The sequence below is a fragment of the Primulina huaijiensis genome, chromosome 13 (genome assembly GCF_012295235.1).
Source record: "Primulina huaijiensis isolate GDHJ02 chromosome 13, ASM1229523v2, whole genome shotgun sequence".
Taxonomy (NCBI): Eukaryota; Viridiplantae; Streptophyta; class Magnoliopsida; order Lamiales; family Gesneriaceae; genus Primulina; species Primulina huaijiensis.
Genome location: NC_133318.1, coordinates 14,076,497 through 14,148,585, shown reverse-complemented (window position 1 = coordinate 14,148,585; position 72,089 = coordinate 14,076,497). Strand labels below are relative to the sequence as shown.

At 35.4% G+C, this 72,089-nt stretch overlaps 5 protein-coding genes across 5 annotated transcripts in view; 4 read left to right on the top strand and 1 right to left on the bottom strand.

The window, feature by feature from the left end:
• Positions 1-8,113, top strand: part of LOC140991106 (uncharacterized) — a 10,931-nt gene extending 2,818 nt beyond the window's left edge. Inside the window, exons 3-20 of the mRNA XM_073461039.1 lie at positions 516-620; positions 735-800; positions 883-1,047; positions 1,259-1,333; positions 1,423-1,577; positions 3,442-3,577; positions 3,665-3,734; positions 3,827-3,954; positions 4,049-4,105; positions 5,210-5,395; positions 5,473-5,565; positions 5,704-5,789; positions 5,867-5,933; positions 6,020-6,086; positions 6,173-6,309; positions 6,882-6,973; positions 7,094-7,160; positions 7,433-8,113. Coding sequence (XP_073317140.1) covers positions 516-620; positions 735-800; positions 883-1,047; positions 1,259-1,333; positions 1,423-1,577; positions 3,442-3,577; positions 3,665-3,734; positions 3,827-3,954; positions 4,049-4,105; positions 5,210-5,395; positions 5,473-5,565; positions 5,704-5,789; positions 5,867-5,933; positions 6,020-6,086; positions 6,173-6,309; positions 6,882-6,973; positions 7,094-7,160; positions 7,433-7,597 — 1,917 coding nt within the window. The 3' untranslated portion in view covers positions 7,598-8,113. The remainder of the gene's footprint in view (positions 1-515; positions 621-734; positions 801-882; positions 1,048-1,258; positions 1,334-1,422; positions 1,578-3,441; positions 3,578-3,664; positions 3,735-3,826; positions 3,955-4,048; positions 4,106-5,209; positions 5,396-5,472; positions 5,566-5,703; positions 5,790-5,866; positions 5,934-6,019; positions 6,087-6,172; positions 6,310-6,881; positions 6,974-7,093; positions 7,161-7,432) is intronic.
• A 1,162-nt stretch (positions 8,114-9,275) lies between these two features.
• Positions 9,276-10,205, top strand: LOC140990905 (ethylene-responsive transcription factor RAP2-11-like). Its single transcript, XM_073460752.1, has one exon. It carries the CDS (start codon positions 9,326-9,328, stop codon positions 10,148-10,150), a length of 825 nt encoding a protein of 274 aa, XP_073316853.1. The 5' UTR covers positions 9,276-9,325; the 3' UTR covers positions 10,151-10,205.
• A 25,482-nt stretch (positions 10,206-35,687) lies between these two features.
• On the top strand, positions 35,688-36,233 carry LOC140991245 (uncharacterized). Its single transcript, XM_073461182.1, has 2 exons — positions 35,688-35,927; positions 36,048-36,233. The coding sequence occupies exons 1-2, from the start codon at positions 35,688-35,690 to the stop codon at positions 36,231-36,233; spliced, it is 426 nt and encodes a 141-aa protein (XP_073317283.1).
• A 12,818-nt stretch (positions 36,234-49,051) lies between these two features.
• Positions 49,052-55,504, top strand: LOC140990970 (caltractin-like). The gene is made up of 7 exons (XM_073460863.1): positions 49,052-49,242; positions 50,093-50,210; positions 50,300-50,336; positions 50,435-50,462; positions 51,502-51,654; positions 51,726-51,828; positions 55,221-55,504. Exons 1-7 carry the CDS (start codon positions 49,240-49,242, stop codon positions 55,283-55,285), a joined length of 507 nt encoding a protein of 168 aa, XP_073316964.1. The 5' UTR covers positions 49,052-49,239; the 3' UTR covers positions 55,286-55,504.
• Positions 55,505-55,555: 51 nt separating this feature from the next.
• On the bottom strand, positions 55,556-57,208 carry LOC140990969 (peroxidase 47-like). Its single transcript, XM_073460862.1, has 3 exons — positions 56,680-57,208; positions 56,429-56,591; positions 55,556-56,075 (listed from the first exon to the last, which is right to left on the bottom strand). Exons 1-3 carry the CDS (start codon positions 57,130-57,132, stop codon positions 55,678-55,680), a joined length of 1,014 nt encoding a protein of 337 aa, XP_073316963.1. The 5' UTR covers positions 57,133-57,208; the 3' UTR covers positions 55,556-55,677.
• Positions 57,209-72,089: the final 14,881 nt, after the last annotated feature.

Genomic DNA, 72,089 nt, shown 5'->3' with positions numbered 1-72,089 from the left:
CTTCGATCCAATTCAAACATGACCAATTAATTCAAAAATCACATTAATTAAAAATTTGAATATTTATGAATATTTAAGAGAGTCTACCCATGTTTACAAACAAGCAAAATGGTCTACAATGCATATATGCACATATAATCAAAATTTCATCCAATACAACCAAAAATAATTTGCAAAAAGTGAAAGAAAATGATAAACTAATACATTTCAGTCAATATAACAATTAGAGACTTGGATCTAAAAGATTTACTAAAAATTATGAGAATAAATGAAGAAAAGAGAAAAATACCCTAAAATGCTAAAGGAGATGTAAAATAAAACTCGTTGGAGCTAGGTGGCGTCACTAGAGGATGGAATTTGGCTGAAGGGGGTAATCTAGGGAAGATTGTTTAATGGTGTTGCTAATTTTCTTGACGCCTTTTCACTATGGTTGTCTAGTTGTTTTAATGAAGCTACTAATTATGTGTTTTATGTATGTTTTCGTATTCTTATCATTGTTATGTGGTGTTTTGCAGGCACACGCTGCTTCGGCAGTGCTTAACTTCAGCGAAAATTGCACCCCAGAAATTTTAACACCATACTTAGATGGGATAGTGCACAAGCTGCTTTTACTTTTACAGGTGCTATTGCATATGAGAATAAAAATTGTTATAATTTGAAACGTACATGATATAATGAGCATTTATTGTATGCAGTGTGCTTTTTAAACTAATTTGTGCCATTTGTTGTTGCAGAATTCCAAACAAATGGTACAAGAGGGTGCCTTAACTGCGTTAGCTTCTGTCGCTGATTCATCTCAGGTATGTAAATGTTGTAAAGATATTCTGAGTGAAAGTGATTGTATTTTTTTTAGTAAACTAAGTTTGTGGGTTGGCATGACAGGAACACTTCCAGAAATATTATGATGCGGTTATGCCTTACTTGAAGGCTATCTTATTGAACGCGACGGACAAATCTAATCGCATGCTTCGTGCTAAGGCCATGGAATGCATCAGCTTGGTTGGGATGGCAGTTGGAAAGGATAAATTTAAGGAGGACGCCAAGCAGGTAATTGTGCTTCAACTGTTTCTCTGTGTTATATAGGGCATACCTTATTTATTGTTTATTTGCATGCATGTCATATTCTTTGTATTTGTTGGCTCATCTCAGATTGCTTATAGTGATAATTGTGTTGAGACAAAATTCTTGGTTAACAACAGCCACTGTAAGTTTATAATACTCTCCAACTAGGTGATTATATATCTGTTTTCCGTGCTAGGTCATGGACGTGCTTATGTCACTACAAGGATCACAAATGGAGACAGATGATCCCACCACTAGTTACATGCTACAAGTATGCAATTGTCCTCAGAAATGAATGAGTCTAAATCTTTGTGTGCTAGCATATTAAATCTATAGCCAATCCCTTTTATTCTATTTTAGGCATGGGCCAGACTTTGCAAGTGCTTGGGACAGGATTTCCTTCCTTATATGAGTGTTGTCATGCCTCCTTTGCTTCAGTCTGCTCAGCTGAAGCCTGATGTGACGATCACATCAGCTGATTCCGACAACGAAATTGATGACTCCGATGATGAAAGGTTCGTTCATTGTCAATTTTACATGTTTTTTTTTATCTCAACAGTCTTCTTCACTTTTGTTAATTGGAATTAAATTAAACTTTTTTAAATATTTTCGAGTATTTGAATCTGTAAACTTTATGGTTTTGATGTGAAAGTCGGTAATTTTGTATGCTTTGCTTTGTATCCTTTACTACTTTGTTTTGCCTCTTCTTGATCTTGCTGCTAAAATATCTAATTGCATTCTTGTATATTGTCAGTAAAATGTCAAAAAGATTATTTAATGTTATTCCAGTTCATCTGGCCTGAAATGATTTGGGCATTATATTGTGTGAAGTCAATTTCCATGGAAAATTATTTCCATTCCAGAGTTTGGTGGTTTACTTCGATATTTTCTGTACATTGCTTGGTAGGCGTCAGTAGCATTCTTTTCAGAAGAATTGCTTAATTCACAATGTTTTTTGTTGCATCTCTATGTGTATCTTGAAGAGACAAACTTCAAGAAAATTGTTTTGATATCAAATGTTAGAACTGAATATAGATATGCCTTCTATGAATTATATTAAGAGCGTCTCCATTGGGGACTCTATTTTGGAGTTAAACTCCAAAATAGAGTTTACCCAATCTCCAAGTCCAACCGCGTGTTAAAAGTGAAGCTATTTTGGAGTGTGGTTTTAGAACCACCAGTTTCTTTCAATATATCAAACCATATTCAACAAAACAAAGAAGAAATGAAGCTTCAATTTAATGACAAAAACTGGAAATATAGTTCCCAGAGGAGATCCTCTGTACAAAGAGATTCACTCTCTTTTCTCTAGCCTATGCTAGTAATCAAACTCAACGAAAACAAAATAACAACATGAATAACTGTTCTTCCATCCTTCACGTTTGGCCTTCCCCAAACCTTCTAGAATAAACATTTCTATTAATGGTCTTCCGTCCAATTTTTCCCTTTTAAGCCAAATTCCCAGGTCCGAACATTTATAGCTACGGTAATGGAGTTGCTCTATCCCTTTTTTAATTTTTTTTTAAAATTTTAATTAATATGAATAAAGGATAAGATATAGTAGTAATTAATAAAGTTGGTAAAATAATTTGATTTATAATTTATATAATTAATTAACTTTAAAATTTATTACATATTTTTTAAAAAATAATTAAAATTTATTAATAACATAATTTGACATAAGCACGTCCATGACCTAGCATGGAAATAATAATAATAAATTGAAAAATAAATTACTAATAACATAATTTGACATAAAGATGATAATTACATAAATCATATTTATGTAATTATCATTTTTCTTAAAATATATAAACTATTTAAATTTTAAATTATGTTATAATTGTATTTATAAACTTAAAATTAATATCATATGAAATAGAATAAATATTATAAATGAAATCACAAGGAATATTCTAGGACTACTTTTTTTGAAGTAGATGGCTTGGAAATGTGTTTTGTTAAAAAAGTACACTATTTTGAAGTTAAAGTTATTGTAAATTAGATTTATGGTTGTAGAAGGGCTAATTTGAGGAGGAGGAAGAAAGTATATGGTTTTCATTTAACTGTGTTTAGTAATTGAAAGTAGGAAGAAAGTATATAGTTTTCTTTTTCTTTCTTTTTATTGTCTTTTGTTTGGATAATGCTAAAATTTGAGTAGGAACTCAAGAGTCAAGGTAAATTGTGGATACAGTAGGGGTGATTCAACCCTTATTTTAATTTTTTTCTATCATCGGTTCTCACACTTTCTTTTTCATGCCTCCGACGTTATGCCACTCTTCCACTTGGATTATTTAATTGCACATAATCCTATCAATAGCAAAAGAAGGCCTCTTGTTATGTTCACACATTTGTATTTAACATTTCTTTATATCGCAGCATTGAAACCATCACTTTAGGTGACAAAAGAATTGGAATTAAGACTAGTGTCCTAGAAGAAAAGGCCACTGCTTGCAATATGCTATGCTGCTATGCTGATGAGTTGAAAGAAGGTTTCTACCCATGGATTGATCAGGTTAGTGAATATGCATTGGTCTTTGCCTTATTTCTCTTATGGTTACCAGAACTTAAAAGTTCTCATGGCACATATCCGTTGTCGTAGGTTGCCACAACGTTGGTTCCCCTTTTGAAATTTTACTTTCACGAAGAAGTCAGGAAGGCTGCTGTTTCAGGTGATATGTTGTTTGCTTTGGATGATTTTCTTCTTCTTTAGATTATCAAAACTTCTAATACATTCTCTTAAATGTTTAATGTTTATTTCTAGCAATGCCGGAGCTGTTGCGGTCTGCAAAGCTGGCTGTGGAGAAAGGTATCGCTCAGGGTCGCAATGAGTTGTATGTGAAACAGTTGTCTGACTACATAATTCCTGCTTTAGTGGAAGCTTTACATAAGGTGGTCTTTAAAGTCTATTAGTTAATTCCATTGTATTAATAAATGATTGAGTTGCTTTATGCGAGAGTCGAGTTATAATTTCTCATGTTTGCAGGAGCCTGATACAGAGATCTGTGCAAATATGTTGGACGCATTGAACGAATGTCTTCAGGTGTGTAATGCATGTTATAAAACAGAATTCAACGTTGAAATGATTAGTTATGTACTTCGTTTGCTGTTGAATTATGTATCTGGTATGTAACGACAGATTTTAGTATGCTTTCTCTTTTAAACTTGCATAAAATGTTTAATCAATTGTTTCACTTTTTGTGATTTTCCCATTTTCATCCCCAAAATCTCCTATTCTTTAAAATAGATAATCTTTAATTTTAAAGAGATATTGTTACATTTGTAAACTATCTATCTTGTTGAGGCACTACATGTTGAAGGGACTTTGACTTGATAATTTTCAGTGAACTCTATGGCTTACATGGGAGCATATGAATGACACAAGTGGTCTTTGTAAATATATTTTTTTAAAAGCTTGGAACTCAAGCATTCATCGGTTTACACAAAGATTATATTTGTGTTTTAAGAGTTATGACGTGGATTGCCTTTATGCAATTGGATTCTCATATATTTAGTTTGCTGATAGTGGACATTCAGTTAGATTGCATGATTTTACGATAGCGCATGTTAAATTTTGAATTGGAATAGATGTCGATAGGCTTTCATGGTGTTTTCTGAGGCTCTTAACTTGATTGAGCTAAAAAAATTTGAGAAAAATTGTAGCATTTTTGGTCGGAGTTTTTTTAAATGTTTGGATATGTTGAAAATCAGAGTGGAATGTAATGAATTGACATTTCATATTTTGTGATAATTGAATGAAACATGAGAGAAGTAAGATTTGTTTGCCAATTTTAAGAAACAAATCTCATAATTTATTTTTACAGTTGATTGACAATGCGACATAATGATTTGATAGCAAATTTTTTATATTTTTTTAGAGTTGGATGTTTTAAATTTTGTATCTGTAAAGATTGAGTTACGCAGCCAGAACTTTCATTTATGGATTTTGGGTGAGGGGATCGGAAAGGGATAAGTGAAAGTCTTTATATATTTGAAAGTGGTTGCGTAAATTTATTCATTGTGGACATTTTGAATACTAGAATCTCAGTTCTCCTAAATTTTGTTATATACCAATATTTTGTGTTTTTTCAAGAAATACTTACTTTACCTGCTATTGGAATTGTGTTCTAATTCACCATACTCTCAGATTTCTGGACCACTTCTAGATGAGAGCCAGGTTAAAAGCATTGTGGATGAGATAAAACATGTGATCACTGCTAGCTCAAGTAGAAAAAGAGAGAGAGCTGAGAGAGCAAAAGCTGAAGATTTTGATGCTGAGGAGGGAGAACTACTTAAAGAGGAAAACGAGCAAGAAGAAGAAGTGTTTGACCAGGTTAGTTTGTTCACTTGAATTTATGATTGACCTTTATTAAGATAATAACTGAGAATATGTCATATTCTGTGGTGCAGGTTGGTGAAATTCTGGGAACATTGATCAAAACATTCAAAGCATCTTTCTTGCCTTTCTTTGACGAACTATCGTCATACTTGATGCCTATGTGGGTAAGTCTTCCTTTGCCTTGACAATTCACGTTTTTTTCCTTTCCTTTTTCATGTTAAAAAAGTTGAGATATTCAGCATGAGAATTCAATCTCTATCTGTTATCCCTCTAAAACATGATTATGGTGGTTTTCCTTGCAGGGCAAGGATAAGACAGCTGAGGAGAGAAGGATTGCCATTTGCATCTTTGATGATGTGGCTGAGCAATGTCGTGAAACCGCTCTAAAGTATGTCTGTGTACCATGATGAATTCTTGAATTTGGTTCAAATATAAAATTTTAATGTAATTTTCCCCCCTAACCAGGTACTATGACACACATCTACCTTTCCTCCTGGAAGCTTGCAATGATGAAAACCCAGATGTCCGACAGGTTTGCATGAACTTAAACATATAGTTATGTCCTGATGTAAAACGTACAATCTAAGCATAAATGAACTGCATCATTGCTATTCTCAGGCTGCTGTCTATGGGCTTGGGGTATGTGCAGAATTTGGTGGTTCTGTATTTAAACCACTTGTAGGAGGTAAGCTGTACTTGGCGCAGGCTTGTAGAATAGACTAAATAGTGTTATCTATTATATACTGACTCGATCCATTTAATCCAATTCAGAGGCTCTTTCCAGGCTCAATGTAGTTATCAGACATCCCAGTGCTTTACAACCAGAGTTTATAATGGCATATGATAATGCTGTTTCAGCTTTGGGAAAGATATGCCAATTTCATCGAGACAGTATTGATTCAACACAGGTATCTATCATTTTTGATTGAAAATGATACATTACAATAAATTCCAAAAGGTCTGGTCAGACGACGTTGGATTTGGATTATGCCCATGCCTTAGTATGCCTTATTTCTGAACTAACTATTCTCCGAGAAGCATGGGTAATTCATATGAACCTTAGGTATAATGTCTCCTGTAAATATAACATATTGGCTGTTTTTTATTCCTCACATTTTTTAGAGATATGCTAGTCAAGCTTGTGTTGTTTGTTATGTTCACAGGTTGGTTTTGTGCATTGTGCTTTTACTCCTGTGTTTCTAAGCTTAAAAATGAATTTACACTTGCATATGCACAATAATTTTCTTTTGTATGGTTTGCCTTTATGTATGTTTAGTAAAGCACATTCGATTTTTATATTTATTTGAAATTTCCAAAGCCTACTATTGGTGTCGAGTCCTTATTATTCGGAAAGCCTGAGGCATTGCATTTTTGTGGAGCTGTTGCAATTCTTAAATATCCGCCATTTACCTATTTCTAACTGATTGTATCGTCTTCTTTTTCAATTCATTAAGTTCTTAACTTAAAGATTTCTTAACAGGTGGTCCCTGCCTGGTTGAGTTATCTGCCGATAAAGGGTGACCTTATTGAAGCAAAAGCTGTTCACGACCAGCTTTGCTCTATGGTTGAGAGGTGCGGATGCCATATTTTTCTGTTTACAGTTTTAATTTTTATCACAGTGATTTTTTGAGAACTTTGCTTTTGTTTGTCTTACCCTTAGCTTTTTGTATTGGCCATGTTTTCCTCTTTCAGGTCTGATCGGGAACTTTTGGGCCACAATAATCAGTATCTCCCTAAAATTGTATCTGTATTTGCAGAGGTTGGTTTCTAAATCGTTTGAAGAATCCTGAATCATTATCATTGTATGGAACACTGCATAAGAATGGGCGTACGATTTTTTGTTCACATTGAAAGGATTATATATAGTTATACCAGAAGATTCTCTATAGCTTTTCTTGTGCGTTTTGTACATGATATTTTGACAAGAAACGAAGAAAGTAATATGTTTGCTGCCCAAATTTCTGAATGATTTGAAAATTCCCTTGCAGCGGCCCCACTTTTTCAGCAAGTTGAGAATTTTTTTTGTTACAGGTTCTTTGTGCGGGCAAGGATCTTGCCACAGAGCAAACAGCTAGTCGAATGATTAATTTGTTGAGGCAGCTACAACAGACACTACCTCCTTCTACCCTTGCATTTACATGGTCGTCCTTACAGCCTCAGCAGCAGCTTGCATTACAGTCAATTCTGTCAACATAGTGCGCATGGATTAAAACTGGCGATTCTGTCGTGGGAAAGCTTACCATTTATGTGAGGTCATGTTGTGCCAACCATGTAGTTATTCCTCGACTTTCTGCTGAGAGAGCTGTTCAAAGCATTTATCCGTTTGGTCGACTGTTGGTTCCATTTCCTAGTAAATGTAGACTGTGCCTGTAGAGAGTGCATATTACAAGCAATTTCCGTATTGTTTCCAAAATACTTTAAGGAAATGAGTGGACGGGTCTGGAGGCGGCCTCAGGGGCCCGTGCTCATCGTAAATTTTTATAGGTTTTTGTTGGTCAATTGTTATATTCAAGGGTTGCCGAAGTGGCAATTCGTGTTGCAGTTTTGGTCTCATTATATTTCACAGCTCAAGTATTCGTATGTGGTATGCACATGGCTATTCCTATTTATTTGTTGAGTTTGATGATTGTGACTATGATTATAAATATGGTTTTAAAAAACATATTTATGAAAAAGATTTTACTTCGGAACTGGAATATCATATTTTGATGTGATCTATTGTTCTCACTGTCTTTTAATTGGTGAATTTGTCCTATTACATTGCAGCAATAGAGTGGTTCTTTGTGGCACGTACGACTCAGATGGTCGTGCTTCTTACTTCATAGTCTTTTAATTGGTGAATTTGTCCTATTACATTGCAACATAGAGTGGTTCTTTGTGGCACGTACGATTCAGATGGTAGTGCTTCTTACTTCATAGTCTCATCACGTTGAGGAATAAACAATGAATTTGGGTGTCTGTGTTGCAAAGATTCCCTCTGAGGATTCGACAGTCACCTAATATAAAGCTATATTTTGACATATCTAATAGTTTATATAATTGGAAAATGAAGTTAAGAGATTTGTCCAAATGGCAGGCTTACATGATGGCAATTTGAAAATATTCTTATATCAAAATTTGCAGGCCTTCGTGGCTCCAACTCCCCAGTTTTAAATTTAGCAATTGACCGAGTGAAGAAAGAAGCTTACCAACCTATGATGAAAAGTTATTAATTGTCTTCATCAACTATACGTTTGACTAATATTTTTTTAATTGTTTATCAGCATTATTCCTCTGTGGATGATAAAATGGCTCCCATGTCTTTTTCTTGAGTTCCATTTTACGGTCCCAGACACATTGACCCAACGATTTGTTACTGTTTTTTGTATGACAATAAGAAATAATTTTCTATTATCGAAACCAAATCATATCAGTAACCAATGAAACCATATTTTAGATATACAAATACAAAGCGAAAACAAAGACGAGGAGATTTGTGTGGTGAAATCATTATCATTTCTCATGGATTTAAATTACCTACGGAAAGATGAAATCTGAGAATCGAAGTTGAAAAATGGGTGTCAAAATTGATCTCGCGACGTACTTTTTTAATTTTATTTTAGTACATGCAAACTTGTGTAAAGACTAAAGAAATTGAGTTGGCCAAAACCATGCCATTTTCCCCTCACTAAAGGCAAAGAACGTGTTAACCAATACGGATATAATAAGGATAGGCATGCCTTGTAAATAAACAATTTACCATATCATGCTTACGACTAATGACATAATGATAGTTACCCTCTCAGCTTTGAAAAATCAGTCAATTATTTACAATGGGAAATATATAAGATACCCTTCTTTAGTCATATATATATACCCACTCTCATTGTTCCTTTTTAGTACCACCCGACACTTCAAAAAAGTGTATTGATATTAATTATTACAATGGAAATTCAGTTCCACACCACACCCACAAATAACAACATTGTCAGAAGAAGTAAAAGCACAACCAACAAGAACAAATTTGTTGGTGTGAGGCAAAGGCCTTCTGGAAAATGGGTTGCAGAAATCAAGAACACAACTCAAAAGATCAGAATGTGGCTCGGAACATTCGATACTGCAGAAGAGGCTGCTCAAGCTTATGATGAAGCAGCATGCCTCCTTCGTGGAACGAATACACGAACGAATTTCCTCAACAACGTGCCATGTAACCCGGCTCTCTCTTTAAAGATTCGGAATCTTCTCAATCAAAAGAGAGGCCTAAATAAAAACAAAGTCCACCCTTCTAATTTTGAGAATGATCAGTCGTCGTCTCAATCTAAAAAGACAGCTTCCAAAAGTTTTTCATCTAGTAATAGCGCTGGTGGGAGTTTGAGTAGTAACAAGATTTATGAGTATCTGGCCACTGCCCCAAATCTACCCAGTTCCGAGGGGGTGTATAAGCCAGATTTGAGCTGTTTCTTGAGAGGATATGATCATGAAATGTACTCCTCACCTTGCTTGAACAGTCACGATCGAGATTCGGCATATGGGATGTATTTTGACAAGATTTCTCTTCAACAAGATGGGCTCTTTTACGCTCCGAAAAGAGATGGCGAGGAGGTGAATGAGGCGGAATTTTCAGATTTTGAACTGTTGAAAGTTGAAAGACAGATATCTGCATCGCTGTATGCAGTGAATGGCATAAACGAATACTGGGAAAACATGAACGATTGCAGTGATCCATGTTGGGATATTCCCACGATGTATCAAATGTTTTGTCCAAATTAAATTTATGTTTTTCACATTGATGATTATCATTAGGAATCATCATTCTAGAAAACAAAGTGATTTAGACCTTCTGTTTTAGCAGAGTTTAAGATTCTATCAGAAGGGGACATACAGATGTGCCTCAATACTTCGAGTTTCTACACATAGTTTCACAATATTTTGAAAAAGAATCTTTAATTATATGATATTATTGAAACGACCCTACTTCTAACTTCATTTAATTTATCTTCGTAATTTTTTTTCTAAACTATGCATAATTAATTCATCATAAATAAACTAGTATAATAGTCAAATAACAAAATTCCATATTATCCATAATCATTCATTCCTAACAGTTTATAAATAAAAACGATAATCCATAAAATCATCAAAAGTCTTTAACATATCGGGTATGCATTGCGCCTCCCGGATGGCTAGATAGTCCGCATCTCACGACTTAACATCATCATTACCTGCAACCATTCAACCTAGTGAGTCTAATGACTCAGCATGCTCAAACCAAATATAGCAAGTACGTAAATATATAATCACATGTATAAAAATTACTTTTAATAAAAATAGATTTTTCATGCAACCATGTCACCTTCAAAAAAATGCAACTTTTTAAACCATGCTTATATATGAACATTTTCGATTTAAAATCATCATTTTTAGGTAAAGTCCGATCTTCGATTGTGACAACATTCAGTCGATTGATAAATCTATAAACAATAGTACTAGGCCGTCGGGTTCAACGTCCACTTCTTCGGCGATCCCACCGACTATCATAAAATAACTTCACCGTTTACATATTCAACAGATCCATTATCATTGATATTCCCGCCCCCGTTTTCGATGGTTCACTCCCTTTTCATTGCAAGTTCACGTTTTCGTTTTCAACGGATCCCTTATTACTTTTACGTTACGACCGATTCACATTCCTCAAAAATATTTTTTCTTCACTTTATCATTTCATAAAATATATATAACTTTTCATATTCTTTAAAACTTTCAAAAATAGCTTATATCATTCGTATACATCGAAACTGTTAAAAATAGCATAATCATGTAGATACGTTAAAACTTCTGAAAATAGCATATATCATGCATATACTTTAAAACTTCTGAAAATAGCATTTAACATGATATGTGATTGTTTTAGGAAGTTGCAAACCGCCCTCGACTTTCCTCGAACCGACCGCACAAGTTTCAACGCTATATGTTCCCGGACGACACCAGACTTTGATTCAACGAGAATGACTCGATTTCAAAACTTTAAAAACACCAAAAATATCCAGTAGCTTGCTGATTATTCAATCTCAGGACCTACGTTTCAAAAACGACTCGATTCGTTTACCGGATGACTAGTTTACCCTCGTTTTTGTGTTTTCGGGAAAACAAATGACCAAACTACCCTTCTGACCCAAACCAACCCGAGACCAGACTTTTATTAACATCATAAGACTCATGGTAAGCTAATGGAAGTCTCCAAACCCAAGCCAAAACCTAAACTTGGATTAAAATTTAACTTAGGCTCAATTTGTCCCTATTTTGACACGTTCGGACAAATTACGACCCTGAACGGACCACAGCTTGAAACGACCCCAAACCAGGCCCTAGACCCCTTCCTTATACCCTAAAAAGGACCATGATCAGGACCATTCGGACAAAGACCAAACGCATCACGCCCTAAAGCTCACGCACCAGCAGAGCCCCAAACGCATCCTCTCGTGTACCGCAGCTTCCTTGCGCACCAGCTACTGTCGCAGCCTTTGGCTCATTCCAGCACCTCATCAGGACCCTAAGGCACGTCCCTAGCCCCTGGTCCATCCCTTACACCATCCCCTTATCCCTAGGAATCCCACGCCCCATAACAGCCCAACAAGTGCATGTTTGTGGAGTTTCGGTTCCAGCACTCAACCAACCCATCCAAGCCCTGACCTAACCCATCCTAGGACTCTAATCCAAACCTCCAGACCATGGCTAGGGCACCATGTAGCCCCCTTAGCCATAGGGACCCAAGGCCACCCGATTTCCCACCTATCGGCTTGCACGCATAGGCTGGTCCAGCCACTCCAGCCTCCTTTTTTGCTTTTGTCCATTCAAAATCTACTCTTAAACATCTAGGTCTAGACTTGTATCTAATGGCTTGCATCCCTCCTTCAACAATTCCCCAAAAACATTAAGAATTCTTTGTAAAATATGAGATGCACATGCATAGAACTTTGAAACCAACATCATCTTAAAATTTCACACAAAATCAAATACATACAATATTATGGATTGAATAGTGCATAAAGAAAGGTTGCAAACATGCCTTGTTCCTTTATTCTTACGAATTGCAAGCGATGGCGCGACGAGAGACGAACGTGACGCAAAGCTTTCTTCTTTCCCTTGCTTTGAGACTCACGGCCACCTAGAGTCCTAGTTAGGGATGGCAATGGGCCGGGGTCCCCGAATTCCATGCCCACCCCCATCCCCGCCCCCATCCCTACTTTTTCGGGTTCGGGGATTATTATTATATTATTAATATTAATAATACTATTATTTTATTATTGATATTATTTTCGGGGCGGGTTCGGAGATTTCGGGGATGGGGATAGTAATCCCATACCCTCCCCGAACTACATCGGAGATTTAAAAAAATCCCCGAACCCGAAAAAATCGGGGATCCCCATCCCCGTTTCGGGTTTTCCCCGTGAGGTCCCAAACCCGTAGGGAAAGTTGCCATCCCTAGTCCTAGTGTGTGTGTTGTGTGTGCTGGTAGGGTGTGAGAGACGTGTTATTTGGTGGGTGGAGGGTACGGTTTTTTTAAATAAATAAATCATTAAGTTGCTAAGTGGGCTTTAGGTTAGATTAAAGGCCCTAATTATTTTAAATAAATCTTTATTAATCTAGGCCCATTAAAGATTTAATTAAATACATAATTATTCCACAAAAGTCCCAACAATATTTAAAAAATATTTTGTGCTACTCGTTTTTAGTATTGTAAACCCGAAACTTCTTATTTTCTTAACAAAATTTCGTTACCGATTAAGTTCGTCCTTTACTATAAATAAATTTGTCGTTTTCCTATTTTGGATTACTAATTCCTAAGTTTTGTATTTATAAATTTCTAAAAATAGAAACTTTATTAAAATCGTCATCGGTTCTCTCGCATTTACCGTACATTGCGTAATAGACTGTAGAAAGTTTACATTCATAACAATTGGTTAAACATTTACTCAATCTTAACGATAATTAAACATAAATTTAAACCATTTATTTAAATAAAATTCTAATTAATTTTCATGCATGCATGTGGTCTACGTAGACTGATTTTCGGGCCTAACAATTATTTAACCCGGAATTTTGGGCAGTGTCATGAAAACTTGACAAAATTGTAATTTAGTCATGTAAGTTGATATGTTTTAGCGTGTGGTTTTGTAATTTCTCAATATTTATTTTTCATTTAGTAACTTTTTTAAAAAAAAATCTTTTTATGATAAAAAAAGCCACCAACCGAATTTTGGTCATTTTCATGAAAACTTGGCAAAATTGCAATTGTGAGCTATACATGATCGTGCTAGGTTAAATAAAACATGTAAATAAATCATTGCACAAAATTTTCTTCAAAAAATAGTGTTAAGATTAAAGTTGTGTTTCTCCGGACTCACATCTAACATGCAGTAGAAGTTTTAAAATTTTTCGATCTAACAATTCCGGAGATGATCGTATCTTTGATGCATATAGGTCGTGGATGGTTCTCTTCTCTTATCCCACCAAATGTAAATTTGCCGCTTATTAATCCTTCAAAAATTCGGTCCACACACCAAAGGATATACCACAATATTGAAGGCACTGGACACCAATATTTGATATACAAACATGATATATTTTTTGTATGATACGAAAACAAGAAAATTTTTGTTATCTATTTTCAAAAAAAATTTCTGACCTCACTAAAGAAAAATTCTTTTTGAAGAAAAATTCTTTTGATTCTTTGTTAGGGAGACATAAAAAACTTTCATAAATGAGTAGATATTCTATGAGATGGTCTCACATATGTTTGACACAAAAAAATAATATTTTTTCATAGCTCAGGTCAAATAAAAAATCCGTCTCATAAATTATTCTGTGACGATCTCTTAAGAGTTATCGTGTTCTTAAATTAGTGAATATTTGATTTTATATAATTTATATAATTCAAAATTAAAAAGGTCATATCGTTGATTTCCTTCCATTTTTTAATTAAAAAAGGTTCATTTCAATTCATTTAAAATGACATGCATCATCTTGAAAACTGGGAAAGGGCTTTAATTAATTTAATTATAAAAAAAATTCTTATTTTGATTTTTGAAAACCTTTTCCCTACAAGAACCATATGTATCTTTTTTTTTTTTGGGTGAAGGTTTTGCTTGATATGGTTATTTTTATATAATTTTTTTTTTATAAAAGAGTTATAATTTTTTTATCTAAATATTTACAAATGTTTTCATTAAATATCTCATAACTTTTGAATCTTAAAATATAAAGATAAAAATTATTTTCACGACGAGCACAGTATCACGATACTCATCGAGGTAATTGCACCAACTCTCTTGTGAAAATCCTAAAATTCATAAAACTCCCTAAACAATATTAATAGACTAATACATAATTTTTAAAATTTCAAAAACATTTCATCCCTAGATTATAAAAATTCAGACACAGTTACCTTTAGGGGTGGACAACGGTCAGTTTGGTCCGGTTTTACTCTACAACGGTTCGGTTTTTCGGTTTTGAATATCTTTAGTCCAAAACCAAACCATTTTATTACGGTTCGGTTCAGTTTTTTTGTAATACGGTTCGGTTTATACGGTCAGTTATATACGGTTAGCTAAATTTTTTTTAAGAAATAAAATTATACGTCACTTTATGCGTTTAAAATCTAAATCATAGTTTATTTTCCATATTTACATGGTTAATTAGTTATATATTGTTATTATATTCGTATGACATGTATGTACACAACACAGTTTATATATATACATAAAAGAAAAGAAAACGTAGACTGGTGAGTGGTGAAAAAGAAGAGAAACAGATCGGATTGAAAATTAAGGGTTAATGATACTAAGTTCCTAAATCCTAATATGCCCATTATACATAAAAAGTCTTATACTTAACAATAATATGACCCATTATACATAAAAAACCCTATACTTAACAATGATATGGCCGGTTCGGTTATTCGATTTTTTGGGGGATTAAAACCGAAAACTGAACCGAAAAACCGAATTTCATAAATTTTAAAACCATAGCCTACCGAAAAATCGATAAAACCGAACCATTTAAACCGAATTATTCGGTTCGGTTTGTTTTTTCGATTTTTCAGGTTTTATGCCCACCCCTAATTACCTTTTTTGGTAGGGTGTTTTATGCGAATTTTTAAAAAATCGGGGTCTAAAATAATATTAATTTTAAATATGAAGTTTTTGCTCTTTTGATTTTTTAAAGAGGGTGTTGATTCAATTAGCCCATACTCATATATACATTTCTAATTTCGGACTTTCTAAAAATAGAAAATTTTCATAAATTGAAATTTTTTATTTTCGTATCAACTTAAAATCAACTTATAATCAAAATTATAAGCTCATGTACTTAATCATAATAAATTACCTCATTAAATTCAAATGCTTGAATTTAATTATTTTGTAAAGGTAGATCACAATTAGAATTTGTGACAACACTCAATGGTTCAGATGTGTACCAACCATAAGACCACAACTCTTTATGATTGTAGAGTCAAAATCATTTTCATTTTTGGGGGCATACACAAATTTCCCCCATCGATCAATTAAACTCATATAATTATCAATGACTGAACTCTTTACGATTTAACACATTGAATTGTGATTAGCGCATAACATCGCATCACGATCCCCTAGATACAAACTTGTAGTTCCTACATGAACCTTCCACCATAATTAGTGTGCAATAAGATCCGTTCAGACTATATGTGTAAAGAAATTATTATTATCCTTAAGTTTTTGTGATTGAAAAAATCGAAACAACAACTAAATGTTTCAAGAAATAGCCGCAATATACCTTGTATAACAAGAACATTTCAACCGATTGCAGTAAAAGAGTTTCAACCGTTAGAAGTTTTCCAACCGATTGTTCAAAGATTTCAACCGCTTCATTAAAGATCCATTTATTGCACACTAAATGAAGGACATTCTCTGACCGGCTCAGGACATCCAATGGTTTCGCACCGCTACAAATCAACCATGTTTGGCTCCAGTCCTGATAAAGATCTTCATTTATGTCACTATCTCGAAAAGAAAAAACTGCTTAATTATCCTATAAGTTGTGATGGAGCAAACAGTTACTACAAAAGGATACTCAGCAGCAACTCTTCAAAGGAATGAGATTCAAAGCTGCACAAGCGAAGAGAACATTAAATGTCTTTGCAGCTGATAGTGACACATTAGTTCAACGCTACAGGTTTACGTTACACATCTTTTGCCGACCGTTGGACAGAAAGCTTATATAAATGAAGAGTTGAAGAAATGCAAGAGAGAGCTCGCTAACGTTTGCATACAACTTACAAGCTTTTAAACTGCTACATTGCCACATCACTAAGCTTGCATACTTGAAGTTTTTGAGCACACTTAAAGTTCCGTACTTCATCGCTCATCAAGCACGCACTCACCAGAAATATATCTGATCATTTGAAGGATCAACTTCATGCTACTCAAAACATATTGTTTCTTTATATCAGTAACCTTTGATTATTTGATTTACTAAGTTGTCTGGTGAACCAATGGTTCTTAAACATCTAGAAGTGTAAAGTGATTACTAAGAGTTCCAAAACAGGCAGTGTGATAAGTCCTGATTGGAATGGGATTTTGCAACAGTTTGTAAAGCCAAAGTCTTTTAGTGGAATCCTTTATAAAGAGGAAGAAGGGGTGACGTAGGATTTTTTTATCTCCGAACATCCATAAAATCTCGTGTCTTTATTTTCTGCAAGCACTTACAATTTGAACCATCTCTTGTTAACAGGCTAGCCAAACGGTTGTAGCTATCATTAGAAATTCTGAACCGTCTTCCGCACTTTTTAAGTAGTTCACATTTCTAACCGCCCAAGAAAATTTTCAACCGCCTAAAACGTTTGAATTTTTTTAAAAAAAGACAATTTCTTAAAGAGTTTATTCACCCCCTCTAAAATCTTTCCCAATCCGAACAAGTGGTATCAGAGCGGGTTTTCTTGAACTTTGATATTTACAATCTATATGGCATCATTTAACAAGATTCTCATGTTTTCAAAAGAAACTATGATGATTGGAAAAATCGTATGCAAGCACATTTATCAGCTCAGGACAATGACATATGATATGTCATCACAGATGGGCCTATGAAAATTTTGAAAGTCAATCCAGTTGTTGCTATAACTGAAGGTGCTCCCTAGATGGTGGAAAATCACCGATTCGAATGGACAGCTGAAGATAAGAAGAAGACAAACCTTGACAACGTGGCCAATGATATCCTTTATAAAATTCTGGATAAGAATATGTTTGTCAAAATTAAAACTTGTTCCACAGAAAAGGAGATCTGGGAGAAACTCACACAACTGGGTGAAGGCAACGATCAGACCAAAAAAAATAAACAAACCGTTGCAATCCAAAAGTATGACAACGCCAAAATGAAGCCAGGAGAAACTATCTCCGAGTTTGATGAATGGTTTAGTAGTATTATTGAACTTATATCTCTTGGAAAAGAATACTTTGACCTTGAAATTGCCTTGAAGGTAATGAGAGCTCTTCCCAGAGAATGTGACGTAAAAACAGTGGCGATTCGAGAATCAAAAGATTTGAACAAGATGGAACTTCATGAGCTTTTCATCGATCTTAAAGCCTACGAGTTCGAGCTTGGAATCTGAATTGAAGAAAAACCATCTACATCTCAACAAACCAAGGCTCTGGCAGTAACCACAGTGACTCTTCCTATCAAAGAGTCTGCAAGTAAGAAATCAGTTGAGCAATTAAACAATTAAGCTATGTCCCTTTTTGTCAAAATATTTGGTAAATTTATGCGTAAAAATCAATCTTAGTTTGCTAAACCATATTACAAGAAGGACCATACAGATGATGGTCAAGCGTGTTTTAATTGCGGGAAAAAGAGACATTTCATTGCAGAATGCAACCGGCCGAAGAAAGATGAGAAGAGACCGGTTGAGAGGAGACGGTCCAAAGATGATAATAAGTTTATCAAAAAGAAAGATCAACGAATATTAATTGTAGAGGAAGGAAAGAGAAAGTGGGCTGACTCAGACTCAGAACATTCCATCTATGAAGAATCTTCAAGTGAAAGTGATGAGGAGGCAGTCAAACGTCTCATGGCTGATGAAGAATCAGAAACTACAGAAGATATGGTATTTGACTTTGACTCCTTGGAATTTACACGGGATGATCTTGTCACAACACTGCATGACATGGTAAATGAGTTTAAGGGACTCTCGCAACGATTCGATGATGCTAAGGCAGAAAAACAAGACTTGAAAAACAAGGTTAACTCTCTCTAGTTGTTCGCAACAAAAGGAGGTTGATAGTTTGAAAGTCAAGTTAAGTGTGCTAGCGGCTGAGAATGATAACTTACGAAGATTGTTACATGCTACTTTGAAAGAAAACAAACGGTTGATAAACGTAGTCAACTCATGGAATAAGTTCTCTGCTTCATTTGAAAAGATGCATGAGATGCAGAACCAGCCGGGAATAAAACTGGGCTCGGTTATAGCATCAATGAGTGAAACACTTCTGAGGCACAAACTCAACCGCTACTAGAAAAACACAGTTTAAAATCAATAAAATTTATCAGATCTAGTACCGTATATGAACATGATGAGCTTGAAGTCCAAATCAATCAAAATGTAAATTTTGAGACCAATGGAAGGCACCGTGTTCTAGGATATGTCGAATCTGAGAGTGAGAATACAATTTGATTAGCATAAGTCGACTATGTGACAACGGTTACACTGTTAAGTTTCACAAACACACCTACACGGTTAAATCTACGGCTGGAAATATTATGTTAATTGTTCTTAGAGAACAGAACACATATAAGGTGAGATGGAATGATGACAAATTAAATGCACCTACTTGTTTTATCGCCTTAAATGGAAATAAAAATTGTTTATGGAATAAACGGCTTAATCAACTTAATTTCAAGTCTATTGCCATTATTAGCAAGCTTAAGTTGGTATCTTGGTTTCGTAATATTGATTTTGTAAAAGATAGAATCTGCAATGCTTGTCAACTAGGTAAACAGGTTCGATCAACCTTCAAGAATAAAGGAAGGAACTCATCAGCTCGATGTTTGGAACTACTTCACATGGATTTGTTTGGACCCATACCAGTAATGAGCTTAGGGGGAAAGAAATATACCCTAGTCATAATTGATGATTTCTCCCGATTCACATGGATGATATTTTTGAGTTCCAAGGATCACACAGCTGCCCAGCTCATCAAACTTCTCAAGAGACTTCAGAATGAAAGAACTGCAGTGGTGGAAATGATCAGGAGTGATAGATGAACTGAATTCTTGAACCAACTTCTATCATCCTATCTTTAGAATCATGGCATCAAGCATGAGCTCTCAGCCCTTGGATAGTGGTTCCTTTCGGCTTCCTCAACACTTGAACCCACGACCTCCATGTTTAAGTACCTAGATTCTTAAAGTACTGGTACCAATTGAACTAACATCACGTGCTAAATAATTAATGCTACTATAAAATTTGTTGAAAAATAAAAATTTTCTTATTTAAAAAATAAACCATCGCATTCTGAATTAAATAAAATGTTTGACTAAATTCTTGAAATTAGTCCAAATAAAAAATATTTCCAGGGCATAAAAATATCATTCATAACAACTGAAAAAGTATTATTCGAAAACGAGCATAAGAAAATACTTGATTGTCAACAAAACGCGAATTAATAAAATCAGAGTAAAAATGTTTAACGTGCATAAGACCCTTTCATAACAATAACGGTCCTTGAGTTTGCACTGCATACAGTTCGAGCAAGCTCACTGGTCAGCACCTCCTGCCCTCTCAAAAGCATTATCATCTGCATCGATCAAGTCTAGTGAGCATAAAGACTCAACAAGCATAAAGCACAAATAACAAGTGACACTTAATAAAATTCATGCATTTGAAAGTAGCGTGTACGTAGTAAAAGCTGAGCATACATAAGCATAGACGTGCCATAAATGTATAAACATTTTCATAAAAGTGCTTCTATCATATCATACATAATTTTGCGTAGAAATATGTTTCAAAGCAAGTGGCCTATAACATAAATTTCCTGATCAGACTAAACCACAGTACTGGGCTGAAAAATATCACCACAGCCTTTCGACTGGATGTCCACTCCCACATACATAAATCTCCGGTCATACTTTATCGAGTGGAGAGGTCCCCGGTCATGCTTTACCACTTTCCAATCATATAATCATAAATCCCCAGTCATGCTTTACCGGGTGGCCATAAGACAAATCACATACCTTCAAAATAAAATATTTGTTCACGTCAATCATACTTACAAACGTCGTAGGATTCGTTGAAACGCTCTGGACATGCTGCCCCAACCTCAAAAATTAACTAATTAAACATAGTCATAAAGATGCACTCGGACGCGTACGATTCCCGAATTAATTAAAATAGGTTACGACTTACCGAACGACTCAGGACTCGAACCATGATTAGAAGACATCTTAACTACTGTCCAAGACCTAACCAGCCACAAACCATAATCGAACCAACTTAAAACAACCTACGATCCATAGAAAACAAAGCTTGTCCCAAGAAAAAGCGCTACGACTCATATGCACTTCTAACGACTCCACGCTTAAACCGACTCGAACCGAACCCAAACCAGGCTCTAGACTCGACCCTTAGACATAATGTAAGACCATGGTTAAGCCTTTTTTAACTTAGAACCAGTGCCTAAACCCCAAAACCTTAGAACCATGACAGCCCCTACATCACATAACCTGCACAAAACTTCATCCCGTGGCTTCTGCTGTACCAGACCACTTCCAGCCCCTACCAGATCACTTAGCAAAATCTAAACACACCATAAATCATATCCAAACACAGCAGCAAAGATCCAGGAGATCCCAACGAAGCCTGCAACAAAAAACTTAAGAAAGCATGAAGAACATACACATATTTTTACATCTTGAGCAGTTTTACGATAAAAATCATTTCTCTCTCATTCTAATCAGAAAATTATGAATTTGATATCGAATCGAAGGTATTACATTGTACTACAAATCATATGTTGAAGTCGTTTCCAAAAAACCGATCTATAAATCGCAGAAATCGAAATAACAGAGGGCGACATGTTTTGGTGAACAAAAATTTCACAATTTGTGCAGTTTTACGATAAAAATCATATCTCCCTCGATTCTTATCATAAAATTACGAATTAGATATCGAATTGAAGGTAACACAGAGTGCTACAAATCATATGAAGAAAATGTTTACAGAAAACCAACCTATAAGTCGTAGAAATTGAAATAACAAAGGGTGATGAGTTTCGGTGACACAAAATTTTCAAAAATTGTTTAAATAATAATCCATCAAACTTTGCACATATAACCAACGTTTTTCATGCATGTTTTACATCAAATACACATATATGACTTGATCGATGCATTAAGAAAGGTTTAGAATATGCCTTTGCATCTAAACACTCGAATAAACGAATATCGGCATGAGGATACGTGGAGGATGAATGGAGGACGATTCCTTGATGTTTTTCTTGACAAAAACTCACCAAAATCTCCAGAATATTGCTAGGATGAGTGCTTAAGAGGTTGCTGCTCATCTAATTGGACCAATACCTGTAATGAGATTAGGGGAATGGAATTTACATTAGATATCATTGATGATTTTTTTAGATTTATAATGGTATTATTTCTGAGCGGTAAAGATCACACATGTTCTCAATTGATTAAATTTCTCAGACGTGTTCAAAATGAAAAATCTATTTCAGTAGTCAATATCATAAATGATTGAGGTATTGAATTTACTAACAAAGCTTTGAAAGTTTATTTGTTCTAACCAATAATTCAAGATGAGTTTTCAGAAGCAAGAACTACTTATCAATGAAGGAAGCATAATCAACAATGCTTTCTGACTCAAGCATCTCTCAACGATCAAAGATTTTGGGTAGAAGTAGTCAACACTGTCTGTTACACTCAAAACATAACAATGATCAACAAGAAAGCTGGAAAAAAATCATATGAAATATAGAATGAGAGTAGGTCTAATATGTCTTATTTTCATGTTTTCTCATATAAATGTTATATTCATAACAATGATAACAATCATTTAATTGTTTTTGATTCAAAATTAGATTCTGATATTTTTCTGGGTTATTCAACAATCAATAAATCTTTTAGAGTATTTAATCAGAAAACCCTAAGTGTTGAGGAAATTGTGCATATAGTTTTTTTTTATGAATCTTCTAGTACGTCTGGGCAATCAAACGTGAATGAATTGAATATTAGAATGGATGACATTCATCTAGAATAAGATAGTGAAGACGATGTGCCAAAAAGGTCTATTCAGTATCTTGAACTTGATGTTCCTAAAATGAAACCAGTAGTTGAAATCAGTAGAGGACAGGATCAAGCACCTACTAATCAAAATATTCAAGAGGAAAATGAAAATATCCCGAAACATAATGATCTTGATCCAACACTAGTAAACAGTACATTCTCATAACCAAGTTGTAGATGGAATAAAACTCATCCTCCTTCATTAGTAATTGTAATCCTTCTGCTCCTCTCAGAACTAGGAGAAAAATGCTATGTGAATATATGCTTGCAATTATATCTATGATGTAGAACCTAAGAAAATTGATGAGGCCCTCACTAATTCTAATTGCATAGAAACCAAGTAGGATGAACTAAGCCAATTTAAGAGGAATAATGTTTGGTATCTAATACCCAATCCTAATCATTAGTGAGTAATTGGCACTAGATAGATATTTAGGAATTAATTTAAATGAAGATGGTCTAGTAGTTAGAAACAAGGCTATATTAGTAGCTTAAAGATTCAGACAAGAGGAATGAATAGATTTTTATGAGACATTTGCACCATTAGTTTGATTAGAAGCCATTAGAATTTTTCTTGCCTTTGCTGCTTACAAGAATTTGAAGGTATTTCAGGTGGATATCAAAAGAGCATTGTTAAATGGTTTGCTGCAAGAGGGGGTATATGTTGAACCACCTCTAGGTTTCATTGATCATGCTCTTCTGAACCATGTGTTTAAAATTGCATAAATCTTTGTGTGGCTTGAAGCGTGCACCAAGGGCATGATATGATACTCTGTCTCAATTTTTAATTGAACATGAATTTACAATCAGATCAGTAGACAATACTTTATTTAAATTTACCAAAAATGATCATATTTTTTTTTATGAAAATCTATGTGGATGATATTATTTTCGGATCTACTAACCCAAAGTTGTGTGAGAAATTTTCTAAGTTGATGCAAGATAAATTCGAGATGAGTAAGATGGAAGAACTGACATTCTTCTTTAGATTACAAGTAAAACAAATGGAATATAGATTTTTCATAAATTAGGTGAAGTACACCAAGGAGTTGCAGAAAAGTTTTGAATGGAAACGTGTTCTTCAGCAGCGACCTAAATGAGTTCATCAACTAAACTCAATAAAGACAAAAGGCTGAATTTCGGTAGAGGTAACTATGTATCGAGGTCTCATAGTATTCTTACTTTACTTAACTGTCAGTAAACCTGATATAATGTTTGTCGTAACTATTTTGCTTGATTTCAATCTGAACCTAAGAAATATCATTTTCTTGCTGCTAAATGAATTCTAAAATATTTAAAAGGAACCCAGAATGTTGGATTGTGGTACCCAAAAGATTCCTCATTTGATTTAATTAGGTATTCAGACCCCGACTATGAAGAGTGAAAAGTAGACAAGAAAAACACAAGTGGTTCATGTCAATTTCTTGGTGATCGACTGATATCTTGGTTTTGTAAGAAGAAGACCTCCATTGCTACATCAACAACAGAGACTGAATATTTTGCTGTTGGAAGTTGTTGTTCACTATTTTTGTGGATTAAGCAGTAGTTAAGATATTATGGAAATCAAGCATCTGAATCGCCTATTTTCTATGACAACCTAAGAGCGATTGCGATCATATATAATCCAATGTTGCATTCCAGAACCAAGCATATTGATGTAAGACATCATTTCATCTGATACCATGTCATGATTAAAGATATTAGACTGGAATATATGTCTACTGAACAACAAGCTGCTGATATGTTCATTAAAACCCCTTCTTGAGGCTAAGTTTTCTTGTTTTAAAAATATTTTAGGATTAATTGTTCTATCTTAATTTTTTTTGAAATTTATACTTGATCTTAGGGGAAATCATGCTTCTAAATTCAGCATGACGTTGTTGAATATAGATCTACTGGTTACACTGATAAACATGAGGGTTTGCTAAAATGAAGCATTTATTGAATTTTAGCAGATCTCTATTCGACAACCTTTATCACATGGTGTATTTAGTTTGATTCCTCATTATTATTAACTATTTAAGGACAACCGACATCTATAAAAACTTTTAATTTTTTTAAAAACTTTTAAAATTCTTTTATTTTCTTTGATCAGTAAATTTTGAAATTTGAAAATAACCACGTACATGTTGACATGTGGCACCTTGTTTGTTAATTTTGGACTAGTTGTAAGTGCTTGATCATAACTTTCTCTGAAGGCTCTGCTGCTTTACCCATTACTTTGTCAATGAATAAAAATCCAAGAACCATCATGGTTAAGGTCTTAAGAAGAAATTGATACTTTTGCCAATCACGATATCAATTATGTTGATGATTGGGTAAAATTCCGTACAATATCTAGGCTTGCTGTTTTTGAGAAAAAATAAGAAGAAGTTGAGCAAAGCAGTAAAGCTCGAGGACATGGTGTTCTCTCAGGCTTGGAAAAATGTTGTTGCTACCACCATGACCATAAGAGCCTATATCTTGGAAAAGCTAAAAGTTTCTAAGCAAATTTAGATTTTGACTGCTCTAAAAGCCAACTATGATTACCAGAGTTACACCGCTTCCACAATGCTGTAGTTATACCACAACTCAGCAATGATCTACTACGTTCATGAGTGTGACTATCATGGAAACAGAGTTTACTCCAAGATCTTCTGAAAAGACTCGACCTACAGTGTATTTCAATGTCAAGTCAGTTGAGAGAAGTGCGATGAGAAGAGAAACTACATTTAGTACCCATCCAACTTTCTCGATTGTTGTTGCTATTGTTGCTCAATCTCAGTAGTCCTCCTCTATGCTATCAACTTGAGATTTAGTTCTTTCCAATGTTGATGATGTTGTGAATTCCATTTCTCAATTGGCTATCTCTACTGATGATTTGATTGTTGATCCTCCACAGGATCAAACCACTGGTGATCAGGTTTTAGCTTCTCCTTCTCCTCTTTCAGTGAACCCAATCAGTTTAATTCTCCATTTCTAGAGACTACTGATGTGCCCATTGTTCCAGTATTTGATCTTCCTCAGCCATCTGGAGAAGTACCTGCTGCTGAAAATGTTGCGAATGAAGACATTCCACGTACTTATCCTATTCAGGCTCAGGTTGTTCATTCAGCAGTTCTTTGGCCCAATACTGGACTTGCACTAATTTCTGCTAAAGCTTGTCCCTTTCCTGACCTTGATTTTATTCATCCGAACGACAAAATAGAAGCACAAGCTGCTCGCATTCAAGCTATGCAAGAATAGATCGCCAATATGGCGAATCTCTCTCCTAAATCTAATGATATCTCTCCCATTGAGTCCATATTAGAAGATATTGAAGCATTGGGAAGGTCTCTTGAATTTCTGATCAAAGACACCATATGGTGTCACTGACAACCAAGCCAGCTTCGAACTTTTCGAAACCAAAATCATAGATTATGTTGAGCATATTAAGAATGATCTTAACCAACATTTTCCAAATTCACTAAATAAATGATTCCGAACTCCTTGTACCCCCGATCGACGATCCGAAAGCGTCGATGTTTCAAGGATATAAGTCTTGTTCATATAATGAAAACCGAAAATTTCGAAGATTAAAATTTTCACTTACTATATTGGGTAGCTGCTAGTTTTAGTGAACTCCTTCACTGAAACAGGCAACTCAATTCTCCTTCCTTAATTAGCAATTAAGCTAATTTTCATTTCTTCCATCTTATGGAACTTACTTATAAACTCCTTTATAAGCTTCCTGTTGATCTCCAACAAACTATAAGTCGCCAAATTCAACTCTTTGAGCTTTGAATTTCTCAACGGGAACACAGAATCCGATACTTATGTGACACTCAATGGTATAATGATACAGCTAGTCGTAGGTTCACATCTCGATGTGATTTAGAACAACATTTATTCTTATTTGGGATTATCCTAATTAGCCACATTATTTTCATCAACACCTTGATAAAAATTTCAGAAGTCATTTCTGATTATACCCATCGAATCATGGTAAGAGCGTCTAGTAGTGTACGTCCAAAAGTCAACCCACGTAAACCACATGCATGCAAATGATTTAAATTACTTAATTGTTTTATTTAATTAATTTTAAATGCTCAAATGATACATATTATATGATGGAAGTTCTAATTGCATGATTTCATGAAAACTGAGAATTTTATTCGAATATTCGATAATAGGCTGGGGAAAGGAGATCGAGGACGACCAAGATAAAATATTTTCAATAAGTATTTTCAAGGCTTATTAATATGATTAAATTTTTCTAAAAATAGTAGAGTCCAAATTATTTTACGAGACGATCACGATTTTAGTCGGGAAGCTGGTTTTGGGCAAACGAGGGACTTTTAAAGGACAAAAAGTATTATTTTTGAAAATTAGTTTTATAAACTTTTATTTTTTAATTAAATAAGTGTTATTGGGTATAATTTATTTAAGATTATTAGGCCCAACTGCTCCTAAACGCAAAAGCCCAAAACCCAAGCCCATTAACATGCAAATTTTAAATCTATAAAATAGAAATCTACGGTCTTCCTAAGCCTCATATCAGCCAAAAATTCACACACAACACACACCATATTTTTGAGATTTTGAAGAGGAGAAAACAATGAGTCTTCGTCGACCGTTCTTCCTTTTTCGCTCTTCATGCCAAGGATTGTATATTCAAGCGTTCTAAAATGCAAAGGCAAGCTTCTAAACTCCTTTGACGCACCATTCAAATCATTTTATGCTTGTTTTATTTATTTTTTCATGAAAAATATTTAAACACAATTCGTTTAACAATAGAACAAATATTTTCAAAGTTTTGATGATTTTATGCTTGTTTGAAAAACGTTATGATTCCTAAGGACACGCTGCCAATAAGAGGTGTTTAAGGGACGAGAAAAGAGTCGTTAACGGACAACACGAGGGCTGGAGTCGAGCATGGCTAGGAAGAAACGAGCCTAGGGTTTTCTATGGGAGGGCCATGCGATTTTGGGCCCGGCTTGGTGCATGGCGGCGTGCGGCTCGGTCCGAGCTCGTGTAGGGGCTTTGATGGACGTGGTTTAAGGTTAGGAAGAGTCCTAAAAAAGCTAGGATTCGGGGATAGCAGCTAGGGAAGAGTCCACAAGGGGTAGGACTCTTCCCAACGCACGCGGATGGAAGGCTGTGGCTAGGGTGGCTCGCGGCTGGGTTGGGGCTTTCTAGGCTGGTCCTGTAGGGTCTAGGGAAGATGGCTAGGGGTTGTAGCAGGGCCTGGTGTAGCCGTGGTTCGTGGTGGCTCGAGTGAATGAGGGCCGCGACTTGGAGAGAGGAATAGGGCTGCGAGGGTTTTGACAGTGGCTTGGGATGGTTCGTGTTGGTTAGGCTAGGTTGGTTAGGGTCTAGGAGGGTCTGTGAATGGTCTGGTCCATAATGGATTGGTGGTGGATCGAGGGATTTCAGCCGTGACTCAATATGGGTAGGCTAGGGTTCAAATTTTGGCTTGGTGAAGGGATGGGCTTGAACCATGGTCCACGAGGGTCGATTCATGGTTCACGAGGTTAGTTTAGGTATGAAAAGGCTATGATTAAAGTTTGGGATTAAAATATTTAAGTTTGAATTAATTTATAAATTAAACGCTTCACGGTTTAGTAATTAAAGAATTAAATCAAAAAGCTCGATTTTACGTTAAATAAAAATACTGAAAGTCAAATTTAAGCGTAAATAATTATTTATGATAATCTAGAGTCAACAAAAGTGAGAAAAAGTCAAAATCGAGAATTTTAGAGTCCAATGGTAAAATGGTCATTTTACGTCCCAGATAGTACAAAAAGGCTTGGTAGTGTCCCGAAAAATCATAACACATTCTAAATGATATTTTAAAACGTTTACTATGAAAATATGAGATTTTATGATTTATGATAAAGATGTACATTTTTTTACTGTTAAAATGATATTTTTCGAATGTGGAAAGGAGACGATATTTTATGATTAAAAAGAAAAGAAAAAATATTTTGAAGGATGTGAATTGACTGTGACAAAAAGGATATGATATATGATTTTTGGGAATATCGTGAGAAAGAAAGCCTAGAGGGAGCCCGTTTACCGGAGAAGGCCTCAGAGGGAGCCCAACGATCGTATTTCCATTTTTCATCGGTGCCTAGTGCCTGTCCCAATGCGCAATGGTAAGCTAAGACTGATCAGTCGACCAGATGATACAACTAGTCACTTTCAAAGATCAAACTTCACCCAAAATGATAAATTATGGAAAGCTTTATGATGTGACGATTTATGATTAAAATATGCTTACAAATTTATGCTAGTATTTTGAATAAAAGTATGAATTTAATGCATGTGATTGTATATGTATTATTTGTTACACATGTTTAGAACGCGGTGAGTCATTAGATTCACTAGGTTTGAATGTTGCAAGTGAAAATGAGATGGAGGGAGGCGTTGACACTTGAGTGGATCGAGTTCGGCAGTACACTCCCGAGGGACATTATTTTCTGCATTAGCTTGATAGTTAAAATTTTTAAGATTTTGTTAAAGATTTAATAAGGGATTTTCATGCTTTATTTTGAGGATAGTTTGATCTTGTTAGAGGTCAATGTAGGGTTTTTGGTTAATTAAAGAGTTAGAGATTTTTATTTACGTTAGACTTCAAGTGTTAAATTATTTTGGACGACGGAAATGTTAAGTTATTTTAAATTTCAAGTTTCGAATTTTACAAAAAAAATAAAAATTAGTAGGATTTTAAAGTTAAAAAGTAGTGGACGTTTCAGTTGGTATCAGAGCCAATGATCCCCAAAGGGTTATGTCACTGCCACTCCGAGAAACTCAAGAAGTCAAGCCTCAAGTCTATGAGTTTTTACTCTTTAGATTTTATATACTGAACTTTAAATGCTTTTATGATACATGATATAGAGGTTAGATGCATGTTTCATTTAAAATGTTAAATGTATGTTGGTTACATGGTATGGACGATTTGTACAGGGATGCCTCTTAGACGGATTCTTCGTAGTAATAACGAGGATAGGCAGGAGGAGGAGATTCTACAGCCTCCACCAAATCAGGATGCTAGTGCCCATGTACTAGCTGGTATGGCTCGTTTACTAGAGCAACACGTGGGAAATGGTGCGAGGGTCAGGTCGGAAGTTGTCTATGAGCTATTTAGGAGGATGGATCCCGCTGATTTTTCTGGCACTACTGATCCATTCGTGGCTGAGAGATGGATTAGATCTTTAGAGGTGATCTTTAGGTATATGGATATGGCGGACGCTGACCGAGTTCGTTGCACTATCTATCTGCTGAAAGGCGACGCTTTCTTATGTTGGAGGCAGCGGAGCGAGGAGTGAATCTAGCGACTATGACATGGGAGGATTTCAAGAGGATATTCTATGATAAATATTTCACTACCGACGTTCGTTCGAGGTCGAAGAGAGTGTTGATGAGTCTCCGCCAGGGGGAATTTACTATTGCTGAGTTTGTACAGAAGTTTGATAGGGGTTGTCATTTTGTGCCCTTAATTGCCAATGATGCTGCGGAAAAGCTACGACACTTATTGGATGGTTTAAGGCCGACGATCCATCGAGACGTGATGTTGACTGATCCTATTGACTATACTACTACTGTTGCTAAATCTTTTCGAGCCGATCAAACTCTGAAGGATATTAACTAGGAAATGCAGCGCAAGAGGAACCATGCCCAACAATCAAGTTAGCAGAACAAGAAGCCGTTTACGGAACTACCGAAGTGGCCAGGACATTACAAACCACAATGACCGCCACCTAAAGAAAACGTCCCGAAGACTGCTGAGAAGCCACTTTTCAAGGAGTACGATCGCCATCACTACGACAAGTGCATGTGAGGAACCTACAAGTGCTTCAAGTGCTGAGAAATGAGGCATAATGCTGGTGATTGCCCAAAGCTTAAATGACCTACTACTGGAAGGACTTACGTTATGCATACCGAGCAAGCGGAGCCAGACAATACGCTTATTACAGGACAAATTCTGTTAGCAGACGTAGCTACTTATGCTTTGCTAGATTCTGGAGCTACGCATTCTTTCATATCTGAATTCTTTGTGAAGCAATTGGAAATCTTATTAGTGGATGTAGAGTTGGGATTCAGAGTTACAGTGCCTTCTGGCGAACATATGGTCTCTACAAGCATGGTTAAGAATGTGGAACTCAAATTGCAAAAGAATGTTATATGACGGACCTCATTGTATTACCAATGCCCGAGTTCGATATTATTTTGGGCATGGATTGGCTCACACTGAATTGGGCCGCTATTGATTTTCGGTGGAGGTCAGTATCTATTAGACCGTCCAATGGGAAAGCATTCATCTTTGAGGCTGCACAAAACAATCAAATGCTGCATTTCATTTCATGCATCCGTGCAAAGAAGCTAATCTGAAGAGGCTGTCAAGGTTTTCTTGCCAGTATTATATTGTACCCACTACTGACAGTCGATCGATCGAGGACATGGAGGTTGTCAAGGACTTTCCAGACCTGTTCTCTCATGATGTTTCTGGTATCCCACCAGAGTGAGAGGTGGAATTTTCTATTGAATTTATGCCCGGTACTGTGCCGATATCTAAAGCACCATTTCGCCTAGCACCTGCTGAAATGAAAGAATTAAAAGATCAAATTCAAGAGCTGCTAGACAAGGGATTTATTTGCCCTAGTTTCTCTCCATACGGCGCGCAAGTACTATTTGTTAAGAAAAAGGATGGGAGAATGGGATTGTGCATTGATTATAGAGAACTGAATAGAGCGACAGTAAAGAATAAGTATCCATTACCCCGAATCGAATATTTGTTTGACCAATTTCAAGGAGCTTCGGTATTTTCAAAGATAGATTTACGATCTGGATATCACCAACTGAGAGTAAAAGAGACGGATGTACACAAGACGACTTTCAGAACGCGTTATGGGAATTATGAGTTTTTAGTGATGTCTTTTGGATTGACTAATGCTCCGGGGATCTTCATGGATCTCATGAATCACATGTTTCAACCGTACCTCGATCAGTTTATTATTGTTTTCATCGATGAAATTTTGATCTATTCCAAGAGCCGAGAGGAGCATGAGCAACACTTGAAGACGACCTTGCAAGTGTTACGAGATCAGAAATTATATGCAAAGTTCAGCAATTGCGAGTTTTGGCTAGAGAGGGTGGCATTCTTAGGCCACATCGTGTCAAAAGAGGGAGTAGAGGTCGACCCATCTAAGGTCGAGTCAGTCAAGTACTGGCCAGTGCCTAAAATTGTGATGGAAATCCGCAGTTTCTTGGGTTTAGCTGGCTATTATCGTAAGTTAATCAAGGGTTTTTCGTCCATTGCAGTACCCTTGACATCATTGACGAAGAAAAATGCGAAATTTTTATGGGGACCGGAATGTCAAAATAGCTTTGATCAGTTGAAGCATGCACTCACTACCGCGCCAATTCTAGCGATGCCGACAAAACAAGGGGAATATGTGTTTTACACCGATGCTTCAAAGCTAGGATTGGGCTCAATCCTTATGCAGCATGAACGAATCATAGCGTATGCATCTAGACAGCTGAAAGTAAATGAAAAGAATTATCCGACGCATGACCTTAAACTTGCAGCAGTTGTTTTTGCGTTGAAAATTTGGAAGCACTACTTGTATTGAAAGAAATTCAAGATTTTTACGGACTACAAAAGCCTCAAGTATTTCTTCACCTAAAAGGAGCTGAACATGAGACAAAAAAGATGGATAGAACTTGTAAAGGACTACGACTGCGACATTAGCTATCACCCCGGGAAAGCTAATGTAGTGGTAGACGCTTTGAGTAGGAAACATACAGTCTTGGCCCATTTATCAGTACAGAAGCCTCTACAAATGGAAATTCAGCGGTTTGATCTTGATATTTACGCTAGGGAAAAGGCCCCTAATCTCACTACATTGACAGTACATTCCGCTCTGCGAGATAGAATTCGAGCCGGACAGTCTAATGATGAGCAATTGCAGAAATGGAGACAACGAGATGAATCAAAGGGCAGCATGTTATATTCAGTCGAGGATGACATTGTTAAGCATCGAGGTCGATATGGGTTCCTAGTGGTGATTCACTTAGAGTTGACATTATGACTGAAGCTCATAGTACCCCTTATTCTATTCATCCCGGAAGTACAAAGATGTACAAGGACTTACAACTTTTATATTGATGGTCGGGAATGAACGAGATATTATGCGCTTTGTATCTGAATTCTTGACATGTCAACTAGTGAAGACAGAGCATCAAAGACCAGCGGGAATGCTTCGACCAATTCCCATTCCCGAGTGAAAGTGGGAGAACATTACTATGGATTTCATGGTAGGATTTCCAAAGACGGTGAAAGGATTCAATGCCATTTGGGTAATAGTGGACCGCCTTACTAAGTCAGCATATTTCCTACTAGTGAAGACAAATTTTTCCATGACACAGTATACAGAGCTATTTATTCGAGAGATAGTCAGACTGCATGGACAGATACACACGATTCACTTCGTCATTCTGGAAGAGTTTACATGCGGCCTTGGGAACCCAACTACTAGTCAATACCGTATTTCATTCTCAGACAGACGGTCAGTCCGAGAGAGTCATAAAAATTTTAAAAGATATACTCCGAGCTTGCGTGATCGATTTCCAAGGAACTTGGGAACTGAAACTACCTCTAGTGGAGTTCATTTACAACAACAGCTATCAGTCATCTATAGGAATGGTTCCATACGAGGCACTCTATGGAAGGAAATGAAGATCGCCTATCCATCGGGACGAGGTAGAAGAAAGGGATACGATGGGACCCGAGATAGTTCAGCACACCACAGAAATGGTCGCTAAGATCCGAAACAGAATGAAAACTGGTCAGAGTCGATAAAAGAGCTACGCGGACAAAAGGAAACGAGATCTCTAGTTTTCAGTAGGTGATCACATGTTTATAAAGATAGCACATATGAAGGGTGTTATGAGATTTGCCAAGAAATGCAAACTTAGTCCGAGATTCATCGGACCATTTGAGATACTCGAAAGAGTGGGGGCATTAGCATATTGAGTAGTGTTGCCACCTAATCTCGCAGGAGTTCATAATGTCTTCCGCGTATCGATGCTCCGCAAGTACATGTCAAACCCTTCACATGTACTGAACTTTGAGCCATAACAACTTACACCAAATCTGTTATATGAGGAGAGGCCTACCCAAATCTTGGGTAGACAATAGAGAAGGTTGCGGAACAAGGTAATAAAAATGGTCAAAGTCCAGTGGCTAAATCACTCGGAGGAAGAAGCCACTTGGGAGAATGAGTCAGAGATGAGGAGTCGCTACCCCGAACTATTTGGTAAGTCTTAATTTCAAGGACGAAATTTTATTTAAGGGGAGGATGATTTGTAACGTCCAAAAGTCAACCCACGTAAAATACATCATGCAAATGATTTAAATTGCTTAATTGTTTCATTTAATTGATGTTAAATGTTTAAATAATACATAGTATATGATGGAAGGTCTAATTGCATGATTTCATGAAAATTGAAAATTTTATCTGAATATTCGATAATAGGATGAGAAAAGAGACCGGAGACGACCAAGATAAAATATTTTCAAGAAGTATTTTCAAGTCTTACTAATATGATTAAATTTTTCTAAAAATAGTAGAGTCCAAATTATTTTACGAGACGAGCAAGATTTTATTCGGGAAGTCGGTTTTGCGCAAACAAGGAACTTTTAAGGACCAAAAGTATTATTTTTGAAAATTAATTTTTATAAAATTTTATTTTTAAATTAAATAGGTGTTATTAGGCCTAATTTACCTAAGATTAATATGCCCAATTTCTCCTAAACCCAAAGGCCCAAAACCCAATCTCATTAACATGAAAATTTTAAATCTATAAAATAGAAACCTAGGATCTTTGTTAGACTTACTTTAATTGTGGTGATGAGAGTCAAAACCAGTAGGTGATGATAGTAAAAACAGAGGAAAATAAAAATAGCAGAAGCACTCGTATTGCTTAAACAGAAGCAGTACTTATCAAGTATTTCTTAGCTAAACTTAACGGTTAGCAAAAACAGAAGCAGAACGTAGCCTAAGCAGAAGTAGAACTTAACGTCTTTCGTTTGATCATTACAAGTCTTAATGTTACCGTTACCTTACATAGTACTAGTATTAATTGCACCATTTAATGATGTACGAAGACTTTTAACACGCCTTATTAGTTTTGGTATAAAACAAAGACTGATTATTCTGAAGCTTTCTGCATGACTTTTTTTCGGTGATAAAGCTGATTCACTCAGAGTCAAAGAAGCCGTTTTGTTTATAGAAGTTGGATTCAAGATTTCTATATATTAAAGGATCAATCTAATATAGAAAACAATGATTATTATTAACTAGGAACACATTCTCTGTCTATCATTCCAACGTTGTTTTGAGCAATTAAGAACTAATCTTTATCTTCAAGCTCAATATAAAGAAAAGCAGCACACTCTTTATAGCAGATATCTGATCTTCCGAGATCGTCTTGTGCTGTTGTTTCTTTATCTCTTCACAAGCTATTCACCTTATTACATCTTATTGAGAATAGTTTGTAATCTGGAAAAGAGTCTTTTCCAGAACCTTGTTGTATTCATTATATTGTGTTGTGAAACTAAGAGTTTCAGTAGGCGAAGGGTAAGTCCTACTGAAGTGGGTGTGCACAAGAGTTATATTGTAAAAGCCAAAGTCTTTTAGTGATACCTTTTAGAAACAGAAGAAGGGGAGACGTAGAAGATTTCATCTTCGAACTTTCAGAAACAACTACTGTCTACTGCATACTGTTTTATTGTTTTCACCTCAAACCATCAGATCGTTTCCGCACAAGTTATTGTGATCTGCTTGAAATATATTCGAACAAGATAAGCTATAATCTCTAATAGAATTCTAGCACCATTGCGAAAACGTCGAAGAAAAGAACGAGTTTATTCACCCCCCCTCTAAACTCTAAATCGATCCCCAACAAATGATATCAGAGAAGGTTATTCTTGTTCTGAAAATCTACAACAGAAATGGCACATTTCAGCAAAGTCCTCATGTTCTCAAAGGAGGGTTTCGATGATTGGAAGATTAGGATGCAAGCCCATCTTGCAGCCCAAGACGATGATATGTGGTTTGTCATCACAAATGGTCCTTTGAAAATTCTAAAGCCTAATACAGCTATTGCTGTTACTGAAGGTGCACCACAAATGGTTGAAAAGCAAAAATGTGAATGGACAAGCGAGGACAAGAAGAAAGAAAATCTTGACAATGTTGCTAAGGATATTCTTTACAAAACACTTGACAAGAATACCTTCAGCAAAATCAAAATGTGTCCTACAGCAAAAGAGATCTGAGAGAAACACATCCAAATTTGTGAAGGAAATGAACAGGCAAAGGAAAACAAGATGTATGTGGCAATGCAAAAGTTTGAAAATCTTAAGATGAAAGCTGGAGAAACTCTAAGCGAATTTGATGAGCGATTTAGCAGCGTAGTAAATGAACTAGCAGCTTTGGGAAAGGAACTTGGCAATAGAGAAGTGGCACTCAAAGTGATGAGAGCTTTACCCAGGGAATGAGATGTTAAGACAATGGCTATAAGAGTCTCAAAAGATCTGAACAAGTTGGAGCTAAATGACTTGTTTGCAGATTTTAAAGCTTATGAGTTTGAATTGGAAGTAAGAAGTGGAGAAGAGTCCTTGTCGAATCCACCTACCAAGGCTCTTGCAGCTACTGCTACTTTTACTGCTACTGCTGCAGTTGTTTCAAGTGTATTGCCTGCTGCTGCTGCACAAATCAGCAATGATGCAATGTCCCTATTCGTGAAGAAGTTTTCAAGATTCATGAAGAAGAATCACCGAGCATACCAAAGTCCAAATCGAGACTTCAAAACATAATCACCACCTGGTGATATGACATGCTTCAACTGTGGAAAAATTGGACATTTTATTGCTGACTGGCCAAAACCTAAGAAGGATGACCAAAAGAAGAAGATGTACAAGCGAAATGATAAGAAATCTAGAAGAGACCGCAAAGCAATGATTGCTGAAGAAAGTAAATCCAAATGGGCATATTCTAGCTCTGAGTCTTCTAACTCAGATGACCATTACAACGATAGTGATGAAGAAGAAATCAAGTGTCTCATGGCAAACACTGAATCAGCCTCGACATCTAGAGAGGTATTTGATTTTGATTCTAATGAATTTACACGAAATGATTTAGTTAAAGCATTGCATGATATGGTAGAAGAGTACTCAAGACTTTCTCAGTCATTGGAGGAAGTTAAAATTGAAAATAAAAACTTGAAAGATCAAATCAGTAAGTTCACTTGCTTGAAAGAAAACAGCTGCAGTGATCTAGAAGTTGAGATAAGTAAATTGAGAACTGATAATGACATAGTAAATGCAGATTACCAGACGGTGATGTCTGAAAATCAGAAGCTATCGGTACTGTTGAATGCATGGAATAAGTATTCTGTTTCATTAGAAAATATGCAAGAATTACAGAAGCAATCTGGAGACAGGAGTGGTCTCGGATTCAGTAATGATGAAATCACTTCTGAAACAAGTACAAAGCCAAATCTGGATATGTGCAAAGGGAAATACATTCACTTTGTTAAATACAGTATGGTACATAAACCAGAAGTACCAACTGCTCAAATTGAAAGGTTTGTAGACCAGATGAACAAAAGTAAACATTATGGTCTGGGTTACGTTGAACCTAAGAGTAGAGTCCATCAGAGTGCTGGATCCAGTAGAGGATTCAACTCAGGACGACAACCCTCTGTGAAGGTTAGAAACTACCAGTACTATAATTGTAGACCAGTTCAGAAGATATACAGACCATACGATAAAAACAGAAGGGAAGAACAACATCCCAAAATGCATTTTGTTAGAAATAACATTAATAGACCTTCTGTTGGACGCACCTCTGGGGATACCCGAAGTACAAGATCACCTAAAATTGTACAAATGTGGGTTCCTAAAAAATTGATAAGGCTTGGACCCAAATAGATTGGGTACCAGTTACTAAAACTTGTGTTTGCAAGAACAGGAGAGGAAAGCCAAGATAAGCAGCTCTACATGGTATCTGGACAGTGGATGTTCCAAACATATGACTGGGAAAAAGAGTTTACTTTCAGAAATAATGAGTTGTAATGGACCAAAGATAACTTTTGGGGACAACTTAAAAGGTAAAACCGTGGGTAAGAGTAAGATTATCCATGGTAATATTACTATAAATGATATGCTCTTGGTTGAAAATCTCTGTTACAATTTAATTAGTATTAGTCAACTATGCGATAATGGATACTCAGTATCTTTTCAGAAGCACACCTGCACAGTTAAAGATGCTAATGAGTCTATAGTCTTAACGGGAAAGAGAGAAGGCAACACTTACAAAGTATCATTGAACAAAGATCATGTTAATGTTCCTACATGTTTAGTTGCCTCCCTAAGTGATAAACATTGGTTATAGCATAAGAGATTGAATCATTTTAACTTCAAGTAAATCAATAATCTCAAGAAGCAGAATATAGTTGATGGTTTACCTGATATTAGTTTCGTTAAGAATCATGTATGTTCTGCATGTCAACTTGGCAAACAAGTAAGATCTAGCTTTAAGAATAAAGGTAGTAAATCAACATCAAGATGTTTGAAATTATTGCATATGGAATTGTTTGGTCCAATCCCTATCATGAGCTTAGGGAGAATGAAATACACTCCTGTTGTTGTTGATGATTTTTCTAGATTTACTTGGGTAATCTTTCTTGCTGGAAAATATCGAACCAGTGGCATCCTGATCAAGCTTCTGAAAAAGATTCAAAATGAAAAATCAGTTTCTGTCATTAAAATCAAAAGTGATCGGGGCACTGAATTTACTATCAAAATTCTTGAGTTATATTTGGATGAACAAGGTATTCATCATGAATATTTAGTTGCCAGAACGCCTCAACAAAATGGAGTAGCTGAGAGGAGAAACAGAACTCTTAAAGAAGCTGATAGAACAATGCTAGCAGATGTCGACATCTCTCAGCGCTTCTGGGCAGAAGCAATCAACACAGCGTGTTATACACAAAACAGAACCATGATCAACAAGAGGCATAATCAGACTCCATATGAGATATGAAAAGGGAGTAATCCTAATGTATCATATTTTCATTTTTTTGGTTGTAGATGTTTTGTGCATAATAATGGTAAAAATTATTTATCAGCATTTGATTCAAAATCAGATGTTGGACTTTTTCTTGGATATTCAGCAGTAAGCAAAGCATATAGAATTTTCAATAATAGAACTCTTAATATTGAAGAATCTATTCATGTCGTCTTTGATGAAGATAGCAGTGCTCCTGAAATTTCTAACATGTCAAATCTAAGTAACAGATTAGAAAGAATTCATCTGGAACTGGATAGTGAAGATGATGCAGAACCAAGTGTCAAAGATGCTCAAAATCCAGAACCAGACATTCCTATGGTAGAACCAGTTGTACAGACACAGGATGTACCAGAACCAGCAACTGACATTCCAGAACCTGCTACTGCTTTACCTGAGCATGATCTAAATCCATTAAATCAGGAAGAAATCCCTTCAAACCCTTTTGTTTGGAGAAAATCACACCCTCCATCTTTGGTTATTAGAAATCCAGCAGCTCCATTAAGAAACATAAGGCAAATGATAAATGAATATATTCATGTTGATTTTATTTCTCAGGATGAACCAAAGAAGATTTAAGAAGCTCTTCTGGATCCCAGTTGGATTGAAGCTATGCAAGAAGAACTGAATCAATTTAAAAGAAATGAAGTGTGGTTTCTTGTATCTATACCATCTCATCAAGCAGTTATTGGAACTCGGTGGGTATTTAAAAACAAGCTAAATGAAGAAGGTACTGTTGTTAGAAATAAAGCAAGACTGGTGGCTCAAGGTTTCAGACAAGAAGAATGAATAGATTATGATGAGACCTATGCACCAGCAGCAAGGCTTGAAGCAATCAGAATATTCTTAGAATTTGCTGCTTTCAATAACTTAAAAATTTATCAGATGGATATAAAAAGTGCCTTCCTAAATGGTCTACTGCAAGAAGAAGTTTATATTGAACGACCCCCAGGTTTTATTGATCATTTCTTACCGCGTCATGTCTTTAAATTACACAAAGTCTTGTATGGTTTGAAACAGGAACCTAGGGTTTGGTATGTCGCTCTTTCACAATTTCTTGTCAATTATGATTTTAACATCGACACCGTGGACAATACTTTATTCACATTAGTTAAAAATAAGCACATTCTGTTAGTACAGATTTATGTTGATGATATTATCTTTGAGTCAACTAACTTAAATTGTGTGAAAAGTTGGCTAAGATAATGCAGGAACAATTCGGAATGAGCATGATGAGAGAATTGACATTCTTCCTAGAACTGTAGATTAAGCAACTCGATACATGAATCTTCATAAATCATCCTAAGTACACAAAAGAACTACTGAAAAAGTTTGGCATGGAAACATGCTCTGCTGCTTTCACTCCAATGAGTTCATTTACTAAACTTGATAAAGTTGAAAGTGGAATTTCAATAGAGGTAACTCGGTATCATGGTCTTATTGACTCATTGTTATATCCTACTGCCAGTAGACCTGATATTTATGTTTGCTGTTTTTATTTGTGCGAGATTTCATTCTAACCATAAGCAATCGAATTTTATTGCTGCTAAACGAATTTTGAAATATTTAAATGGTACTCAAAATGTCGGCCTTTGGTATCCCAAGGATTCCTCTTTCAATCTTATTGGATATTCAGATGCTGACTATGCAGGTTGCAAACTGGATAGAAAAAGCACCAGTGGTTTTTGTCAATTTTTTTGGTGATAGGTTGATCTTCTGGTTCAGTAAAAAGCAGACTTACATAGCCACGTCTACTGCAGAAGCAGAATATCTTGCTGATGGAAGTAGCTGCTCTCAATTACTTTGGATACAACAACAACTTAAGGACTATGGAGTTCAAGCCTCTGAATCACTCATATTCTCTGACAATACCAGTGCTATAGCAATTACACACAATCCAGTACTTCATTCCAAAACGAAGCACATTGACATCAGACACCATTTTATTAGAGATCATGTGCAGAAGAAGGACATTCGTCTGGAATATGTCCCTACTGATCAATAAGCAGCAGATATCTTTACAAAACCTCTTCCTGAGACTGAGTTTTCTTATTTTCGAAATGTTCTTGGTTTAATTGATTTGTCGTAACTACTGATTATTCAGTCTACAGATCCAGAAGTTTGTTCCAAGTCTTCATCCTATTAAGAACGATATCTTCAAACATCTTCTTACGGGACGTCGCAAGTTGTCTTTGGAACTCCCTTGCTTTATTCGACTTCGGAGCAGACTCTGATGAACTGCTTGCACTATCCATTTGTTAAATGTTTAAAATGACTTAGTTTGTGTCTTTGCATGTATTTGTAATTATCCTCAAGCTAGTTGGAGAGTCACTTGACTATTCACCTCTGTATTGGAAGAATATCAAAAGTCATCTGTTATTTCCTCCGATCTTCAATCTTCACATTTAATATTTGTTTATTTGCATTAATTTAGGACGAACATTGTTTAATTGTGACTGATATTTCCATTTCAAGTCATTAACAGAAAGAGATTTGTCTTTTCGATAAAACAATGTCTCTACTTGAATTTGTCAAAAGTGTTGGATATAGTTCTGTACTTTATCACTTTCAATAGATATTATCATAAAACGACAAATCATCTTCTGAATTTTTTAGTAACCACTTTGGACAGCCCGCTTTTTATTGATTTTTAAAATTTTAAAAATCATTGGTTCAACTGAAACTCATTTTTTAACTTTTCAAATCTCACCGTAAATATATTGACACGTGTCCCTATGTTTTCACTGACCGCTGTACATTTTGAATTTAACCGACTCTTCTCTCTCTCATTTTACTTTTACGTTACATATTGTTGCATACTTGCTATTTCTTTCTCTCGAATTTCTTTCTACTACAAAATCTACTTCGAATCCTTCTCACTTATAGGAAAATGGCTGGAGCCTATACACTCAATGCTTATCAAGTCAACTTTGCATCAGTACTCACCATCAAGGATGAAAATCTCGTTAAAATGTTCAAGGCCATTGAGAAATCTGGTCTTAGAAAATTTTTGGAATCACCCGCAATTATTAACAAGACCACCCTCCTGGATTTCTATGCAAAAGCAACCATTGCGAATGCAAAGATTGTATACTCTCAGGGAGATGCGTCAATAACCACCGATGCTGTACTTTTGGGATCAACATTCTTTCTCCCATTCTCAGGTAACTTTGAATGTTATGTTATTACTAAGAAGGAAATGTCTATTGCTCTTGCCACCTTCTCGGCTTCTGGAGAGGAGCTTTATCCCTCCTATTTTAAGAAGCTTCTGAAAATAGAGTACCAAGTACTCGCTGATATTGTTGCGAAGGAAATTCTAGTAAAAGCTGGCACTTTCGATAAATTGACCAAGGAAAAGGTCCAAGTGATGGTGGCCATCACTTCTGAAGCAAAAGTTGATTGGAGTCGCTTCTTATTCAAAATCATGAAGGACATGATTTTAAGAAAGGGTACTGGTTTTGCTGTCCAAATCAGCAAGTTGTTGAAGGATGCTGGTTTTCTGCTTACGTCGGAACATGATGGATCGTATGTTACCATGGCCGATGCTGACAACGTGCTTGCATTAAGGCCAAAACCAACCGTGGCAGAGTTTGTTGCCATAAAAAGGAGATTTGTGATACTCAAGTTGAGGCTCAAGAACCTCATAAGAAAGTCAAGCGGAAAAGAGTTGTTGTCTTGACTGATTTCAATAAAACCATATCTGAAGAATCCGCTGCCCCGACCAAAGCCTCACTCCCTAACACTCCAACCAACAAGAAACCACGAACCACAATCCATATCAAGAAGACATCAGCCCTTACTGATCTTGATACTGTTCCTCTGAGACAAGTTTTTCCAACCATCACCTCATCCAAACCAGTCTCTATCCCTTCTTCAAACCCCGCATCCATTCCTACTGCAACTACTTCAGCTTCATTTCAAACCCTCAGACCCTCTACTGGAGTTGTAATTTGAGAATCTCTTGCAGGGTCTTCTGCTTTTCGACCCGTGCTACCTGCCTCCTCAGAAAAAGGCAAAGGTAAACTCGTTGAAGAACCAAAAGATCATGGTGCCAAATCATCTGTTCAAACAGCTTTTGATCTTCACATGGAAGAAATCGAAAAATCTGCCAGTGAGGATATGATTTTCTTCGATGACTGGCTCAAGGTTTGAGTTTTCCACCCCATCACATATTTAAGAACTCCAGGTTCTTATGCCAAAATGGTGAAGAATGAGAAGTAAGTCTTTGCTTTCGCTAAGACCAGAAATGTCATTGAAGCTATAAACAGAAGAAACTACATTCTTGATCAGCTCAAGCTTCAGAAGCTGTATTCTATTCTGAAGACTTTTAAGTCAAATTTTGATTCCACGAATCATTCTTCTGCTATCAAGATGTCATTCAACTTTTGACTGCCCGGTTGAGATTCCTGAATGAGCAAGTTCTTGCTCAGGAACATGATTTTTCACAGCCTCTGCAATACAGAGAAGGTCATGTCCCAGATATTCTCAAGATAAAGCCAGTTGAGGAAAAGACTACATCTCCTTCTGAAGCTAAAGTTTCCAGTACTCCTGCATCTACGACAATGACTACTAAATCTTCATCATTAATTTATGTTCATGACCCGGCTTCCATTGATGAAGTGATTCAATCGATTGTTCCAACTCCTACTGCACCAGAAACATCTCTGGTTGTCGACTTGGTACTTCCAGAAGGAAACCCAGAAGCACAACCATCAGAACAATTCATGAAAGAATCAGATGTTGCTCCATCTTCTTCACCACAGATCTGGACAAATTTTCTGATGAACATCTACCAGAAATGGAAGATCTATTGAATGTTCCATTTGAACCAAATCCAGCTGTTGAGCCCCTGGATGAACAACATACTGCTCCTGAAGGAACTTTGCTCCTGAACAACATACTGCTCCTGAAGGAACTTTGCAGCACCAGCAACAACTCCATCTATTGCTCAACCAGACGCTGTCCCCTCTACTGCATTGATTGTCCTTCCCTCTGGTTCAGCTGCTCAGCAGCATCTTCAAGAGAAATCTCTATCCCCAGAATAAGAATTTTCTCTTGAATTTGAGATAGATGTTCTGCAAAGAAATCTTAACAATCTCTCAGAGATAGTAAAACAGTTGTTTCATGAATATGCTGGTGAAGTAAGTGCTACTAAATTCTTCCGTGACCGCATCTCTAAGGAAGTCACTTGCACGGCAGAATCTTTGAACAAACTGAATGTTGAAACCAGTATCTTCAGGAAATCTGTTTTTACAAATCAAAGTAACATTTTGCTCGGTCAGACTGAGATAACAAAAACTGTCTCCGACCAAGATTCCTATATTCTCTCAGTATCCAACAACGTTGTAGCTGTGGATTCGAAGCTCGAACCTATTGATGCCAAGATTGAGTCCCAATCTCAATCTCTTCATGCTCTTACTTAACGAGTTTCCAACCAAGCAACTCGTCTGGTTTTTCTTCCTCGAATAGAAGCTCTAGATCGAATTTAATAGAATCCCTATAAGGATTCCAAGGAGTTGGTCTCGGCTATATCTGGAGATGCTAAATGATGGAATCCATACCCTTACTAGCCGGGTGGATGATTTGCTCACTCGAATTTAGGCTAGTGATGCCAAAAAGAGGGAATCAAAAAGCAGAACAGGGGGCAAAACTGGAGATAGCAGACCTCATGTAGAGTCATCTTTCAGAGATCAAGATCCTCAGAACGAGGAGACTATTTTCAGACACATTGGAACCGATTAAGCTCTTTTACATCGAATTATTTTTTATTGTTTATTTGCTTATCGAATATCTTGTTATAAACTCTATTTTCTTTTCGTTTTAACTGTTGATCTTTATCTTTATTAACATCTTGGTTTTGGCATCACCACAAAGGAGAAATTGTTAGAATTACTTTAATTGTGGCGATGAGAGTAAAAACCAGTAGGTGGTGATAGTAAAAATAGAGAAAATGTAAATAGCAGAAGCACTCGTATCGCTAAAACAGAAGCAATGCTTATCGAGTACTTCTTAGCTAAACTTAACAGTTAGCAAAAGCAGAAGCAGAACGTAGCCTAAGTAGAAGTAGAACTTAACGTCTTTCGTTTGACCGTTACAAGTCTTAATGTTACCGTTACCTTACATAGTACTAGTATTAATTGCACCATTTAATGTTGTACGAAGACATTTAACACGCCTTACTAGTAATGGTATAAAACAAAGACCGATTATTATGAAGCTTTCTGCAGGATCTTTTTTCGGTCATAAAGCTGATTCACTCAGAGTCAAAGAAACCGTTTTGTTTATAGACGTTGGATTCAAGGTTTCTATATATTAAAGGATCAATCTAATATAGAAAACAACGATTATTATTAACAAGGAACATATTCTCTGTCTATCATTCCAACGCTGTTTTGAGCAATCAAGAACTAATCTTTATATTCAAGCTCAATATAAAGAAAAGCATCACACTCTTTATAGCAGATATCTGATATTCTGAGATCGCCTTGTGCTGCTGTTTTTTTTTTTTTATCTCTTTACAAGCTATTCACCTTATTACATTTTATTGAGAAGAGTTTTTAATATGGAAAAGAGTCTTTTCCAGAACCTTGTTGTATTCATTATATTATTTTGTGAAACTAAGAGTTTCAGTAGGCAAAGGGTAAGTCCTACTGAAGTGGGAGTGTATAAAAGTTGTACTGTAAAAACCAAATTCTTTTAGTGATACCTTCTGGAAACAGAAGAAGGGAAGACGTAGAATATTTCATCTTCGAACTTCCAGAAACAACTACTGTCTACTGCCTACTGTTTTATTGTTTTCACCTCAAACCATCAGATCATTTCCGCACAAGTTAATGTGATCTGCTGGAAATATATTTGAACAAGATAAGCTATTATCTAACAGGATTCTAGCACCTTTGCAAAAACGTCGAAGAAAGGAACGAGTTTATTCACCCCCTCTAAACTCTAAATCGATCCCCAACAATCTGCCTAAGCCTCATATGAGCCGAAAATTCACACACAACACACACACACACACACACCATATTTTCGAGATTTTGAAGAGGAAAAAACAAGGAGTCTTCGTCACCCGTTCGTCCTTCTTCGCATCCTACGCCAACGATCGTATATTCGAGCGTTCTAAAACGCAAAGGTACGCGTCTAAACTTCTTTGACGCATCATTCAAATCATATTATGCTTGTTTTATTTATTTTTGAATAAAAAATATTTAAACAATATTCGTTTAACGATAGAACAAATATTTTCAAAGTTTTGATGATTTTGCACTTGTTTGAAAAACGTTATGATTCCTAAGGACACGCTGCCAATAGAAGGTGTTTAAGGGACGAGAAAAGAGTTGTTAAGGGACAACACAAGGGCTGGAGTCGAGCATGGCTAGGAAGAAACGAGCCTAGGGTTTTCTATGGGAGGGCCACACGATTATGGGCTCGGCTTGATGCATGGCGGCGTGCAGCTCGGATAGGGCTCGAGTTGGGGCTGTGATGGACGTGGTTCAGGGTTAGGAAATGTCCTAGAAAGTCTAGGATTCGGGGATAGCAGCTAAGGAAGAGTTCACAAGGGGTAGGACTCTTCCCCATGCACGCGGATGGAAGGCTGCGGCTAGGATGGCTCACGGCTAGGTTGGGGCTTGCTAGGCTGGTCCTGTAGGGTCTAGGGAAGATGTCTAGGGGTCATAGCAGGGTCTGGTGCAGCCGTGGTTCGTGGTGGCTCGAGGGAATGAGGGCCACGACTTGGAAAGGGGAATAGGGCTGCGCGGGATTTGACAGGGGCTTGGGCTGGTTAGTGCTGGTCTAGGCTAGGTTGGTTAGGGTTTAGGAGGGTCTGTGAATGGTCTTGTCCATGATGGCTTGGTGGTGGCTCGAGGGATTTGAGCTGTGGCTCAATATGGGTAGGCTAGGGTTCGAATTTTGGCTTGGTGAAGGGAAGGGCTTGAACCCTGGTTCACGGGAGTTGATTCATGGTTCACGGGGGTAGTTTAGGTATGAAAAGGCTATGATTAATGTTTGGGATTAAAATATTTACGTTTGAATTAATTTAGAAATTAAACGCTTCATAGTTTAGTAATTAAGGAATTAAATTAAAAAGTCCGAGTTTACATTAAATAAAAATATTAGAAGTCAAATTTAAGCGTAAATAATTATTTGGGATAATCTCGAGTCAAAAAAAATGAGAAAAAGTCAAAATCGAGAATTTTAGAGTCCAAGGTAAAATGGTCATTTTACGTTTTGGGTAGTACAAAAAGGCTTGTCAGTGTCTCGAAGAATCATAACACATTCTAAATGATATTTTAAAACGTTTACTATGAAAATATGAGATTTTATGATTTATGATAAAGCTGTGTAATTTTTAATGTTAAAGTACTATTTTTCGAATGTGAAAAGGACAAAATATTTTATGATAAAAAAGAAAAGGAAAAAGATTTTGAAAGATGTGAATTGACTGTGACAAAAAAGATATGATATATGATTTTTGGGAATATTGTGAGGGAGAAGTCCTCAGAGAGAGCCCAACGATCGTATTTTTATTTTAAGTCGGTGCCTAATGCCCTTCCCAATGCACAATGATGAGCTAAGACTGATCAGTCGACCAGAGGATATAGCTAGTCACTTTCAAGGATCAAACTTCACTCAAAACAATAAATGATGGAAAGCTTTATAATGTAACGATTTATGATTAAAATATGCTTACAAATTTATGCTAGTATTTAGTATAAAAGTATGAATTTAATGCAAGTGATTGTATATGTATTATTTGTTACACATGTTTAGAACGTGCTGAGTCATTAGACTCACTAGGTTTGAATGTTGCAGGTGAGGATGAGATGGAGGAAGGCGCTGACGCTTGAGTGGATCGAGTCCGGCAGTACACTCCCGAATGACATTATTTTCCGCATTAGCTTTATAGTTAAAGTTTTAAAGATTTTGTTAATGATTTAATTAGGGATTTCATGCTTTAGTTTGAGGTTAGTTTGATCTTGTTAAATGTCTATGTAGGGTTTTTGGTTAATTAACGAGTTAGGGATTTTTATACACTTGAGATTTCAAATGTTAAATTATTTTGGACGACGGAAATGTTAAGTTATTTTAAATTTCAAGTTTCGATTTTTACATAAAAAAAAATTTAGTAGGATTTTAAAGTTAAAAAGTATTGGATGTTTCAAGTAGCATCTCCCCATGATCCAATAGGTATCACTGACAGTGCATGCAAAAACCTTTAGTTATGATTAGCGTACAGTATGGGCCCTTCAACACATATACCTCGATCGAATCTGCAACCATTGATATATCGAGAGTTGCTTGTGAATTCGATGATGATGTGATTTATCTTTGAGTAACAGTGTCATGGTATGCGCAACTGAGGAAACAACTTTCCAAACTGCACATGTCTTACTCTGGCCAGAGATTCCTTGTACTATTAACTCATCAGACCACATAGGATATCTTTACCCGTAGGCAAACAGTGAATCCCCGACTATAATGCATTTGCTCTTACGTATTTCGAAACTACACCCAACTTCGCCACCTGATGACCCTCAATGGAGTCGGTAAACGGATCAAAGTGCATGCTAGTACGCATAGCTCCTACATTGTCCCAGGTCAAAGGACTAATGGTGTACAATCATAACCGCAGACTATTTCACTTGACAAATGAGAACCACTTGGACAGTTCGAGGGAGAGTTGTTCAGTGCATCATCATATGATCAACCATATGTGTGAATGAACATCTCCATGCACTTGTCAATGAACATGGCGTTTACATCACAATTGCTAGTCTCGAGCTCAAGCGATCTTTATCCTTGTTTTAGGTGGCTGATTCGACTAGGAACTTGTTAAGAGTATACGGTACACTTCCTACTCAGTTTCAAGATCTTACTTTGCGAGGCAAACCTCATGGTACCAATTGTATATTGAAGGACTTTATCTATGCAACTTGCATGAGTATATAGATAAAATATAATGCCACAATCCAATGAAATCGTAAAATATTATTAAAATAAAGATTGTTTTACATTAGAGTCAATAAAAGGCGAAACATAAGTTAGCTTGTCGGATACATACTCTAACAGAATCGGCGCTGAAAGTGCAGAAATCCATGAACGAAGATGATGTTGAAGGTGGAGGGAAAATGGAGGAAATGGTTAAGAGATGGTTAATACAAGAAATTTTAAATCTTAAGCCTTTTAGTTGCAAATAAATATTGGACAGTAGGGAGCTTGTTGTATTTAAGTCAGACAAGAGGACTGATTTGTAAGTTGAAACTTCGGGCAGATATTTTAGGTTAATTTACGTTATTTTGGTGATGGGCTTCCAAATTCAACCCTGAAATCCGTCGGCCAACAGCCATCCAGCCGATCCCCATCTCTCGATCAACTCTCGTCGCTCCTCGTTCATCTCTCTTCGCTCGTCGGTCGTTCATCCCTTGTTCATCGTTCATGGTAAGGTCATGGTTAACATTTCTTGATAACAGTGACACCCCTTCGATTGATTTTCATCTGTTTGTAACCATTTTGTGATGTTCTTATTCTGAACTCACATAAACTCTTGTGCTTTTACTGGTAAACAATGACTGATCTTCAGGCTAAGGGCGAGTTTTTTGATAATTTGCACGGTTCTGCTGCTGAACTTTAATGGAAAACTTTGCGTTGATTAGATCATATGCTGGCGTGATGTTGAATCTTGATGTCGTTGGGTTTTGTATGTTGCCTTCTCTTTATTCAGTTCAGATCTTCTTGAATCGATGAATTCTTACTTACAGTGTGGATGAAATCTCATTTCTGTAGATTTAATAGGTAGTCTTGTGCTTGAATGGTCGTATTATATCATCTCTTCACTAAAGTTTGTTAGGTCTTTGTATATCCATCATAAGTTACGTGTTTTAAAATCCATTTCGTCCCTTCAATCAATAGTCTTGTGCTTGAAGTGGCACATTCTCTCTTTTAAAAAATTGGTTTGCTTCGGTTATTCTAAATTTAGTTCGGTCGGTAACCAAACTGACTGAATAATTTGTGATAACAAACAATGAAAAACACTAACTAAAGAAACTTAAAGCCATTGATCTCTATTGAAGTATACTTTTCTTTGAGTTGATTCCATGATGTTATACCACTATCCTTCCATTTTGCTATTGTTACTTTATATTTATCGACTTTCAAGTTTCATTGAACTGGAATCATCACAGGTGCAGCGCACTTTCTCTCCTCCCTCTCCTTTACCTCCCTTCACTCTCTATTTTTCTGTAATTGCTTTTGTATTTATGAACAATACTTGTTATAACCTTTCTTGCAGGCAACACTTTATAGAGGAATGTCTAGGAAAGATAAACCTAGGCGCCATCATGGGTTGAATCAACAGAAAAGGCAGGAGATAAAGGAAGCTTTTGAACTTTTTGACACTGATGGCTCTGGTATTTAAGTAACTATATAACAGAGTTACTAAATGTATATTATCATCCTTCCTGAACTGAGTATTGTTAATAATAAATACATTTTACAGGAACTATTGATGCCAAAGAGTTGAATGTTGCTATGAGGTTTCTGTGTTTTGTCAAAAACTCAAGAAAAATTTGAAAATCCTGGCATGTGGAAGTGAAATCTACTAATCTAGTATCTTTTTTGGTTTTTTCTACAGGGCTCTTGGTTTTGAAATGTCGGAAGAGGTAATGGACAAGATGATAATCTAGCAGATATCCTTTTTAATGTGTTACCACTAGAAACTAGAGATTAATTTCTTTTTTGTCCTCGTGGTAATGCATGTCTATTAATTTGCCTGACTCATAAAAAACTGCTGCAGCCTTCTGATTTCCTGTAATTTTCACATATGCAAACTCTAGGGATTAGAAGTTGGAAAGGCTTTCAATTTAAGCCTACATTTACCATGATCTTTAACCCATAAAATTCCAGTAGTCTGGAAATGTTTTGAGTTCTTTGTTGTGCTAATATGTTAGTTTTTTACCGGCTGAGATAACTGAAAGGAGTTGCTATTTGGTCTATTACTTGTTTACCATATAATTGTAAAATATTCTTAATTGGTTAGTTGCACAAAACTGGTTGATGATTATGCCTATGAACTCTAGAAGCAACTTATAAGTTTCCTGGCATTTGCTTTTGGATTTCTTTAAAGATTTTGATCTCGAGAAATTTTAGCAGACTTTCAAGTCAATGGAATTCTTGCATATTTGTTTGCAGATGGATGTTTGTGTGCATTCATACACATTAATAATTTATAGGGACTCCTGCAAAAACTCAATAGAAAGATTATATGGCTGGTTTGTTTTCAGGAAGTCTTCATTTTAGTATGGATATTTGCTGCCATCACTACATAGTTAGTAGAATATATGTCGCCATTTTCCAGAATATTGTCCCTTAGATGCTACTTAGTTAAGCATAACATCCGGCATAATGTCGCCACAAGGAAAAATAAGTTGGAGCACTAGATACCCGAGTGACTAGTCTATATTTGGTTCAGAAATTTTTTTTATCAAGTTCAGACATTTTATAGTTTCTTTAATGTTTATAATGTCAATGTGAAGTTTTTCTTTAAAAAATATTCCCAAAGAAATGTGCACTTGCAAAGTTTTCTTCGAAATTTCTGTGTGTTCTAAATTTACAATTTAGTTCTTTCAAATATTAAATGCTATTTGTCAATAGTTTTTAAAGAATAAATTCCATATAGTTTAAAGACTAGGGTGTCCGCAGGAAATTAATGGAATGATAGCTGAAGTAGACAAGGATGGCAGTGGCGCGATAGACTTCGATGAATTCTGTCACATGATGACAGCAAAATTTGGAGAAAGGGACACCAAAGAAGAGCTCATGAAGGCTTTTAATATAATTGACCAAGATAAAAATGTGAGCTGCTGTTTTTGTACATTATATGATATCTTCATGTTATAACTGCGTTCTTCATCATGTAAATGCAGGGAAAAATTTCTTTTGCTGATATCCAGCGCATAGGGAAGGAGTTGGGTGAAAATTTTACTGAGAAAGAGATTCAGGACATGATTGATGAAGCAGATAGAGACCGTAAGTTTGCTCGATCTCCACTTCTGGTGCATAATTTGTCATGCATGTTCAATTTTACTTTTTTGAAATAAACATTTTTTGAGTTTTAACACAATTTTGAAACATGTATGCCTTTTGAAATTACTTTAGGGATATTTATTCTACAGTACCGTTACTTTCATTTGAAATCCTGAAAATTGCAGCCAAAGAGCCTCTGTTGATTTGTCTAATCTGTAGTCTGTACGTGTCCTTGGTCAAAGCTTTTTAACATGGAGAGATGTTGCGACCCCAATTTTTTCGACAAAAAGATTGAGATGAAGTATAATTTTGGACGCAGAAATGTAAGTTAAACCCAGAGTATCAACTCTGTAAAATAACTGTTGCTCTCCTCTGGCCATGCAAGTAACAAAACTTTCAAGGAAAATAACAGAATGAATTTAACAACCCTCCCTTTTGTCACGCATTATTCCCCTCTCCCCCCACATCTAGATTGTTCCAAGGCCTTGGGAACTCTTGGTTAGGCCTATGTCTAGGGCCCAATAAAATATTGGAAAACGTAACTATACCAGCCTCTTGAAATTAGCCCTTGTCCTCAAGGCTGAGAGACATGGAACTTGATCTTCTTTGAATTCCGCATCCTTCCAACCAACAACAAAATGACCATCTCAAAACCGAGGTTGCAGTACTCATTTCCAAAATAGTGGAAATCAAGAGGATACTCTTCAGCCCGTGCTTTAGTTATCATAAGTATGTTGACTCTTTTGTTAAAAACCTGCAATTTCAAGGCAAAATCAAGATCCCTTTTCTTTCACAGTAAAATACAGTTGCTATATGAATCCCAAAATTTTACTCTCTCTTTGGTTACATATTCTACATCAACAAGAATTAGGTCCTTTGTTCATACTGCACTCACAAGAAGCCTTAGCAGTTTAACTTCGTCATCTTCCCCTTTGAGTGAATCCCAAAATTTTACTCTCTCTTTGGTTACATATTCTACATCAACAAGAATTAGGTCCTTTGTTCATACTGCACTCACAAGAAGCCTTAGCAGTTTAACTTCGTCATCTTCCCCTTTGAGTGAATCCCAAAATTTTACTCTCTCTTTGGTTACATATTCTACATCAACAAGAATTAGGTCCTTTGTTCATACTGCACTCACAAGAAGCCTTAGCAGTTTAACTTCGTCATCTTCCCCTTTGAGTATTTGTTCCCATTTCATCAATTTGCACCTTGTTAACTCTGAGGACCATACTCACAATGATTAAAGGGGATTAACCTTTTTCATCTTCCCCAGCTGGATGTAATCATGTAATTATTGAACCACTTAAATTTAAAATTATATTTTGATGAACATAATTCATCAGGATCAATTTTATCTCCAGTTCCAACATAGAATACAAAACAGAGAAACTGCCAATTTTTGAGACCCGTAAGAATTTTCTTAGGATCCATCAATCACTATATCTGGAAAAGTAATTCCAAGTCCCTGCAAATAGCTTGTAAGCATAGTCGATGGAGCACGATAATGATGTGCCTTCACCACTGTTCGGCTGCTGTTAGCAGTTCTTCAAGTTCCATATCAGAACTGATTTCTTTGCCTCCGTGCCTCAAATTGCGTGTTTGCCCTTTCCCTCCCTAAATCCGGCAGGTTGAACCACTTGTTTCAACGCCGATCTCATCAACAAAAAGATAGAGATCAAATATAATTTTGACTGCTGAAATGTAAGTTTATATATGACATAAAATTTAAAACCCATATTATCAACTCCGCAAAAGAGCTCTTACACCCTTAGCAATGCTAGTAACAAAACTCATAAGGAAAATAATACAATGAATGTAACATCCCCTTCATATTTTATTCCAATCAGCCCCACATTTATATTTTTCCATCGCCTTGGGAACTCTTGGGCCTATGTCCTTTATGTTAGTGCCGAATAATATGTTGGAGCACGTAACTGGAGATGAGTGTCAAGTCTTAAATGCATTACACATGTTGATCTAGAAACATAATGGATTGCCGATTGTGCTATTGATTTTAAAGTTGACTAGACATGGATAGCGAAGTTGTGAGCTATTTCAAGTTAGGTTGCATCATAGCTATTAAGGCAAGGCTCCAAAAGGCTTTTGAAGTCCAGGGCCTTTCAGACGTGTGGTGTATTGAAGGGGAAAACGAATGATGTGTACCTGATCAAATTCAAACATAAGGCATGTAAAAGGAAATAATAATTAGCTACAAACTATTATTTATAAATCCCAAGTTAAGAATTTAAGCCACCAAAATACGATTATCAGCGATTAATATTTGCTTTAACATAAAATATAACCAACAAAATTGCAAATAAGTGTAATAAAATGATAATAAACTAATCACTTTCAATAGATGTGACAGTTTGAAATTTAGATTAAAAGATTTGCAAAAAAAAAAAGGAAAAAAAATGTAAAAAAGAGCAATAACCAGCCCCAAAAGGCCTGAGAAGATACAAAAAGAACTCTTCCAAATTACTGGATGTTGACTGTCGCCGAAGTCGTCGGAAGATGGGTTTTGGGTTTTGGGGTGGGGGGTAATTGAGTATGGGCTGCTATGGGAAGGAGTTAAGTTATTTGTTCAAGGCACATTTTGTGCTTGACCGACATGCTCTTCGATATTAGCGTGACTTTCACGAACTGGGCAGCGTCGATGATTTTTTGAACGTCAATTATATTTCATTTCCGTAACTGCTACAAATAGGGTCTCAGGATTTCTGGTTTAAACTTTTTAAATAAAATGTATGGTTGAAAATTACATTCTTAATCATGTAAATCTTTTAAGCTGGTGCTCGAAATCAAACAAATGAGTGAAGATCAATAGAGATACCACCTATGCTCTTTTTGACAACCTCGAGGAAGCTAATTCTCAAATAATGAAATAACAGAACTAGACCCATCGTGTGTTTCAAAATTGTTCCAAAGTTAAGCTTTAGTTTTGAATATAAACTTGATCTGCTCATTTGCTTTGTATTTCCTTGCATCTGTGGATAATTCGGAATTTGTATTACTTGGTTGTACGATTGGGGTGATATGGTAATGCTGAACGTATTATACTATTTTGGTAAAAGCATTGCTGTTGATTTCATCATTTTTTTGTCTCTCTTTTCACACAAACAAATACATGGCTCGTGTGCACGATTGCGCAAAGTTATACATGTACACAGATATTTCTCCAAAAGCTGCCTGAAAAATGAATGGAAATTAGAAAAAATGGAGATTTTGTTTTCTGCATGAACGCTTCCTCTTTGGTCTTAGTCGAGACTTCTTATAGTTCATAATTTTAGTTTATATCATTTCTTAGTTGATAATTTGTGCGAATGATATTCTAAACGTTGATGGCTTTCTTTTCAATTCCCCTTACGGGTATATTCCTTCAACTTATGCAGGTGATGGTGAAGTTAGTGCAGAGGAGTTTATGAGGATGATGAGGAGAACTTCTTATGGGTACTAGGAGAGGTTAATATTATGGTTACTGTTGCTGCTTTGTTTGCTGTAAAAATATAGGCTCTACACTTATATTCGTAATGCCAACGCTGAGGCAAGAGATAATATTGAGTGTTGTGTTTGTTAATTTAAAATAATCGACCTGGAGAGATCTATTATGTATATGACTTGGTAATATTAAAATTTCTTCCCCTGGTGTAATGAAACAATTAAGTATTTCTTTAAATACGAGTTTTTGTGGTGATATAGATAAATCATTTGACGTTATAACTGATGATTGCTGGAGAATTATATAGCAAGAAGCTGAATTATTTTAAGAATAGATGAGAAACACAGAGAGCAAGCAGTAAAACGTACAGATGATCCTATGCATGTTTACCTATGACACGGAAGAATCAGTTAATTTATCTTGCGACAATTATGCCTAACCTCCCCCTCAGAACCTTCTTTAACATCAAGAAGTCCCATTTTTATGACTGCCCTCAGGAAGTCGAAGAAGAACATGGCTTGGTTCATGGCGTATCCGTTCACTATACCTTGAGTTCTTTCGCTTACGAACAATGTCTGGTCAGAGAAGAGTACTCCAGCTTTCCTTTGCAAGGCTTTGAAGTAATCATTGTCAAAAGTATTTCTTGTCGAATCCAAGGTTTGCTCTGCGTTACCACCTGCGCTGCATGTTTTTGAAAGTGCCCTTGCAAACTGTTTGTCCAAACTGGGATCCGAATCATGAGTGGAGTCGAAGTTGCTCAATCGACTCTTGAATGATGAACATTTTGCCATTCCCAGTGTGTGTGCCCCTGCCAGATCAGTTGCTTATAGATGATGATTCATGTTTGACATTGTGAGTACTAATATTATTCATTGGGTTTTAGATGATGATTCATATTTTGGACAATTTTATTAACTTTTTTTTTTTTTACAATATGAAATTAAATGTTTATTGTAAACAAAGTGTTATTTTTATATTTTAAATTTAGTAAGATATAACTAATATTGAAATGTAGGATAATTATGGTTGCAAACCAAGGTTTCATTCGAATGAATTTTTTAATAATATTTTTATTAGAAAATTATGTAAAATAAAAATCGAAAACAAGTAAAACTAAAAATTTTATATTTATATATACGCGCAAAAAAAAAAAAAAAAAACCTGACAAAGCCACCATTTCTTGAGCAGTGAAGCCACGCTGGCTGAACATCCTTATTAGCTCCGAACTGTTTAAGGTAGGAGGAGGCAGGTTGATTGTGTCCATAATTTTTGATCTACTCCCATCTTTTCTTCCTTTTGGTATGTCGTATACTGGACCTCCAGCCTAAACCATAATTATTAGTAATTGATACATAATATATACATTTTATGTTGATGGAATAATCTGTACATAACATGTATTTGTATCTTACAAAGAAAACAGCATCCCTAGCAGCCATTGCAAGAATATCAGCACAAGAAACAACTCCAGGGCACTGATTTTCGAGCTGCTCCTTGGCGTCATCGATGATATCGTATCCCCTCAAGCTTAAATTAGCTGGGGAGTCTTTCTCAGCCACATTATTCTTGGTGGAATCGATGAGTACCGATGCGTCGCATCCCTGAATAAAACAGTCGTGAAAATGCATTCTGAGAAGAGCAGCAGCAAGCGTTGGATCAGATTGCAAAGCATTGTACACAGTGTTCTTTACTATCATCTCAGCCGATGGACATGAAAACATGTAGTAATTCATGCTCAGCCCATCCGCAACTCCATTGATATTCAGACTCCAAAATCCATTGTTATCCTCGCTACTTATCATTATTTGTATCGCGATCAAAATGATCACAGGGTATCGAAAATCAGTACGGGATTTCATATACATACTCGTTTTGAAGTTATAATATCATCAATTAAAATACTGATATGTTGGATTATCTTGTATATATGCATATATATATGTATATATATATATATGATTACTAGTTGCTTACTACCTAGCTAATCAGTGCATGGAGTAAAAGGGGTTATTTATGCAATTATTATGTTGTCTGTGCTATATTATTTTTTAAAAAAACTATAGAGTAACCAATTTTAATTCTTTAAGTTTGTTTAATTTTATATAATATCAATTTCTTCCTCTAAAGATATCATTATATATTTATTTTATGTTTCATACATATGTTAATTAAGCTCTTGATGCGGTTTTTGCTTTCTTTCTTGGAATACCACTAACTTTAAAAGTTTATTATTCATTTTCTGGATAGTAATTCCAATTTACTAAGGATGTTTGATTAGAGCTTGTCACTGTCATATTTTGGTGGATGATAAGGTTGACAAATTAACATGGTATAACAAAGTCGAATTAATTTATCAATCAAGAAACAAAGAATATAATGTACATTTAAATTGACACGCATGATGACATTTTTCATTTTTAAAGGTAACAGATTTTTGAATGCAGTTCGGGCAGGATCGAACGAGAAACAAGAAAAGAAAGACTATTCATCTTTATTGATAAGTTGCGGATTCATAGCCATTTCCAAGAAAACGATATTTTTACCATGGTCAGGACTGGTTTTCAATACCGAAAACTTTCTCGAAAGGTGTGCAAAAGCTTTGAAGAGTGGGTCGCTGCGTACTTCGGATTCTCAAAAGTCTACAATGTTACAAATATCTTACATTGAACGTTAAAACTAATAAATAGTAACTTATAAACCCATAGAAATTATACTACCTATATGGGTAAGCTTTTTGAAATATATGGTTCACATTTTAGATTTTTAACCTAACAAAACTCCATTAATTTAAGCGAAGTGGAAGGCAATAAGTGCAATAAGTCAACAATAAGGAAGTGAGGCACTAACTCAATAGCGGAGCTGGTCTCCATATTAAAAAGAAAAAGGTGTGTCCACCATGCACTAATATACATAATAATATAAGCTGCTTTTCTTGTAGTGGAGAAAACTCGCTTGCCTAATTCTCTGCATGCCTCTACATAATTTACATGCATGCACATTGTTTTAAAATTCAACATCGCTTTAGAAATTTCAATAGAAGTTTTAGGTTTCCAAATGTATAGAATCGAAATTCAATTATAAATTTTTTCTTAAAATTTCCTAGCAATTTTAAAAGTTGTCTTAAATTTCGAAGTTATTTATCCAATTGACTTAACAAAACTGAACTGAAATGACCTATCTCAACCGAAGTATTCAGAAGACATCAGTTAGAACTGATGTAGTCCAGCTGAACTGATTAGTCGACTAGTTTGACTCCTGATCAGTTAGCCACGTCATCAACTGTATTTTGAAATACTCAGCAGACAAACTGACAGTCCATACCAAAGCAGAACAGATGAAACCGAACAATCTGATACATCGTACCTCTTTCAGAATAAAGTCATCTATATGGATTAGAAGACGATTCAACGGATATTAACCATTAAATGCATTCATTGTGAGCGTTGTAATCGAAGACTATTTATAGCTCATTAGTTCAGTTGAAGAAAGATGACAAGACGAAACGAAATACCAACAGAACAACTATCAGTTATATGTGATTTACTCTCAAGTTTATTCATTTTACAAATTCACAATTTATCTCTTAGTCCATAGTTGTATTCATAGCATTCAGGTTACTTACTATGGGCCTAAAACCTTTTTAAACTCATTTAAGAAGCTATTATTGGCCCATTTGTGTATCTTTTTATTAACCTAATCACCACATAACCTAACCCTGACCCTACTTCATTCTCGGCCGCCCCTTTCCCTCACTTCAGCAGCATATTTCGAAGGTTTATTCAGCAGCCAAATGGATAATTCTTCAAAGCTTTCAAGAAAGTTACTCCCCCGTCTCTCTGGTGCTCGTCCTACGCGAAGATATCAAAGTTTTCGAGCGTTTAGACGCAAAGGCACGCCATCAATCTTGTTTTACTCATCATTCACGCTACTTATTGCTGATGTGTGTGTGTTTGCATGAGAAATTATTTAATCCGTCGCTAATTTTTTACGTAAAATAAAAAAACTGTCGCTATTAGCGACGGTTTTTGTTAAAACTTTTGTTATTTTAAAAATTGCGACAGTTTTATACCGTCACTAAATATAGCGACGATTTTAAATATAGCAACAATTTAAGATAACCGTTGTTGTTTGTCAAAAAAACACGCTAATCCACAGCGGTTTTCTAAAACCGTTGTCTTTTGTCCAAAAAAACACGCTATATAAACCGTTGTCTTTGACCCCAAAAAAAACGCTAAAAGACAACGGTTTTTAGAAAATCGTTGTCATAGATACATCAAAGACAACGGTTTTTAAAAAACTGTTGTCTATGAGTTGGTTTTTTAGGCTACGACAACAGTTTTTGTTGAAACCGTTGTTAAAAGAAAAAATATAACGTTTTAATGAAAAATCGTTGTCTTTGATGTGTTGTTGAATTCATATTTTCTTGTAGTGGTAACTCACGTTTTTCTTGATATTGATGCAAGGGGCTGCTATGGTCGTTGGTTAAGGGGCTGTACACGTTGTGAATATGGTGTCAAGGGGCTGGAGACGCTAGGTAGTCGAGGGTCGTGGAAGGCCGAACGCTAGTTACCTTGGTGCAGGTCGTAGGTGATAAACACGTTTGAAGCTCGGATTTGTGATGTTTGTGAGAATCTCGCACGTCCGCGTGCATGGGGCTGTAGGCGTGGGGTTGGTTGGTCCAGGAGGGAGTTCACGGCTTGGTCTTGGTCTTAGGATAGTTGGTTAAGGGCTGGTCACGTTGGTTCGGGCCTAGGATTGAGTTTTGGGAGGTTAAGTGCACTAGGGTTTGAATCTTGAGAAGAGATGAAATTTCCAGAAGCTGGTCGAGGGTTACCGAGGGCTTCGTGTGGTATGAAATTGGGTGTTCGAGGTTTATTTAGGTGTCGTTAAGTCATGGTTTAAGTTTTGGAGAGTTTGGTTGGGGTTTGGGTTGATTCGGGTTAACACCGGGAATACGGTCCAAGTTTTAAAATAAATCGTATAAGTTATGAAACGGGCTCAAGTTTACGTCTAAGAATCGATTATAAATATGTTTTGAGGTTTTTGGTTGACTTCGGCTCGAAATTTTGATGTCCAGAGATAAAATGGTCAATTAGGGTTTCTAGGGGCTAAATGGTCATTTTGCACCCGAGTCGGGTTAACAGTCCTGGCAGCGCTCTGATCACAAATCTACACTTTTTTTTTAATGTATATTCTATCATGATCATGAATTTTATGTTAATATGAAAAATACGTTGCATGCTTGATTTTTAAAAAAATTTATGTATATGCATGATTTTTATAAATGATGAATATGATGACATGTTTTGAAGGATGAGAGTTGGTTGTGACTAATACGAATATGAATACGATGTCATGTAAGGCTAAGGCTCAGTGGATCTGTAATATTGTCGCAGATATCCCCGCAGCCGGGTACCGCAGTTATACGTAGATGGATCCATCGAATAGAGCTGATACGAAAGTCACAACTAATGAACGTAATTCAATAAAATAAAATGAACATGTATATGATGATAGGTTGAGTCATGTTTTGACACGTTATGCCTTATTATGTTTACGTTTATGCTTTTAAGATCATGAAATGTATTTTGATTACAGTACTTTTCACTGTTGCATGTTATGTATATGTACTCGATATAATGTTTATGGTGTGTTGAGTCTTTAGACTCACTAGATGTGAATGATGCATATGAGCATATCGATGAGGAGACTAGAGGCGCCAAAGTCTGAGTAGGCGGGGCTCGATGTGCGCACGTTAATCCGAGAACCTTATTTTTCTGCACATCATGTTTATGAGTTAGGAGAAATCATGGATATTTTCATACTCTGTCATTTTTATATGTTGATGGATGTCAGGAGTTTTGCATGTTGACGTTTTGGTGCATTTTTTTACTGCAACGTTTTAATTGATAGTGGAATATTTTATTGTAAAATGTGTACTTTTCAGTTGTTATCGCATACTTGCATAAAATGTTTATTTCGAAATTTAGTTTTCAAAAAAAAAAAGCTTAGTATACGTTTCAAATCTACTCAGTTGTTGCATTCTTTAAATCTGGACACATTGAAAGATCACACAATGAAAGATTTGAAGAAGCTGAGAAAGGATTGAGCTGCCCTCTTCGAATCAGCCGACAAGATGAAAAGAGAATCAGTTACAATTTCTACACTGCTCTCCTCCCAAGAATTACTCAGCAACCGGATTGATTTTGTTCATACAAGTCTATCTAAGAATATTGACATAGTACAAAATCATCTGGTTGAGGTATATGCACATATCAGTTCAGCATTCCTCCTCTTTTCCAGAGCGATGGGTGTTGAAAAAAAGAGAGAAGAACAAAATACAGCAGCAGTAGAGACAAGCAGCAAGAAAAGAAGTGAACCAGACAAACCAACTGATAAAGGACCAGCTGAGAAAAAGTCTAAAAATAATCTACTGTTCTAAGTCAGTTGTTAGTCTGGAGATTGTCTTTTCTTTTTGAAATGTTTGTACGAATATGTACTTACCTCTTTCACAATCAATAAAATTATTATTCCTGATTATGTACGAATCTGTACATTATTTTATCTACAATCAGTTTGTTATCAATCATCAGTTCAAGAAATCTAGGTTATGTCAAATACCGAAAATGGAGAAATTGTTGGAGTATTATAAGTTTCAGAGTTTGACAAGATAATCCATAAGAGAACTAAAAAACCAAACTGATCCGACAAATCGAGTAATTGTAACTGAATACTTCGCTTGAACTGAACTGGAGAAATCTTTATCAACTGAAGTATTCATAACTGATAGGACATTAGTTAGAATTGATAATGTCCAGCTGAAATGATCGACTGATCAGTTGACTCCTAATAAGTTGGCAACATCATCAGTTGAAGTATCAGCAGACAAACTGATAGATCATACCAAAGCAGAACAGAACAGTCTGAATACCTCGTACTACTGTCAGATAAAGTAACTAGACGACGATTCAACTAATATTAGTCATTTAATACATTCAATATGACCGTTGGGATCAAAGACAATTATTTATAGCTGATCGAATCAGTTTAAGAAGGTTGGTGGATAAAACACACGAACAATCTAAAATCTTCAATCAGTTGCGATACATTTCTCAGATATTTTCTCAGTTTACAGATCGCACACTCAGCTCTAAATTCATTGTATTTATTCGTAGCATCCAGGCTACCAGTTAGAGCGATTCAGTTAATTACTATAAAAGTTTTGATAGACTAAGAGTTTCAGTTTGGCAGTGTGTAAGAGCAACTGACGTGGATTATTACAATCTATTGTAATATATCAAAGTCTTTTAGTAAAAACATATCCTCGTGATAGAAGGGGTGACGTAGGAGCATTTGAAGTCTCCGAACATCCGCAAAAATTTGTGTGTTCATTTCAGTTATTCTTTCAATTTTACATTATATCATTCCTCAGTATTCAATCTATATTTCAGTCTATTTCAACACTATTATCAGTTGACTGATTTATATCGACAAACAAGATTTCAAGATCAGTTTCTCAAAGAATTGATTCATATTTAAAAAAGAAACAAAAATCAAGAGTGTTTATTCAACCTCTCCTTCTGAACACTTCAACTCTCTTAACCGATCCTATCACATCTGATAAAAAATTGTATTAATGTGTGCAAACAACACTAATAAATAAGACCCGGGGAGATGTAGAATGTTTCAAGTGCTCTTTGAATACGCAAGGTTTTTGTTGTTTCAGTAGTCGAAACACTCTGAATCTATTGTCTCTTTATAGATGATTGTTCCGATCCAATGTTAATAAATGTATCTGGTACAAACAATTGTACTATATAGCCGACATTCATGCAAAGAATGTCATGTGTGCTTGAAGTCTATTAAAATATAGTACTTGATCAATAAATTCTGTTGGATATTATCTAGAAATGGAAACCAACAGCTCTTAAAATCTGTATGAAAGAGAATAAAATGAAAAACTTCCGTCATATTTGAGAACATTCCCGATAACATAGAGACATCTGGTTGATTGGCACATAGCTCGGTTGGTCTATCTCAACTGATACAATATATCGGCTTGATTTACACACTGGTTCCATAACCATTAGTCTGCATGGACTTATCCGAGTATTAGATGACTTAAAAGAACCTATATCAATATATCCAATTAAATTTACCCATTCAACAGTTAGATTTTGTTATCATTAAAATTTAAGTTCAAATTTTATTTTTAAAAACGAATAAATTGCTTAAATAATTATAATTTTTAATTTATCACCTTTTCTATAATTTAATCCGTAAACATATATAATATTAATTATCTATCATTATTCCATATACATCCCAAATAGTTTAAGAATGACACATTATTTTAATCAATCTAGTCCAATCTCTTTCAACCCATCCAAGTAATTCAATCTCTTTCAACCCATCCAAGTAACTTATAAATAATTATAATCTCAAGAAATTGGTTTGTGAACAATTACTATACATACTTTATCATAAAAATCAGGTAATCCGTGAAGTTATTAATAGTTTTAATTGCCAACTCCATCATTTAATAACATATTAATATCCGGTTTAATAAAAATTGTGAATATATTCGAATTTTAGTTAAAAAAAATTAAAATAATAATTTTACAAAAACGAAGAAGCAAAATAGCACCATATAAAATAGTAATTGTTGTCAACGTGCAACATTAATTGGTATCGACGTGCATGACGCGTTGTCTATAATAGTAATATTAAAAGTGTATATACAAGTTGTATCAATTGTCTTGAACTAGCTAGTGTATACCCCATAATCAATTGAAAAACTAATATCACGTAGGAGAGTACCGACTCCGACGACGGAGTAAGGACCATTCTCGTGGTGAGAATAAGGTGGTTACCAACTCCGACGACGGAATAAGGACCCTTCTCGTACGTGGTGGGAAGCAATTTTTTTCTAAATAACATTTATTTAGAATATTTGTTTACAATATATTAAATTTAAAAAAGCATTCATTATCAATCAAAATTCAGAAAATAGCAGTATCAATTAAAAATATAATGAGTATTATTGCAAGACAATTAGATATAATTACTCAAAAATTGAGAACTGTTACACGCATATTGAGAACTAGTTAAAATTGGGAATGTGAATTATTTTTTAAAAAATAATAATACATGATTAGTTGACCCATTGATATCTATTGGTGATCATATTAAATGTATTATATATAATCAAATATTTGGCATTCGAAATGAATTTCAATAACGAGTTTTCCAAATTCCAATATGCTTGTGTAGTTTGTGGATCGACTGAGAGAGGAATATAAACCGGCTAAACTGCAACTGATTGTCGTTTGAAAATCTCCTGTTTAAATTGATTGTCAGCTAATTAATCCAATCCATCATCTTCCTAGTCTCTTTCACTATCATGGCACAATGAACGCCAAACAAGAAAATACAAAACAGCGAGTGGTTTGTTCCGCCATCGCCGAGGATGCTGGAGGCTTTGTATCTGAATCTGAGGGAGGAACAAAAGCTGCTTAATGAGGAGATCAAAGAGCTCAAGGTCAAGATCATGGAGTTTCTGAGAAGGAATCTCAAAGATGCCGTTGAAGAGTATGTGAGGAAAGAATTTCCTTTGCTGAAGACCTATGTATGACTGTTGCTCGTAAAGAAGTAGCTGTTGTCGTGGTTTCAGAGAGTTTTTCTGGTTTTTCCTTACGATCATCTGGGGTGGGGTTGAAGGATGCTCTTTCTGTTATTTTTATTTTTCTTTTTTTCCCTTTGTGTGAAGGCCAGTGAAACAATTTAGCCTGAAAAGAATTAATATTATTGAAACGTTTGTGCTGCTAAATATGGAATATGAAGTCTCGGTTCTTGTTATTTGACACCAACGTCAAAACTTTCAGATCTTCAAGTGATGGATTATCAAAGATTGATGAAATTGATATCAATTGGTGAATCAACAACTAAAATCTGGACCAAAAAAGTTGATGTACCTTAGTTTTCTCATTTTTTATTTTCTAACCATCTGGCTACTAAATATATTCATGCAACAAAACTGATGTTACTAATGAATATATATATATCAATGGCATCTCCAATGAAATTTGAACGATCTTCTTCTCCATTCAGCATCCCTTCAAAATACGCATAATATGCTGCAATTTCTTCTTCGTCTATTTTGAAAGACATGCATAGGCTTCTGCTGTAACCTAGAACGCATGCAAGGTGCACATTCTTGCCAACTTGAATATATTCCAATCTGTACTCCTCTCAAAATAATATCATAGAATTTCTTTTGCTTGTTCTTATTTTTTATATCCATAAACTCTCAATGTTGAAACAGTACAAAACTTGTGGATGAATGGATCTTTTTTTGTTTGTAGAGATAACATACTAAATCCAAGAAGAACACATCTTCGTATTCTTCCAAGGGTGTAATCAACATATATGAATTAATGAAGGGGCTAGTCAAAACATGACTGCTACGTACAACTACCCTCTTGTAATTGCAATTACATTATTAATGTAGTGAGCGATAAAATTTGAAATTTAAATATGATAGCATACGGGAAATGATATAATTGTCACATAAAATATTATATTAATTATCTTGACAATCTTAACATTTAATAGAGAAGCCAACAGACAGTACTTTTGATTGAACGGATGTATTTCTGATTGTATAAATAGAGGAGGAGTTGAATTGTAGAAAGCATCGAGCATTCACTGTTAATATTAAGTCTTCAAAATCCTTCATATACTTGAACGAAACTGAATTATTTCAACACACCTTAAAAGAAGTTATCTCATCATTTTGTGCTAAATTAATATCATTGCGTATTACATTTGTATAACAGTTTGCACAGTACTATCAATTAATTAGTTGATATACTAGGAGTTTCGGTGTGATAGTGTTTAAAACCAAATTGAATTGAGATCTTGCAAACTACTTGTATTATCCAAAGTCTTCTAGTGCGAACCTTCCTAGAGTAAAAAAAAAGGTGTGTAGGAGCTCCAGTTATTCGAACATCCAAAAACATATTTGTTATTTTTACGCTTCAGTTTGTCCCTTCCCATTCATTCTCTGATTTGTTCTAATATATCAGTCTACTTCTTTCGGTACTTATATGTTAGCAAACAGACATAGGTACTCAAGAATATTAATCATTTTAGTTGCCAACCCATCTAAACTAATCGAACAAACTTACATATTGTGTCCAGTTTTTATTCAATCCCTTTCTAAACATTTAACCGATATTACATGTGTGATATGGACTTGTAGTTTGAGTTTGTTGTAAAGTTTTCTATTGTGTGATCTAGAAGTTGCCTTATAATATAAAGAGTAAATCATCATGAACTGGACGTGATCTAGTGATATATTCTTGGTTTAATAAATAATAAGAGACGTAGGAAAAGTTTACCTTCAAACTTCCATAAAATATTGTGTACATTTACTTACTGTACTTATTTACTACTTTGCTTATTAAATTTCTGATTATACATATACTCATATCAAACAAAAAAAAAATCCACAAATAATTAAATATAAGCTTAATACCTATTTTATATCCAGTAGATTTAAAACTTAAGAAGCTAAAATCAAATTATGGTCTAAACAATTTTAAAGGTAACCAAGATATTTAATGATAGTCTATTCAAGCCCCCTCTTGAACATTTGAATCCTAACATGAAGAATCGGAGAAAGGACACAACTCCATAAATCAAACAACAAATAAAGCAAATAATTTTCAATATTCTAGCTTTCAAATTTTTCTAGTTTATTGTCAATTTCAAATTTTATTTTCATCATTAAAGTTTGTAAAGATGTTATTTCAATCCTTAATAGCAAAACCATGTGTTCATATGATCACTTGAAGAATTCGTTTTTCCTTTGTCAATAAATTCATTTGCTATAGTTGCATAAAATCGAGGAGGCTGGAACTAATTGACAAATCGAGGACACAAATCGTTTGATGTTTTAGAAGTTAGAATTTTGTGTTTTTCACACTCAAATTCGTACTTTATGTATGTGACACGTCAGAAAAATTAAGAGCGAATAATATCATATGTTTTTCAAGCGTCAAAGAGATCTCCGTTTCTCCACTGCCATCATATTTGAGACCTATGCATCTCTGGCGGGAATATGTCCATGATGAATATCTAACTCCTCATTTTGTTGTTCAGCAAAGGTTGTTCTTGTTGTTGAATTTGAGACTCATCTTGTTTTGGCTGAAGCTCCCCACTTCTTTCCCTTATTTTTTGCAACGCGCTTAGGGTCTGGCATGTCAATTTGTTTGAATGTGGACTTGCCAGATGAAAATGCACTAAATTAAATTAAAAAAAATATGAAAATCTAACTTCTAGCAACATGACGATTGTGAATCACAAATTTGATAATTACTTATATATGATCTCTTAATTTTATATGAATGCAAAAAAAAAAAATTGGAAAATGACATTAGAAAGTAGATAAAAACTCCTAATATGATTTTATATTTACAACTACTAAAACAAATGAGAAATCATACATACATTACAAAGTTTATGGAAAATGCTAGAACGTGGAATAAAAATATGAAACATGATTCAATTGTAGGATTAAAAGCATTAAAACATAACTTTTCTATTTTTTGTCTTGCTAACATTTAGTTTTCAATTTTAGTCATGTACTTGCATGTTTTTTTTAGAAAAAATTTGTCATGTTAAGTGAATTTTCATTTTTAGTCCTATAACGTGTATTTGTTTTTAGACTTTTGGTCTATTAACTAGTATGGCTTTTTTTTTTTATTTTCGGTCATTGTTTACCGACAAACACGATGGACTCTAGCCAAAATTGGACCAAAAAAAATACAAGTTACAGAACTAAAAATAAAAGTTCATCGTAACACGAGCAAAAAAATGAATCGAAAAAATGTAAGTTACATGATTAAAAATGCAAATTCATTATTAAAATGACCGAAATTGAAGAAATTCTATTTTCAAATAAATTTAGTTTTGGGATTTGATCAAGAAACGAATACAAAATACAGGAAATAAATGTGATTGTTCATAAAACAAACTTTATAATATGATCAGACCATAATCAATAACATTATGCACAATATGCCGAGTATAAAAATAAATACTAGTAAATCAATAATAAGTCGAACAAGTTTCCCCTTGAATTGACGAACACTACACTTTAAACATAGTTGTATGTCAAAACCTGCTTCAACAAACATAGGCGAACAAAAGACTAACAAGAAAATTTGTTGTTAGGTAAAATAGAATAGTATGCCAACTAGCAACATAAATATAAACTAACAAAATAAATTTGAAATGAAATAATGAAACAAACAAACCATGAGGTGCTTGATGATCAACACTTACGGATGTCTGTTTCTTAGAATGCAAAAGTTGAATGAGTAGTAAATTAAACACAAATTCGCTACTCTCGACAATTCAAATCGTACTGTTATTTTATCATCAATACTTAACAGAGTCCAAAAGAAAAGCTAGCAATATAAAATGCAAGACATTGCTTGAGTGAGATCTTGAGTGTGTTTGTTAAAAATATCTATGGATTTAGGAAATGAACACATTATTTATAAGTTCGAAAATGAACATCAAAAGTCATGAAAGATTAATTAACTCATTTAATCTTGCAATTAACTGAAGAATGTGAAGAGACAAAAGTCTCTAATTAACTCATGAATGTGGAAAGTTAAGATACACTCTAACAATCATGAATCATAACTAACTCAAGAATGTGGAGAGCCAAAAGATACTCCCATATTCTTGAGCCATAATTTTCATTGAAACTTTAATTCACATTTCCAACAAATTCAAATTTCCGACAATTTGATTTCACGAGAAATCCTAGAACAAATCTCACCCAAACTAGTAAAATAGAACCGAATAAAGCTTGTGAATTTCGGCACATATTTCCAAAAAATATATGTTTCTCCATAGAGAAGTATTGATAAAGAAGTCAATGCATGTGAAGTGTTTCCTAAGATTTTGGTGGTAAGAAAACAATATCTTCAGTAATGTGAAAAATAATTGAAGAATTAAGAACCTTGCATGATGATCATATATTGTTAGAAATAAGAGATGAAGTGAGATGTTTATGTGAAGCTTGTGTGTAATTCTTATCAGCAATATAATCAGAGTATTAGTTGACACTGTATAAATAAGTTGGGCATTTCTTGACTAATCAATTTTTACGTCATTTGTACAAATTTTTGCAACTTTAGCTCCGTATCTTTTCTTCATTAATGGAAATAGTTTGTTCTTATAATATGGTATCAGAACATGAGAGAAACCTATGATCGATCTTCAATTTGCTTTCAAATCACCTGCTCTTCCTCTCGATTTGTTCGATTTCTCCCAGAATGGTGAAATCAAGTGGTCAAGCGGTCAACAACCATCCAAATCACTCTTCCATGAATCGCATCCTTGCTGAGGGCTCGAATAATCCATATTTTCTGCAGAATGGTGATCATCAAGATCTTATTTTTGTATCACATCCATTCTCTGGCTCGAAATATAACACTTGGAGCAAAGCTATGGCCATGTCATTAACCGCTAAGAATAAACTTAGTTTTGTTGATAATACTATAGTATGTCCTTCACCCAATGATCTCTTGTATGGTGCTTGGATTCACTCTAACAGTATGGTCACTTCGTGGATTTTGAATGTTGTTGCTCATGAAATTGCCGATAGTCTCACGTATATGTCGACTTGTCGTGTGGTTGGCTTGATCTGCGTGATCGGTTTCAACGAAGCAATGCGTCGTGGATCCATTAAATTAAGAAGTTACTCAGTACTCTTAACCAAGGATCTTTGAATATTAATTCATATTACACAAAACTGCGAACACTTTGGAATGAATTGAAAGATTATTAATCTATTTTAGTCTGCCATTTTGGATAGGTGAAATATTGGGTGAATTATCATAGTCAGGAATGTATTCTGCAATTCCTAATAGGATTGAAAGACTCCTATCCACAAGTATCTAGACAAATATTGATGTTCAATCCTCTTCCTTGCATTGCTAAGGTATTTTCCATCGTGGTTCATGAAGAGAGACAAAGGTCTATTACATCTTGTGAATGCATCCACTGATGTGTGTACTGCCAGGAAGTTTTCGAATTCCAAAGACATAGGTGATAAGGTCTGCTCTCATTTCAACTAAACCAATCATACAGTAGATAAATGCTAAAAGTTGCATGGTTTTCCTCCTGGACATTCCAAGTTTGGGAAAAAACCACCTTTCGGGAAGGCACAAGGCTATCAAACTTATACTGCTCCAGACTTTACTTCGAGTGCCACTGTCGATTGTCTCACTCCTGATCAGTGTAATCGTCTTATTGAACTTTTGAGCTCCAAAATTTAGACAAAGAGTACTTCACATTGGAACGACAACAACAAGAGTCATCAGTGCCTTGCTTCAATGGTATTTTCTCTCTATGCAACTCTTTTTTTTTCCATTCAACGCCTGGATTGTGTAATAGATACAGGGGGCACACATCACATATGTTGTTCCTTGTCCCTCTTTACAACATTCAAGCCAATTAATTCCAAAGTGTTCCTTCCAAACAATTTCTCTATCAATGTTACTCATGCTTGTTATGTTCAGTAGACAAATGAGCTAATTCTTCATGATGTTTTGTATGTGCCACGGTTTCAATTCAATTTACTTTCCATCACTTCTCTCACTGAATCTTTTTCATGTTCAATATATTTTACTTCTGATTTTTGTCAAATCCAGGATACCAACCAAGACAAGGTGATTGGGATGGGTATGCGTGTTGGAAATCTAGATGTTCTAAGAAACTTCGGGAATGTATCTTCTCCAATATCTTGTAATAACTCTAGTGATCTTTGACATCTGTGGCATGTCCGCATGTGACATCCTTCATTTGTTAAGCTTTCTATCTTAGATAAACACTTAGGTTCTAATTCTGTAAAAGAAAATCATGTACCTTGTTCAATTTGTCATTCAAAATAGAAAATATTGTCCTTTGTTTCTCAAAATAATGTTTGTGATGTGCCTTTTCAGCTTTTGCATATTGATGTTTGGGGTCCTTTTAACCCTGTTTCGATTGAGGGACTTAAGTATTTTCTCACCATAGTGGATGACCACTCTCGTTTCACTTGGACGTACATGTTAAAAGATAAGTGTGATGTCCATCACATTTTTCATGTTTTTTTTATCAAATGGTTCACACTCAATTTAGTGCCAAGATTAAAGGGGTTCGGAGTGACTATGCTCCGGAACTTAATTTCACAAGTTTCTTTCCTCAAAAGGGGATTATTCACTTTCACTCTTGTGTTGGGAGACCACAACAGAATTATATTGTTGAGTGAAAGCATCAACATATCCTGAATGTGGCTAGAGATCTTATTTTCCAATCTTGCATGCCCCTGATTTATTGGCCAGATTGTATTCTTACAGCTGTTTACCTAATAAACCGTACTTCTTCAACATTCTTTGCAAATAAATGTCCTTTGAGTTGTTGCATATTAAATCTCCCTCATATTCTCTCTTGAAACTCTTTGTGTGTTTATGCTATGCTTCAATTCTTGTATCCTCTAAGAGACAAATTTTCTACCCTAGCAATTAAATCTGTGTTCATGGGTTATCCACCGGGTTACAAAGGCAATAAATTTTTGAATTTGGAATCTGACGGATCGTGTGCTCGGCACCTTAGGTGTGCTTTCAACACAATAAATCAATGAGCTGGAATATCATGTTTTATATACTGTGCAACTGAAAAACTGAATTTACGGGAAAATCAGTTAGAGCCTATATCAGTTCAGTAATGGACAGAACTGAACTGATCAAATCAGTTAAGA

Bases quoted from the DNA above. Each gene is read 5' to 3' on its own strand.
- LOC140990905 (XM_073460752.1), top strand. From the start codon at position 9,326: ATGGAAATTCAGTTCCACACCACACCCACAAATAACAACATTGTCAGA.
- LOC140990970 (XM_073460863.1), top strand. The intron at 50,463-51,501 runs GTAATGGACAAG...GGGTGTCCGCAG, and splicing joins GTTTTGAAATGTCGGAAGAG to GAAATTAATGGAATGATAGC. The intron at 51,829-55,220 runs GTAAGTTTGCTC...CAACTTATGCAG, and splicing joins TGATGAAGCAGATAGAGACC to GTGATGGTGAAGTTAGTGCA.
- LOC140990969 (XM_073460862.1), bottom strand. From the start codon at position 57,132: ATGTATATGAAATCCCGTACTGATTTTCGATACCCTGTGATCATTTTG. The intron at 56,592-56,679 runs GTAAGATACAAA...ATTATGGTTTAG, and splicing joins CTAGGGATGCTGTTTTCTTT to GCTGGAGGTCCAGTATACGA. The intron at 56,076-56,428 runs GTTTTTTTTTTT...CTGATCTGGCAG, and splicing joins AGAAATGGTGGCTTTGTCAG to GGGCACACACACTGGGAATG.
- LOC140991245 (XM_073461182.1), top strand. From the start codon at position 35,688: ATGGCACATTTCAGCAAAGTCCTCATGTTCTCAAAGGAGGGTTTCGAT. The intron at 35,928-36,047 runs GTTGCTAAGGAT...GGAAATGAACAG, and splicing joins AGAAAGAAAATCTTGACAAT to GCAAAGGAAAACAAGATGTA.